The sequence below is a fragment of the Podarcis erhardii genome (genome assembly GCF_964252035.2).
Source record: "Podarcis erhardii genome assembly, chromosome: 13".
Lineage (NCBI taxonomy): Eukaryota > Metazoa > Chordata > Lepidosauria > Squamata > Lacertidae > Podarcis > Podarcis erhardii.
The window spans coordinates 9,965,840-10,037,928 of record NC_138502.1 but is presented as its reverse complement, the minus strand read 5'-3'; the positions used below and the strand labels follow the sequence as shown (position 1 = coordinate 10,037,928).

At 42.9% G+C, this 72,089-nt stretch overlaps 2 protein-coding genes across 2 annotated transcripts; both read left to right on the top strand.

The window, feature by feature from the left end:
* Nucleotides 1-48,846: 48,846 nt before the first annotated feature.
* On the top strand, nucleotides 48,847-54,208 carry LOC309328407 (vomeronasal type-2 receptor 26-like; the record flags this gene model as incomplete). Its single annotated transcript, XM_081838406.1, has 5 exons — nucleotides 48,847-49,110; nucleotides 49,489-50,343; nucleotides 51,004-51,231; nucleotides 51,953-52,079; nucleotides 53,307-54,208. The coding sequence occupies 5 exons, from the start codon at nucleotides 48,847-48,849 to the stop codon at nucleotides 54,206-54,208; spliced, it is 2,376 nt and encodes a 791-aa protein (XP_081694532.1).
* A 9,548-nt stretch (nucleotides 54,209-63,756) lies between these two features.
* On the top strand, nucleotides 63,757-71,171 carry LOC309328406 (vomeronasal type-2 receptor 26-like; the record flags this gene model as incomplete). The annotated part of the gene is made up of 5 exons (XM_081838405.1): nucleotides 63,757-64,044; nucleotides 66,142-67,002; nucleotides 68,359-68,586; nucleotides 69,677-69,803; nucleotides 70,270-71,171. The coding sequence occupies 5 exons, from the start codon at nucleotides 63,757-63,759 to the stop codon at nucleotides 71,169-71,171; spliced, it is 2,406 nt and encodes an 801-aa protein (XP_081694531.1).
* Between the last annotated feature and the right edge of the window lie 918 nt (nucleotides 71,172-72,089).

Genomic DNA, 72,089 nt, shown 5'->3' with positions numbered 1-72,089 from the left:
TATAAACACCAGAAACATATTAATGAGAGATGGTTGGGTTGAAAAATAATAATAATATAATAATAATAATAATTTATAATTTATACCCCGCCCATCTGGCTGGGTTGCTCCAGAAACTGTGGGCGGCTTCCAACAAGAGATTAAAAATACATTAAAACATCAGTCATTAAAAACTTCCCTAAACAGGACTGCCTTCAGATGTCTTCTACACGTCAGGTAGTTGTTTATTTCCTTGACATCTGATGGGAGGGTGTTCCACAGGGCGGGAGCTCCTACCGAGAAGGCCCTCTGCCTTGTTCCCTGTAACTTTGCTTCTCGCAGTGAGGGAACCACTAGAAGGTTAGTCTGAGACATAGTTGTTGGTGTAAGATAACTCAGCGAGCTTCAAGGCTGATAGGACATTTCTTTTAGGGTAGCCACAGTTCTAAACACCTCTAGTCTAACACATCTACAGTGCATTTGCTCTCCAATAAGAGAGGCAGCTTCAGTGCTTAGTTGAATTTCCATTGATTAAAGAAGATCTACACCATTGGTTGCTTTTGGAACACACTTGCTTGTAAAGCCCTATTGAGATGGCACATGTCTCTTACAGATTTTGACCAACCAGGTTGATTAGTGTAGTAAGCTACAATTTGGGATTCTATGTACAATAAAGATTTCTATCTTTTTCAGACATGGTGGACTGTTTTCTATGTCCAGAGGGACAATATCCAAATATCAACAAAGATTCCTGCATTCCCAAAAGTATTAGCTTCTTGTCTTATGAAGAACCTTTGGGGACCAGTTTGGCCATTCTGGCACTTTCCTTTTCTTCCATCACAACTTTGGTGCTTTGGGTCTTCATTCAGCATAAGGACACTCCCATAGTCAAAGCCAACAACCGGGACCTCACCTACACTCTCCTCACCTCCCTCCTGCTGTGTTTCCTTTGCCCTCTGTTTTTCATTGGGCAACCTCAGATGGTGATGTGTCTCCTTCGACAAACCATGTTTGGTGTCATCTTCTCAGTTGCTGTCTCTTCTGTTTTGGCCAAAACCATCATAGTGTTTCTGGCTTTCATGGCCACCAAGCCTGGGTCCAGGATGAGGAAGTGGGTGGGCAATAGACTGGCTTTTTCCATTGTTCTTTCCTGCACTCTTAATCAAGCCACAATGTGCAGTGTATGGCTTGCAACCTCTCCTCCATTCCCAGAATCTGACATGAACTCCATGCCTGAAGAAATTATAGTGGAATGCAATGAAGGGTCTGTCACCATGTTTTACTCCATCCTGGGTTTCATGGGTGTACTTGCCTTTGTCAGCTTCATTGTGGCTTTCCTAGCCAGGAAATTGCCAGACAGTTTCAATGAAGCCAAGTTCATCACCTTCAGCATGTTGGTCTTCTGCAGCGTTTGGTTGTCCTTCATTCCAACCTACTTGAGCACAAGGGGAAAATACATGGTGGCAGTGGAGATCTTCTCCATCTTGACCTCCAGTGCTGGCTTACTGGGCTGCATCTTTTCCCCCAAATGCTATATCATTGTCCTGAGGCCTGAGCTGAACAGCAAAGATATGTTAATAAGAAGAAAGTAGCACACAATAAACACATTCTAGTAGTTGACTTTGACTATGATATAAAAACCTGCCCAATTTCTTTGTAAGTTTCCCAGAAGCCGAGGGGTGGAAGAGGATTCCACAGAAGGTGGATTCTACAGTGGATTCATCTGATTCAATTGGATCCTGAGTCCACTTCAGAAATCAGAGCCCTGTGGATCCATTTATGAGATATCTGTGGACTGCCATATTGCCTCTGCCTGGTAGTGTTTTGTCAGTTTTAGTACGTCTCTCCCACACAAGACACAGCACACTGGCAGCTTTATTACTTTCATATTTATTCAGCAATTACAGGATCCAGCAGTCAGAGCTTCCTTAACTCATCCATCACTGTCAGAGTCAGTTGACTCAACTACCTTCTGTTTCCTGCCAAGGCAGGGTACTTTTCGCTTTCTACTCCACCTTCTTCCAGTCTTATGCTATCCTCCTCCTGGTCTTAGGATGGCCAGTCCAGGAGTGGAGTCTACCCCCGCCTGTTCTCCTCCAGCCAGTTCTCTTATCTTTGTCAGCTCTCTGTTGCTTTGAGAACTGACAGGCAACATTTCAGAGCGAGAAAGGCTTATTTGGCTCTTGCTGTGTGAAAGGCTCAAGTTTCTACTCCCCTCAGCTTGCCCTTCCTCCTCTTCAGAGCCCTCGCTGTTTGTCAGAATGGGAACGTCCCTGACATGTTTTTTCTTGGGTGTATTCTTTTATTTAAAAAATGCCGGAACAGGTCATCTAGACATTCATAGCCTGAATCAGTTAGTGCACAGAGGTCCGTGCCTTTATGCACAGCCTGGAGCAATTTTTCACTGGGGTGGAGAGGAGAGAGTGTCACCTCTTGTGCTTCCCCACCCGAGTCAAGTGCTTCACCCGACCTCATGGGCTCTGGTCATCAGCATACTCATGTAACAAAACCCTGTGCGGTGGGATAGTTTGATAGGAAGTGGCTCCCCAAAGTCACCCAGTGAGCTTCATGGCTGAATGGGGATTTGAACCCTGAACTCTCCCAGGTTCTGTTCCAACTCTACACCACACTGGCTTTATTAAAATAAAATAAGATAGTTTGATGTGTTTGAAAGCTTGCTTCTCTGTCTGTTATATTAGCTTGTGCAGGGATGGTTAACCAGAAAGGCAAACTAAGCATGCATTTGGGCCCCAGGGTGGGGTATCTGTGTTGGGCTTGGGCAGTGTGCACCCTTGAGTAGCCCCAGAAAAAAGCACAGGGGATGGGGATTCTGCCTGCAGTTTTGGATAAAGTGCCTAGGAAATCTGGGGATTAGGTCAGGCCTAATATAGCACTGGTCCTGAGACCTACATTGGCTCCCAGTATGTTTCCGAGCACAATTCAAAGTGTTGATGCTGGCCTTTAAAGCCCTAAATGGACTCAGCCTGAAGGAGCATCTCCACCCTGACACTGAGGTCTTCTGGCGGTTCCCTCACTGCGAGAAGTGAGGTTACAGGGAACCAGGAAGAGGGCCTTCTCGGTAGTGGCGCCCGCCCTGTGGAACGCCCTCCCCTCAGATGTCAAGGAAATAAACAACTATCTGACTTTTAGAAGACATCTGAAGGCAGCCCTGTTTAGGGAAGCTTTTAATGTTTGACGGACTATTGTATTTTAATATTCTTTTGGAAGCTGCCCAAAGTGGCTGGGGAAACCTAGCCAGATGAGGGAGGAATTATTATTATTATTATTATTATTATTATTATTATTATTATTATTATTATTATTTGCAGTTGGGTGACAGCTGCCATCATAAATTAAGAAGTAGGGAAAAATATATCCTAGTTAATTCTGTGTTTCTTTATTTGTTATTATTAAACTTTGCAGCATATAAGAGCTAAGATGATTTTTACCTAGGTCATCAAAATAGAGTATGCTACAGATATGCAGATTTAAGCATATATTATTTATTGTGCTCCAGAGTCTGGCCAGATATGTATTTCAATTTTGGTTAACAAAACTTGTATCTCTACTATTCTATTGACTCCTTGGGCAAAAAAAATGAGAGGCACAAATACAAGATGGGTGACACCTGGCTTGAGAGCAGTACATGTGAAAAGGATCTAGGAGTCTTAGTTGACCACAAACTTGACATGAGCCAACAGTGTGACGCGGCAGCTAAAAAAGCCAATGCAATTCTGGGCTGCATCAATAGGAGTATAGCATCTAGATCAAGGGAAGTAATAGTGCCACTGTATTCTGCTCTGGTCAGACCTCACCTGGAGTACTGTGTCCAGTTCTGGGCACCACAGTTCAAGAGGGACACTGACAAACTGGAACGTGTCCAGAGGAGGGCAACCAAAATGGTCAAAGGCCTGGAAACGATGCCTTATGAGGAACGGCTAAGGGAGCTAGGCATGTTTAGTCTGGAGAAGAGGAGGTTAAGGGCTGATATGATAGCCATGTTCAAATATATAAAAGGATGTCACATAGAGGAGGGAGAAAGGTTGTTTTCTGCTGCTCCAGAGAAGCGGACACGGAGCAATGGTTCCAAACTACAAGAAAGAAGATTCCACCTAAATATTAGGAAGAACTTCCTGACAGTAAGAGCTGTTTGACAGTGGAATTTGCTGCCAAGGAGTGTGGTGGAGTCTCCTTCTTTGGAGGTCTTTAAGCAGAGGCTTGACAACCATATGTCAGGAGTGCTCTGATGGTGTTTCCTGCTTGGCAGGGGGTTGGACTTGATGGCCCTTGTGGTCTCTTCCAACTCTATGATTCTATGATTCTATGATTCCTTCCCACCACATACTGATTTTCAGAGCTTACCTATTTTGGGGCCAATAGTGACTCTTCCGGGTGATGGTGATAATTCTTGCTGTTGTTGTTGTTGTTCTTCTACTACTACTACTATTATTACTACTGCTACTACTGCAACAGAGTTTAATACTGTGCAGTTTTTGAAATGGCTGTACAGCATGAAAAACTTTCAGTATGACATAGAATCATTGAATTTTAGAGTTGGAAGGGATAAGGAGGATCATCTGTTCCAACCCCCCTGCAATGGAATCTTTTTCCAACCTGGAGCTTTTTCCAACCTGGAGCTTGAACCCACAATCCTGAGATGCTGTACCATCTGAGCTACCCCAGATATCCCATGACAATTAAAATTGATTACTGAATGCAGAAGCATTCTAGATTTGAAAAGCTGAATGACAATCTGGAATGTGGGACCACTGCTGGGTTGTTGTTTTTTTTAATGTACATTTATTTGCTAGTTTTATTAGATTTTTATGTTACATGATTATATAGTTGTGACCTGCCCTGTGAACTTAAGGTCAAGGGCAGCCAAGAAATTTCATAAATTAATAAATAAATGTTTTACGCCACCCCCAGAAATATAGCTCTTCCACACTGTTTTCTGTTTTGGTCTCTCTGCATACTGTTTCTGTTCCTCTAGGTGGAGATCAGAGGAGAATTTTAATGAACTATGAAAAACATGTTTTCCTTGGCAACGTCTGGACAACTGGGTGGGTCTAGCTGTCATTTTCATTTCCTGCAATCCTCTTACGCAGTGTTTCTCTGAGGCCTTGTAGGTTAAAATGGTGTCCCATGAGATGGGTTGTAACAATGTAGGAGGGTGCCCAACAGTAGGCCCTGCCAGAGGGCTGTTTGCCAAGGAACCTTCCAACCCAACCACACCCTGCCACCACAGGGATGAGATCAGCATCCTGTTGAGATATGAGAGGTCTTTGTTGTCTGCAATGGCTCCTAGAGCATGCTATAGCCAAGAGATGATTATCCTCCCTGTAATTATTCAATCAACTAGGATTGTGCCTAATCTTCTCCTCAGATAATTCCACTAGCAACTAGCAAACTATAAGTAATTAACTGATGCCTAGAGGCAAGATTTTCATGCAAGATGGTGGGGCTTGTGATGGTTGCGTTAGTGCTGATGCCTCAGGTATCATGCAATATTCACCTTGCTAACTGTACCATCAGCAGCCTTCCTATACTTCACAAGTATTATCTGCCAGGAGAGTTCCTCATTGCCGGCATCCTTTCTCAGATCTACATTTTCTCCAATCCGATAAGCTTCACTAAGCATCCCTCTGAGGAACTGCTTGATCAGACTGTGTAAGCACTTATTTTGATTCTTTCATCATGTCATCCTTCCAGATACTATTATCTAGCAAGTGAATACTGGCTTTACTTTCAATGTGATGCAAAATCACTTTAAATGCAATGCTACAGCTCATTGTCCCCTCTTGCCAGAAAAAAACAGTGCATTATAGCCAACTAAGTCATAGAGCAGAGCATCTGAAACCAATAGAGTGAAGTCTACTCTGATGATGACTAATGTTGGCTATTAACCTATTCCATCCACCCTGAAGCTATATCACTTTTATTATTACAATTGCTGCTAGTAGCAGGAGTACTAGTGCTACCAGTAGAAGTGATGGTAGTAGTAGTAGATTTAGCTAGTATCCTGCAATCATAGATCAATTTACCCTATTGATTCCCTTGAAACCCTGCAGTCCATAGTTACATTCCATGGTAGTTTTCTTGCTCAGTGCAGGTATGAGGTTTCCTATAATAAATGATATATACTGAGTTCTAGCTATCACACCAAAACATGCCAAACACACACACACACACACACACACACACAGCCTTGAATAGTAATATTTATTTATATATTGAATTGAAATGCAGCAAGATTCTAAAAGTGATGCAGCCTGCAACTCTTCATTCTAGGATCTTGACGCAGAACTACCAGCACATCTTGGCCTTGTTATTTGCTATAAACGAGATCAATGAAAATCCCTTGATTTTACCAAATGTCACATTAGGCTTGAACATCTTCAATAGCCATTTCAGTCCAAGCTGGACCTATCTTGCCTCACTGGAGCTGCTCTCCACACAAGACAGGTCAGTCCCAAACTATAAATGTGATGGTCAGGACAATACAATAGCAGTCATTGGTGGACCTGAGGCTGAGATAGGTTTCCACATGGCAACCATCCTGAGCAACTACAAGATCCCCCAGGTAAGATGTGTGCATGAAATGTGGGAGCTGAACAAGCCATTGACTCTCCTCTTTCCTTTTAGTTATGGCTCTGTAACACTGAGCTGGTTAGCTTTGCTGGTTAGAGTGTGATGTTACATGTTCAATCTCATTAGGAGCCAACTGAATCTTAGGGGAAGGATGCCAGCTTAGTATCTGTTTTCAGGCAGAAGGTTTCAGCCATATCCAGGTAGGGATGGAAAAGGACTTATGCCTGAAACCCTGGAGAGTTGCTGTCAGTCAGTGTAGATAATACTGTGTTACATTATTGGGCACTGAGTTGTAAATTAATTCCAAGCAAGCAGCTCTGGTTTTATCTATACTGTCATTTGACGTGGATAGTAAGCTTTCTGTACCTTCATTAATTCCCTGTTGTCCATATCACATTCTCCTCCAAATCACTGCCTTCCCACAGTTTCCCTTCCCTACATTCATATTTTCTCATGCCATCTCCTTTTGGAGTACCCCTTGTGTGAGAAAATATGGACTAAAGGAGGGGAATGTGTTGCAACGAGAAAGTCATATGGACAGCAGAGGTTTATTGGAGGTACACAATAAATGACAGTATGGATGAGCCCTCAGTGGTGTTAGGAAATTATTTTGACTTTGTGTCTGTGGAAAGCTGGCGGAAGAAGTTCCATGATATATAGGATTCAATCCCCTTGGGTCTGTACCATCTCATCAAGCAGACCCTGAATGCAAGTATTCTCTTACTGTAAACTTGTAAGAGCCACACGGAAATTTTATGAAAGGCAGTACAGAAATGTTTTAAGATAAATAAAATAGTCAATCAACACCTGGTGAGCACTGATTTGGGGATGACTGTTCTATGGAGTAAAGGACATATTTGCCAAAACTGTAGTTTTGGGATCTCATCACAATAAGAGAGATGAAGAAATGTTTGAATTCTCCTTATTTCATAAGTAGCCACATTCCTTGCTGTGGCCATCAAAACAAGGGAACAATTACTGAAGGCAATATGAGTGCTGAATCAAAATAGCATGCTTAACTATGGTTGTTCATGGATTTTCTTATAATCCCATTTTAAAAGGCACAATTTGTGTGCTTGTACCTTATATTTTTTCCTCTGCTGTGTTCATTGAAATGTGGATTGGAGCTTTGTTGGCATGTGGGGACAAACATTGCATTACTGTTTGGCCATTTTATTGGTTAGTATGCATTCACAGAGAAACTTCAGTATGGAAATAAGCTTGTCATCTTTCCCACCCTCTGTTATTTTCTATAGTTCACATACGGTTCTGCTCCTGCGTTAAATGACCAGAATCAAGGAGCTTTCTTTCACTGGATGTTTCCAGATGGGTCCTATCAATATCGGGGCATTCTTCAGTTACTGCAGCATTTCCAATGGACATGGGTTGGAGTGCTTTTTCAGGATGATGACAATGGAAATAAGTTTGTACAGAATGTGCTTCCCGTGTTTTCTCAGAGTGGTATATGCTTTGACTTTATAGAAAGATTCCCAGCAATACCTTTTTACTGTGATTTTAATCAATTGGTAGATGAAACAGTTGGAACACTTAAGGTCATCATGGGAGCAACAGCCAATGTATTAGTCTTACCCAGTGAAATCCAGGGCATGATGACTTTGAGGATGTTGCTCCAGTTTTCAGAATATGAAGGGCTGCCAACAAAGACCAAAGTTTGGATCATGACAGCCCCAATGGATTTCACATCAGTCAACATACAAAGACTGTGGAATATAGACTTCCTCCATGGTGCTATGTCCTTTGCAGTTCACTCAAATGAGGTGTTGGGCTTCCAGAAATTTATTCAAAACCAGAGCCCTACCTCAAGAAAGCAAGATGGATTTATCCAAATCTTCTGGGAGCAGACATTTAGCTGTTTGTTCCCCGACTCGAAGACAGATAAGCAGTTTGAGAAAAATTGCACTGGGGAGGAGCAGCTGGAAACTCTTCCTGCATCTGTTTTTGAAATAGGCATGACTGTCCACAGCTATGGTATCTACAATGCTGCCTATGCTCTGGCTCATGCTTTTCATGCCATGCAGTTATCCGAATTTAAACACAGAAGACAAAGAAAGCAAAAGCTTCTGAATCAACAGCTGTGGCAGGTAACATCATGGACAGATGAATGCAAAAGAGCTCATAATGTTTGTGGGTTCATGGACAGTCAAAGCCAAAGTAGTGCCCTGAAGGTGTGGTTGAACTCTAGCTTCCATCAGCAGTGGCGTAGCATGGGGGGTGCAGGGGGGGCCGGCCGCACCGGGCGCAACATCTGGGGGGCGCGCCCGCCGCCTCTGGAGTCGCCGAAGAGCCTCGGGCGCAGGCTGTAGCAGAGCCCCATGTCTTGCGGAACCGACGAGCTGTGCGCACGTCCAGGCTGAAGGCGTCCGGCAGGCAGCGGCTCTCACCGTGGTCCCCGCGCATCAGGGCCGCGGAGGGTGTGCCAGGCAGCTCCTCCTCACAGCCCCGCCACCGCCGCTGCTGCTGCAGCTGCTGGGCCATGTTGCATTTTCCTCGCCTCTCTGCCCTCCTCCTCCTCCGGGCAAGTGGTGTTGTTTGGGCGGCAGCGCCAGTGGCAACTCGCCTCAGATCACCTGACACGGACCCGCCGCCACCGCCGTGGCTACCTTACTGTAAATACCCTAGCCCAGGCAGCAGCAAGAAGAAGCTGGCAGCGGCGACAGGTTAGGGGTTAGGGGCGCAAATTACTTGCCTTGCCCCGGGTTAGGGGGCGCAAATTACTTGCCTTGCCCCGGGTTAGGGGGCGCAAATTACTTGCCTTGCCCCGGGTTAGGGGGTGCAAATTACTTGCCTTGCCCCGGGTGCTGACAACCCACGCTACGCTGCTGTCCATCAGCCCCAGCCGGCATGTCCAATAGCCAAGGATGGTTTGTTAGAGTCCAACACCATTTGGAGGGGCACAACATTGGCTACCTTTGTCTTGTAATGTTGTCTACCAAAATGAACTTTTGTCATGAGATCCCTTTCTCATCAGTTTATTGGCTTTCCTCTTCACAGTAAGACGACAGTGATGATCATGGTTGTTTTGGTTATCATCCCTAATCAGTATATGCCAATATTATAAAACTCACTATTTTGGGAAGATTTGTGCTATGTTGATTGTTCTGTCCGGGCAATCATTTTGGCTTGCCAAATGAGACTATCATCCATCTCCTCTCCCCTTGCACTGCTCTGAGGGTTCTCCTGCCCTCTAGAGCTAATTTGGGGACATGGAGGAGGAAAGCCCTGTTACGCAAGCAAAAGTCCTTGTGTCAGCTTCTGATGATGGAACTCATTAGTTGAATCCCATTATGTGATTAGTTAATGAATATGTATTGCATGAAGGGAATCACACTGTTCTTACAACTCACTAAGAGTGGTCTCAATGGTAGAGCAACTGCTGGTGAAGAGTTAAAGTTCAATGCCCAGCATCTCCAGGTAGGGTTGTGAGACAACCAGATCTGAAACTTTGGAAAGCCATTGCCAGTCAGTGTAAAAAATGCTGAACTATGCTCTGACACAGGCAGCTTCCTGTGTTCTTATATGCTCAGCTTCTGAGCCTCCATTCATTTCTATATTGCCTCTTTTTGATGAGAGAATTCTGTGCATCTTTACTATGACTCTGGATTTACTGATTTTTTTTTTAAAAAAAGAACTCTCTCTGTGTGTTTAAGTATAGAAGCCAGCTTTTTTAGGATAGCTGTGCCATGTTTTATCCTTTGAAGCCATTTTTTATGCTATGGTAGCTCTTTAATTCAAATACAGTGGTGCCCCGCAAGACGAACGCCTCGCAAGACGGAAAACCCGCTAGACGAAAGGACTTTCCGTTTTGGAGGCGCTTCGCAAAATGAATTTCCCTATGGGCTTGCTTCGCAAGACGAAAATGTCTTGCGAGTTCCTGCGGGGTTTTTTCCCTTTCCCCACCCTTTTCCTAAGCCCTAAGCTGCTTATCAGCTGATGCACTGATAAGCCGCTTATCAGCTGATCCGCTAAAAGCCGCTAAACTGCTAATAGCGCTAATCCGCTAAGCTGTCAATGGGCTTGCTTCGCAAGACGAAAAAACCCCTATACGAAGAGCCTCACGGAATGGATTAATGTCGTCTTGCGAGGCACCACTGTATGGAACCCCACTACTTCAAAGATCAAATTGTTCTTCTAGTGTGCTAAAGAATGTGCGGGTGTGTATGCTATGCCATTGTTGTATATTGGAACTGAGTATGTAACTATTACTACTAGTAGTAGCCAACTTTTAAAAAGATCAGAAATAAATGTATTCTCTCTAATTTTGTGTCCTGCTCCCATGGCAGCCATTTTGTGACTGGCACTCATAGTACATCCTCAAAATTAGAAATGTGTGCTAGTCCAAAAAAGGTTGGTTGAGAAAAGTTGCTGAATTGAGTTAAGCACCATTTTAAAAAACCTAATATATTGCATAAGCAAACCTAAAAGTGTAAGCCTGAGCATTTTCTTGTTATGGCAATGGTTTATACACACAGAGACGCTTCTCCTTTCAAGAAACCCATTTGGTAATCTGCCTTTTCTACTTCTGTTCTTTAAGAAGTAAGCTTAGTTGGAAAAGCTATTTCCCCTCATTCATTCTGCTATGCTAAGGGTAGCCAGTGTCAAGCCCTGCAGATACTGTTGAACTTCAACTTCCGTCGGCCCCTGTCAGTATGATGGTGTTCATGAATAATGGGAGTAGTAGTCATCAATATCTGGAAAGCACCTTGGCTGCCTCTATTATACCATTGGAATATATTCAGTCATTTATTTTCAGTAACAATAGTAGCTGAAAAGGAGCTGTTGCTAACTTCAACTCTTCCATATATTATTCAAAAAGATATGTTTTGGAAGGTTTCTGGCAATATACACACATACTGTAGATTCATTTTAAAAAGTGTTAGCTACTATCTAAATTAGAACTTATGGAAACTTTCCTTAAGTATTTCCAGAATTACATTTTCAAAATATTGTTATATCACCAGTGCCAGGGACAGAAGTGGCTTGTCAGGTGGGGTGGAGCTGCTACTCTAGATTCCCAGCAAATAGGTCACTGCTGCTTACCATGTGAGAGGGTGAGGAGGTTGGTGTGGTTCAAACACATCAGCAGGAACAGTTTGTACCATAATGACCTCTCTGCTGCCTTCTCTCCCCACCTCCTGCTGAGCAAGTGTCTTCACCTGCCAGGAAGCAGGTAGAAGCTCTGTCCCAGCTGATGAGTCAATTCCAGGTTAAGTAGATTTGAACAGAACTGAAGTTTATCCACTACCAATTGGTAGGCTACCAGGTGATCATAGGTACTTATTTGACATGTTATCTAAGGAGCAGATAGGACTAAAATATGTGGTGCAACAGCACAATCGTATAGTGAAATGTATTTTATGTATTTATTTATTTTTTATCATAGAACGTCATGAAATTGAGAACTGTATAATACTCTTTTTCTTTTTTAGCTCCACCGCTTTCTGAAAGGTGTCTCATTTAACAACAGTGCAGGGGAAACGGTGTCCTTCAACCAAAACGGGGAATTAGTAGCGGGATTTGATGTTATAAACTGGATCACTTTCATAAATAAGTCTTTCCTTAGAGTGAAAGTGGGTAGAATAGACCCGAAGGCTCCCCCTGCCAAAGTCCTCTTTCTTCAAGATGATGACATTGTATGGCCCAGTAGCTTTAATCAGGTAATGACTGTGTATATTTCAACTTGAAAATATGTTTTCAGTAATAGAGCTCAACTGTCTATTGCCTGCTAAATGCTTTCAAGCATTATATCATTACAGGAATTAGGAACCTATAAACCTCCAACTTCCTGGGGCTGTTGGTAGCTGAAATTCAGAAATATCTGGACACTGATAGGTTCCCAATCCACAGCACCCACCTATTTTTAATCAATCAATCAATCAATCAATCAATTTTGTGAACTTCATCCAAAGATCATTGGGAGGTTCACAACATGAAAAATACAAAACGAAAAGTCAAAATACATAATAAAACAAAGCACAAGCAAAATAAGCCATTAACCCACTAACCACTAACATTTAAAAGTCTATTGAATGATAATCAGCCAAAGGCCTGGTTAAAGAGGAATGTTCTCAACTGGTGTCTAAAGATATGTAATGAAAGCACCAGGCGAGCATCCCTGGTGAGAGCATTCCACAAATAGGGAGCCACTGTAGAAAAGCCCTGTTCCTCTGTTGCTATTCTCTGGACCTCTTGTGTAAGAGACACACAAATAAAGGCCTTAGGTGATGATTGCAGGGTCCAGGTTGGTTTGTATGGGGAGACCTATTGTAATCCTAAGATGTTTAAGACTTTATAGGTCAAAACCAGCATGAATGGGGCCTGGAAACTAATTGGCAGTCAATACAGTCAGGTCAGGATCAGTGTAATGTGGTCAAAGCACTTTGCTTGTCAAGGTTCCCAGCCACCACAGGAGAATAAAGACACAAGGACACATAATTTTAGGTTAAATGCTAATGGGCAAAATTTAGGCCACAACTTTATTGGTTACAGAATGTGAGCGGTATTAGCTTAGGCATCAACAGACTATATCTGACTCCTGTCCGCCTTGCAGGAAGTCTGGTAAGGGCAAAACACCAATAGGGGGAGCTCCGCCGATGCAGATCGACTCAAGCTCCCCTGGGTTCCTGCTGGGGTTGTGGCATGGCCCTAGCCCCTCCCTGGACTTGACGAGATCCACACCCCCAGATTCCTTTAACGGAATACCCTTAAACAACCCTGATTGAAATGGATGTAGAAAATTAGTTTCCTCCTAGTGCCTGATTTTGGTCTGCAAACACCTGCTCAAGAACCCTGCCCAAGAAGGGGAGATTGGCAACTGACCTGTAGTTACCATATTGGCCCGAATATAAGCCACCCTCTTTTTTCTTCCAAATTCCGATTGTGAAATGTTAAAGTGTAGCTTATATTCGCAACCTTACGCCACTGGCAAAGTGGTGCTGCTCCCCCCAGAAAACAGCCCTGGAGCATGGGACAACAGCGCCCATCCCGTCCAGGGCTCCCAAGCCTCCCCCAAGCCACCAAATTTTAAAGGTGTGGCTTATTGGTGGGTGCTGCTTATATTTGGGCCAATACGGTACTTCTATTTTCTGAATCCAAAGATGATTTCGATGATTTCTTGAGGAGTGGTTTAGATATTGCAATGCAAACCCCATAGAAGTATTGGATTATAAATTACTCTCTCCTCTTTTATGGACAGACACGGCCGCTTTCTTTGTGTAATGACAATTGTCGTTCAGGTTACAGAAGAAAAAAGAAGGAAGGGAAACAATTTTGCTGCTATGATTGTATTCCATGCGCTGAAGGGAAGATCTCAAACAAGAAGGGTAAGATTGGTTGTGTATAAAGCTTTTGAACTTTGTTGGCAGTGATCCTACATGTGCGTATTGCACATCATGCTGTACTGCAACTTTCCCCAAGCTGGTGTCCTCAATATATTTTGTACTACAACTTCCTTCAGTCACCTCTCAGTCTCCCAGCTCTCACCCAGGACTCCTCCCATTGAACCTGGCTTTCACTCAGGGCCCAAACAAATTCAGATATAATCCCCACAGTTCACAGTGACAGGCAACAGGGTTGATGGAGCTCCCTCAGAATGCCCACATCTGAATCCACATCTGAATCCCATTCAGCTTCTCTGCACAGACCCTCTTTCAAAGTACAGCAAGTTTAGACTGGTAGGGTTCCCAGGGGGTCGAACAGATGGCAAACAGGACACGCCTCAACTCATATTGTCCTCTTAATTTCCTGTTCTTTGTCAGGCTAGATGCACAGCTACCTACAAACCCATACCTAATCAACAAGATGGGGAACAGGAACTACACATTCCAACCAGATGGCCCATGTTAGAATTCCGTTAGTGATAGTGAGCGGAAAACATATTTCTTCAGTTATGGGATTCTGTTTCCTATAGTCACTGTGTTCTAAAATGTCAGTTTTCTCCTGGGCCATCAATATGGCTTCTTTGAAATACAACTCAATGTGAATGACTCAATAACATATTTCAGATTTTAACCAGGGGAACAATAATGCAGGGCTTTCAAATAAGAATCCTTGATTATGTTTGTTTAAGAATGGTACAATATACAAGGCTGTAGAGAAATGTTTTTTCAGATATGGATGACTGCATACTGTGCCATGGTGGACAATACCCAAATAATGACCGGGATTTATGCCTTCCAAAAGATATAAGCTTCTTGTCTTACGAAGAACCATTAGGGATGAGCACCTCCATTTTTGCTCTTATCTTTTCTTCCATCACAGTCTCGGTGCTTGGAATTTTCATAAAGCACAAAGACACTCCTATAGTCAAAGCCAACAACATAGACCTCACCTACACCCTCCTCATCTCTCTCCTGTTCTCCTTCCTTTGTGTATTCCTATTCATTGGCCAGCCAGAGAAGTTGACGTGTCTTCTTCGACAACCTGCTTTTGGCATAATCTTCTCCATGGCTGTTTCTTGTATTTTGGCCAAAACTATCACTGTGGTGCTGGCTTTCATGGCCACAAAGCCGGGATCCAGTATGAGGAAATGGGTGGGGAAAGGATTGGCCATCTCCATTGTTCTGTGCTGCTTCATGATTCAAGCCACTATCTGCACTGTGTGGCTGGCAACCTCTCCTCCATTTCCAGATTCAGACATGCACTCAATGGCTAAAGAAATTATACTGGAATGTAATGAAGGCTCAGCCACCATGTTTTACTATGTTCTTGGTTTTATGGGTTTACTTGCCTTCATCAGCTTCACAGTGGCTTTCCTAGCCAAGAAGTTACCCGACAGTTTTAATGAAGCCAAATTTATCACCTTCAGCATGTTGGTCTTCTGCAGTGTTTGGTTGTCCTTTGTTCCAACTTACTTGAGCACAAAAGGAAAATACATGGTGGCGGTTGAGATCTTCTCCATATTGGCCTCTAGTGCTGGATTACTAGGTTGCATCTTTTCCCCCAAATGCTACATCATAGTTTTGAGGCCTGATCTGAACAGCAAGGCACAGCTCATTAGAATAAAGCATTAAGGAACATAAAGGTCCGTGATCCTCATCTAGATAAAGTTATCTGTGACTATGTTGTTCCCCATATTGTTGGCGAGGGGGTCCCCTAACCCCTATGAATAATGGGGCATTTGGTAATGGTTATATTAGTTACATTTCTTGGTAGAGAATTGGCATGATGCAGCCACACCTCCTCTTAATCTGGCATTTCAAGATTGCAAAACTCTGCCCATCCTTTTTTCCCCTAGCTGTGGAAATAGAGCTGTTGTTGTTGTTGTCATTCCTAAATTTACCACTGGAAGGGAGATTGTTCACACATTCTGAAGCATCATAGTGGTTAATGCAGAATTAGCTAAGCCAAAGTCTCAGTGATTTTTTTCATCCAAGGTGAAGCAGAACAGAGAGTCTCCCACTCCTTTAGCCTTAACAGTCTCAATGGCTGTTAAGTTTAACAGCTGAAGAGTTATGGAACTGACAGGGCCCCTCTGTACACTGTTCATGAGAGCAAAGATGGTGCATAAAGGGAAGTTTTCCCTCTGCACATAACTGTTGCATTATGGGGAAGCATTGCTTTTCCCCCTTGCATTCTGGGAAGTCTTGTTTATGATCTTTTCCCTGTTTCTGCACACACTGTACAGACCTGTTCCAAACACCAAGACATTCCTTCCTTGCTCAGTTCATCTTAAGTTCATGTTGACCTGTTCTCCATGCATAGCCGACCACATCTATAGAACTTGATTATTATATTCTTTCATGTTATGATCAATCATTAGTAATTGTTTTATGCTATATCAATCTTTAGTTGTAATTTAATTAGGAGGTTTCATGCCTGTCTGGTTCCAACCTCATTTCCCAGCCTTTAATCTATCGGTGATTAATGTTCACATGTAATTCCCACCTCTCACATGTAATCCCCGCCTTGTATTCATGTTAGCCAATGAGCAACTAGTTTCTTTGTGTTTGTATCAACCAATCAGCCACAAGCACACCTGTGGCAATGTTTGTAATATTCAATAAAAGAGAGTTCCCGGGGCTTCCCCCGGCAGACGCCTCTCATGACACCTACTACTCATCTGTCGTGATTTTCATTCCTACAGGTGTACATAGTTAATTTTAGGCACTTTATGTATTGAACTTAAACACACCCACCCCTTTAGATGTTAATCTATTGTATACTACTTTACCCATTTCAAATACCAACTGTATCTGAAGGCTGTTTGCTTATTTGGCTGAGTGGGGGTCTACCAGCACCACTGATGTCACCAATCTGATGCATGAAGTCACAGGTGAGGTCACCAACACATTAGTAGCAGGAGATATTATCATGAGTTTGGGTGATTGATTGACTTCAGGTAGTTAAGCATGTTACAGATGTAAATAAATAAATATTATGGCTCATAGTTCAACCCATTCATTGTCTCATGTCTTCATTTTGCTGGTGTGTGTGTGTGTGTGAGAGAGAGAGAGAGAGAGAGAGAGAGAGCACAATAAACACCAGGAGAAAACTAGACTCTACAGAGATAGTGTGGGAGACCCCATTGTAAATGAACTTGTTCCATGGTTTTAAGTGAATTGAGGCATGCCTGACTTGTGCTTAACAGAAGCTTGTTTACGGTGTGGGTTTATATTCTCAAATGCCATGAAACAGTGTACTGATGCTAGGAGAGAACCCAACTTAACACAGCAGAGTTACATTCATGTCTTCTCACCAAAATAAAACCTATGGAACAAGGTTTCTGTGGCCATTTCCCAAAGCAAATCTATCCATTCCATTACCCAGCTGATTTGCACATCTCAAATCTTTATTACTTAGGCTTGAAATCATACAGTAATACAAGTAAATTGGTGCACTGCTCAAATATAACTTACAACAACAATAACTATAAATCAACACTAACAACAGAGTCAATTGTCTTCTGTATTGCAAATATTATTTGGGTATTAATCTCTGCCAGTAACCGGGGGGAAACATAAATTCAAGGTATGCTTTGTATGTTTTTGAGGAGGGGGTTTGGCCTCCTTAGGCCAAATGTTTAAAATATTGATTGCATACTTTTACAAACCCTGGGGTGGCCTTGAGCATGATATCTCTCTCTTGTTTATCAGGGGCCCTGTTTTCATTACAGTCCTATTGGCTGTCACAACTGAGTTTTGATAGCAGAAGTTCATAACTTATGCAAGACTTCATGCCACTTTTGAAAAGGCAGACCTTGCAAACTACTCCCTCTTTACTGTTAGTATTCATTTTTGAATACATTACTTCAAGTTTGTTATTCCTTACTACGGGTCATTACAAACCAGCTGGGTCCCACTGAGCATGTCCAAAGGAGACTCCACTCCAGTTGTGTTAAATCATTTTTCTTCTGCAATATCTCACAGAACCAAACTGAGCTGGTCCCACTGAATAGGACTGGGGAAGACTTCTCCCAAGTTGTGATAAACATGTTTTCTGCTGCTATGTCACACAGATCCAGTAATGCTACATAGGCGATTGTCTCCCTTGTAATTTTCAATGAGCCATGATTACATCTAGTTATTCTGCTAGTCCCCAGAGAATTCAATGACCATTCCCACAATTGTGAACCGAGACTAAGAATGCTGTTAAAATCCCATCTGTCACACAGAGCTGTCAATAGAGATGGTTGCATGTCTGTTTTCTGATACCGTCCATTGTGTGTGGTGTTGTTGTAGTTTTTGGCTTCAACTGCATGCAAACTCAAGTCAAATTGTCCAAGTCAAAGACACTCAGATGGCAATATACATAGAAGCCAATGAGCTGATATTTAAAAGGCAGAGTTTTCATGCAAGATGGTGCTATTTGTGATACTGGTGTTAGTGTTGCTAACCCAAATGATGTCTATTTCTCCAATGGTTAAACACACCATCACTCACCCTATTCTTACTCATCACAAGTGCTATCATGTAGGAGATTTCATCATTGCTGGCATTATTTCTCAGATATACATATTGCCTAATCCAATCAAATTTGAAGAACATCCTTCTCATGAAGCATTTGACAATATTATGTAAGGAATCATATTATTGTTGTGTTGTTTTCGTTCTGTTCTGTTGCTTTGCAAAATGTACATTCTCAGGCAAGCCAATGCAATCAACTTTATTTTCAGTGCATTACAAATGGTTTATTGTCTCTACATCATTGTATAGATTTGTATCATACTACCCTACCCTGTTTCTATGTAGACGGTGATTTTCAGCAGTGCAAATTCAGGGAGAGAGTTCATCTCCTAATCCTCTTCCTGTATAATATATTTAAGGATTTTTTCAAGAGCAGCCTTCCCTATCCTTCTACTCCACCTAACTAGCCTTTTGGCCTATAACTTCCATCATTATCCACCATCATAGCCAATGACGGGAACTATGGGTGTTCTAGTTCAAAGCATTTGTTTCACGCAGGGTTGGGAATTCTGCTATAGAGTGGCAACTTTCTTCATTGTACTGAATAGGACTAATAATAGACAAGGTAAACTACCAAAAGGTCAAACAAGGTGAGAAACCATTACTAACTGCATGACTAGCTCTCAGGCTGTTTAGCTTTCAGGCTGTAATCCAAATCACACTACAATGGGAGAAAGGCCTGCTGATTTCAGTGAGATTTACTTTCAAGAAGACTATACATTTTTGCATTGGAATATTTGTAATAAATCTTACAACTAATATTGAGTGGGTACAACATGTTCATGGTGAGTTCCGGCACCTCTTTACCTAGAATAATAGTTTTCACTTAATGTAAGATGATACCAGATTGGGAGTGGAGTCTAAAACTCCTGGCAGAAGCAGAATGTTATTAGTAAATCCATTTCTTCCTGCAGCCTCTTCCTAATGCCACTTCTCAACCTGCTTTGGATCTTAACCTAATCCTTTAGGGTGACATATTTGGGGGATGGGAGTGGTTAGGATCCAAGCTTTCATTTCCCATCAAGCTATGTGCTGAAAAGTTTTTCCCCACTTCCTATAATATGTCCAAATGATCTATCTTAGAGCAAAGTTTTTAGTGTATAGATAGGACTGAAATGTAGCAAATACCAAATTTTGAAGAAGATAAACTATGGTGCATCATTTATTTCTCATTGTAGGGTACTAACTCAGAGCTACCAGCAAATCCTGGCCTTGCAATTTGCTGTGAAAGAGATAAATGAAAAACCCCAGATATTACCCAATGTCACTATGGGTTTCCACATCTACAACAGCAATTTCCATGCAAGATGGACCTACCTTGCCTCAATGGAACTTCTGTCTACACCAGGCGGGTTTATCCCAAACTACAAGTGTGACATTCAGAATAGTCCAGTTGCAGTCATTGGGGGACCCAATTCTGATATATGTCTCTACATTGCAACCATCCTGTGCATTTATAAGATTCTCCAGGTATAATGTACCTTAGAGTTATATATATGAATATATGAATGAAATAAAAAGCTGTACTTTACATGAATTTCATTGGCTCCTAATGTACATTGAATGCTGGATTGGACAGTTTTGCAATTTAGGAATTGCAGCAACACATTTTAATTTGTAGCTATCCTTATTGTCTCTCTAACTTTCACTGTTAATTTCTTTAGCTTACGTATGGCTCTGCTCCAGTGATAAATGATGAAACCCATGGAGTTTCTTTGCACCAGATGTTCCCTAATGGCGACAAACAGTATATGGGGATTGTCCAGCTACTGCTGCATTTTCAGTGGACATGGATCGGGGTGCTTTTCATAAATGATGACAGTGGAGAGAGATTGAAAGCAAGCATGCTTCACACTTTCTCCCAGAAAGGCATCTGCTTTGATTTTGTCGAAAGATTTCCACGAGCAGTATTTTCTACTGGAATTCATGATTTGGTGCTGGAGGGTATTCACACAATCAATGTTATTATGAAAAGCACTGCCAATGCAGTGGTTGTAAATGGTGAAATCCACACCATTCTTGTTTTAAGAACACTGTTGCATCTTCAAGAATTTGAGGAAATACCCATAAAAACAAAGATCTGGATTATGACAGCCGAGATGGATTTTACAGCACTTAGTGCTCAGAAAAGTTGGGACATCCACTTTATCCATGGCAGCATATCCTTGGCAATTCACTCAAAGGATCTTCCAGGATTCCACACATTTCTTCAAACAAGAAACCCTACCACAGCAAAAAAAGACGATTTTATTAGGGTCTTCTGGGAAAATGCTTTTAGCTGTACTTTCCATAATTCCACCTTAGAAGAGGATGCTGGTGAAATCTGCACCGGGGAAGAAAAACTGGAGACACTTCCTCAGTCAGTTTTTGAAATGAGAATGACTGGTCACAGCTATAGTATCTACAATGCTGTACATGCAGTGGCAGAAGGTTTACATGCTATGTATTCATTTAAATTCAAAAACATAGCAAAAGTCAGTGAAAGAACATGGGACCTTATTAATCAACAGCCATGGCAGGTATTCCACAAGCAGAAAAACTCATTATATCTATGGGTGCAACAGCAGTCCCTGTAATACGTAGATTTTTTCTTCACCGTAGTGGAGTTTTAGGTATCCAAGCAGTAGGTTAATCATAGTTGACATTTAACAGCAAGTGCAAGTTTCAGTTCAGCGTGTCACTTACAATCTATACATAGATTTTATTACTAGAGATGGTTATGTTGGCCATGACTGATAACTAGAGAAAAGTAATAGTGGTATTACCTTTATACAGTGGTACCTCGGGTTACATACACTTCAGGTTACAGACGGCGCTAACCCAAAAATAGTACCTTGGGTTAAGAACTTTGCTTCAGGATGAGAACAGAAATCGTGCTCCAGCAGCACGGCAGCAGCGGGAGGCCCCATTAGCTAAAGTGGTGCTTCAGGTTAAGAACAGTTTCAGGTTAAGAACGGACCTCCAGAACGAATTAAGTTCTTAACCCGAGTTACCACTGTATTCATCTGTAAGGATGTTTCAGCTAAAATGGCCTCTTAAAATTTTCCATCCTACTCTATTCTCATCCAAGCCACGTTTCTCCAGGAGAGGAAGAAATTCTCCAACGGTTGGTGATGATGGTCTTCACCATTAGCAGTGGCAGTAACATAGCTTCCTTACTTCTCTCTCTCATCAATTCCTAATGAGTTTGGGATAATTCATACATCCGTACTCATAAACACCAATGGTTCTTGATTATATTACTTACAGGGGGATTTTTTTTTTTTTTTTACATATTTAACATACTTTTTCAAAGTGGTTGGACACACACACACACACACACACACACACACACACAATTTCCCCTGAGAGAGATGACATGCGACCAAGATGCATCAGTGCCAGGGTGACTTGCTTTGGTGTCAAGAAGTGTGGCAGCAGAAGCTCCACAAGCTATCTAGCCATGGGGCTGTGGCTATGACAACCAAGACAACATAGAGACAGCCTTCACACCCCGTCATTTAGGAACATGCAAGTGAATGAGAATCCAGAAATGTGTAGGATCTGGAGTGCACCTCTGATACAAAGTAATCTGTTTTGGGGGGTTTTGTAAACCACCTTAAGGGTTTCTTTTAAATTCAAGTGATATATCAATTTTATGAAAATAACAATAAATGAGATACAAAGTACAGTGGTACCTCGGGTTAAGTACTTAATTCATCCTGGAGGTCCGTTCTTAACCTGAAACTGTTCTTAACCTGAAGCACCACTTTTGCTAATGGGGCTTCCCACTGCCGGACCACGTTTTCTGTTCTCATCCTGAAGCAAAGATCTTAACCCGAGGTACAATTTCTAGGTTAGCAGAGTCTGTAGCCTGAAGCGTCTGTAACCTGAAGCATATGTAACCCGAGGTACCACTGTATACACTAATCGCTCCAGATCAGATCAGGTCAGTCCTTATAAGAATCAGAACTTTGGTAGTTCTCCTTTCTGTAGTAAAGGATCATTACTGTATCCTCATGCATCTGTTACTTATGATAGATAGTTCTGATCTACTTCTCTCTCTCTCTCTCTCTCTTGCTCTCTTCTAATTTAGCTTCACCATTATCTAAAAAGTTTATCATTTAACAACAGTGCTGGGGAAAAGGTTTCCTTTGACCAAAAGGGGAATTTAATTGCTGGATTTGATATCATCAACTGGATCACATTCCCAAACCACTCCTTTCTTAGAGTCAAGGTTGGACAGATAGCATCACAGGCTTCCCTGGACAAATTATTCATTTGTGAAGATGCCATCCAATGGTCCAATAGATTTAACCAGGTACATTTGGTGATAAACAAATAGCTTCCCCAATGTTCAAAAAGATATTTTTTTGAAAAAAGCTTATGGCAAACCGGAAGTTTTATGGTGGTGAACCTCAAACGCAGACACACTCTGCAACAGAATACCTTCTACAAATTTCCTCTGTGACTAGAAGCAGTCACAATGTTACATTTGTTTTCAGCACAGGGTACATCGTTCAGTCCTAGCTGAACTTTCAGTGTTTGTCCACAGCTGCACAGTTCAGCATAGAAACAGAGGAATGCATTCCTATCTTTCCTCCCCTTAAAACTTTCCCACACCCCTCCCTTGCCCTCCCTGAGTATCTTTGCTGGCTGGAATGTGCCTTTGAACTGTAATCATGACTCTTGTTAGTATGGGTGGAGGAGGGACATACATGTGTACCGTATTTTTCGCTCTATTGGACGCACCGGACCATAGGACGCACCGGACCATAGGAGGGGGAGAACAGGGGAAAATTTTTTTTCTTGTTCTCCCCCTCTAAGTCAAGGTCTGTTCTGTGCGTTCAAGGTGCGTTTACCCGAAGCCTCCGGAGCCCAGCGGGAGTTCCTGCTGGGCTCTGGAGGCTTTGGGTTCCTTTCGACCTGCTCTTTGGGGCTGGGGGGGGGGAGCGCTGCTTTCCCCCACCGCCAGCCCCAAAGACCAGGTCGGGGAAGAGCGGGAAGGTGGCGCTCTGCCTTCCCGCTGTCCCCCAAGCTTGTGGGGCTGGCGGTGGGGAAAAGCACTGCTTTTCCCACTGCCAGCCTCCAAACCAGGTCGGGTTTGGAGGCTGCTATCCGCAAGCCTTGCGAGCCTGGCGGGAACTCCCACCGAGCTCCCAAGACTTGCAGATATCTGCCCGAAGCCCGGGGCACGCTGCTCAGCTCACCCCAGGCTTCGGGATGCAAGCTGCTATCCGCAAGCTTTGGGAGCCCGGCAGGCACTCCCACCAAGCTCCCAAGGCTTGCAGATAGCTTCCTGAAGCCTGGAGAGCGAGAGGGGTCAGTGCGCACCAACCCCTCTTGCTCTCCAGGCTTCAGCAAATGCCTGCATTTGCCCCATAGGACGCACACACATTTCCCCTTCATTTTTGGAGGGGAAAAAGTGTGTCCTATAGAGTGAAAAATACGGTATGTGTTTCGAAACCTCAGACTTTTTCATGGCTAGAATGTAGCATATTGCAGACCCTCCAAGTGTTTCTATTTTCCAGGGACGTCCCTGATTTAGTGAAGCCACCCTGGTTTCTGATTTGATCCTGGAATGTCCCAGTTTTCTTCAGGATGTCCCTATTTTCATTGGAGAAATATTGGTGGATATGGAGTTATCCGACCCCCAAGTCATCTGAAGGTAGCCCTGTATAGGGAAGTCTTTTTAATGTGTAATGTTTTTTTCTAATCTCTCATTCATGGACAGGCAAAGCCACTTTCTCAGTGTAATGACAACTGTTGCTCAGGTTATAGTAAGTCAAAGAAGGAAGGGAAGCCATTTTGCTGCTATGATTGTCTCCGCTGTCCAGAGGGCAAGATTTCCAACCAGAAGGGTATGAGATGTTATAAACAGAGCATATCAAATTCATTGGCTACTTAATTTTGTGCTCTTTCATTTTTTTTCCATTTCAGCTATATATGCAGCTTAATCACCCAAATTTCTAAGCAATGTACATAAAGATTACAAAAAGCATACCACGGGTAAAATAAAATTGCAATTAATAATAAAAACAGGAAATCCTTAAAATGTCTGCTGAAATAGGAATGTATTCGTCAAGCACCTGAAGTGTCTGGCTGATCTAAGCTAGAAGAAAATTCCTCAGAACTGAGTCCACAATATGGATATCAGCCAGATACATTATATGGATAAAACCCATGCATAATTCTCAGAAACCAAGAAATGGTATGTTATGCTCAGGGAACAAAGAGGTAATGATCAAAATCTGGATTTCAGGACAGAGCTGAGCTTTCTTTGCTCAGTATGTTGGCTACTGCTGCTCTAGGCTGACTATAGCTTCTGGAAAATAACTACATGAGAAGGCTAAAAAATTTTTTTTTTTCAATCTGCCAACTTTATTTAAGACTTTGTAATATTGCCACGATGACAATAGTGCTCTACATACATGAAATGTAACCAACCATTTCTTTTACAGACATGGATGCCTGTTTCAACTGTCCAGAAGATCATTATCCAAACAGTGACCAGGATATGTGCACCCCAAAAGCTGTGACCTTCCTGTCATATGAAGAGCCTTTGGGGCTTACCCTGGCTACTACTGCTCTTTTCTTTTCTTCCATCACAGTTTTGGTGCTTTGCATCTTCATTAAGCACCAGAAAACTCCCATAGTGAAAGCCAATAACAAAGAGCTCACCTTCACTCTTCTTATAGCCATCGTGCTCTCCTTCCTTTGTACATTGCTATTTACTGGGCAACCTTCAAGGCTGACATGTTTCCTTCAACAAACTGCGTTTGGCATCATCTTCTCAGTGGCTATTTCTTGTATTTTGGCCAAGACAATCGTTGTGGTTCTAGCTTTCGTAGCTACAAAACCAGGGTCCAGAATAAGAAGCTGGATGGGGAAACAACTGGCCAACTCCATTGTTCTGTGCTGTTCCATGATTCAAACCACCATTTGCACTGTGTGGCTCTCAATCTTTCCCCCATTCCCAGATTTGGACATGCACTCCATGACTAAAGAAATTGTACTGGAATGTAATCAAGGGTCAGTCAGTATGTTTTATTGCGTCCTGGGCTATATGGGTTTCCTGGCCATTGTCAGCTTCACTGTGGCCTTCTTAGCCAGGAAGTTGCCTGACAGTTTTAATGAAGCCAAATTTATCACCTTCAGCATGCTGGTCTTTTGCAGTGTGTGGTTGTCATTTGTTCCAACTTACTTGAGTACCAAGGGCAAATACATGGTGGCTGTGGAGATCTTCTCCATTTTAGGCTCCACTGCTGGTTTATTAGGCTGTATCTTTTCCCCCAAATGCTATGTTATTTTACTGAGGCCTGAACTGAACAGCAGAGAACAGCTAATGGGGAAAAAGAGATAATGAAATTGAAAATGGATAGTAAAGTAAATCTAAGTTTAGCACTGTGCATATCTGAGTGAAGACAATTGGAAGTGATAATCTACCTGTTAACATGCTCCATAAGTTTTAATGAGTTGTTGTGGTTTCAAGCATTGCATGCTTATGAAACTCTGTGCCTTTGCTATTGGAAATATGGTCTCATTAACAGAAAGTTTAGTGGAAACTCAATGAACTGTAGGTGTGAGTTTGAATTACTGCTTAAAATATGTATGTTAATTTTATGTTATGTAATTAGAGATGTTGCATGTTTTTTATTGCTATTTGAACAAATACTTTTCTATATTGGTTTCTGGGGCTGCATTGCTACTCTGTATATTTTCCCCAAAATATCATAGTATTGAGGTCCAAGCTGAATACTAGGGAACAACTAATAAAGAAGACAGCATTAAGGAAATCATTGTCTGTTGACTAGTGAATCATTTCCTGGCATTAATCTGACCTGTGAAAACATCCACCACATAAGATTAAATGTTTCAAGCCTATGGCACTGATGCCTTCATTACATATCTTAAGGCGCCAGGCAAAATTTCCTCTTCTCCCAGGCCTTTGGCTAATTAAACAATATGTGGCCTTTTTAATAATAATAATAATAATAATAATAATAATAATAATAATAATAATAATAATGTATACCCTGCCCATCTGACTGGGTTTCCACAGCCACTCTGGGCAGCTCCCAACAGAATATTAAAAACAGAATAAAATATCAAACATTAAAAACTTCCCTAAACACCTTCAGATGTGTGGCAGGTTATTGTTTTTGTTTATTATGGTACATATTCTGTGTTTTTATATTCTAAACTGCCTTGTGATGTTAAAATGAAGGGCACCATAGAATTAACTAACTAACTAACTAACTAACTAACTAACTAACCAACTATAATAGACCTTACATGTAATCTAATTAATTTGTGTATTTGGCCCTGTTCTTGTTCCCAATGGTTTCAAGCAGATGGATTAGAATATGACAGCATGTTTGATTTGTGTTATAGTTTCATATAATTATGTACTGGAATTTTGTTGACACTGTTGTTGTGTATTGACTTATCCACTGTGTTACAGATACATTTGTTCCTATTCTGTTTTCAGTTGGCATAGTGGTTGCCTTAGTTTGCTTAATGTGTTGCATACTATGCAACTTTAGGCAGAGCATGGTTATAAAACGACCTACAAATAAATGGATGGTATGAACCAACATCAGAGTTTCAACTATTTATTTTACTTTGGGAAAATTAGTAAAAATATTTTTGCAGACTTTTAAAAAAGTTGGAAGTGGACACAGGAAGGAGCCTGGAAGATACTTCGTGACAGATGTATGGTTGGACTTCATACAGTTCCAGAATGGTTTCGTACACAAACATTGGGCCAATCATCATGTGCTACAGTATCATTTTAGTTGCAAATATATCTGCTTCTTCACTGGGTCCTTATTCACATCTGGTAGGGATGAGGCAGAAATCTGATTCAATTCACATTTAATTTTTTTGTTTCCTGAGAGTATTAAGAAGAAACCTCTTTATCCTTGTCTGGATGCTAAGCTCTGAATCCACCTCAGAGTATTATACAGATCACTCATGAGCTCTGCCCCTTTCATTCACCCATAGAGGCATTTTGTTTGTTTGTTTTACCTTTATTGGCATAAGCACACATGAGGTTTAAGGATAAAAAGGTAAAGGGACCTCTGACCATTAGGTCCAGTCGTGGCCGACTCTGGGGTTGCAGCGCTCATCTCACTTTATTGGCTGAGGGAGCCAGCGTACAGCTTCTGGGTCATGTGGCCAGCATGACTAAGCCGCTTCTGGTGAACCAGAGCAGCACACGGAAACGCCGTTTATCTTCCCAACGGAGTGGTACCTATTTATCTTTGAAGTGCTTTTGAACTGCTAGATTGGCAGGAGCAGGGACCAAGCAACGGGAACTCACCCCATCGTGGGGATTCGAACCGCCAACCTTCTGATCGGCAAGTCCTTGGCTCTGTGGTTTAACCCACAGCACTACCCGCGTAGATATGCTTAATTTCAGATTTATGGATGTGACTTTCTACTTGGGAACTCTGGTGATACAATGGTAACTCTGGCGATACAATACAGCGAGAGTCCTGCTGGAACACACTCTCTCACTGAAGATGGAATTCTATTAAATATTTGCATCATTTCACTGAGGGATGCTCTGTGTGGTTGTCCAATCCCTGTGGGTACTGAGAGCAAGCAGTTCGAAGACCAACACCTTCTTTACCTTTCCATCAGAGCCTTGGTGGGGGACTACATATCCTGGGTTCAAATGCAGCCCTCATAGGCTCTCCACCTGTTCATTGGGAAACTCCCCACACTGCAACCCCTCTCTGCCACATCCCTTCTCCCCAGAGTGCAGCTCTCACAAACCCTACTTCCCATCCTTTCCCTCTAGCTGGAATATGTTCCTGAACTCTGATAATGTATTTTGCCTCATAGAGGCTTCAGTGCATGTGAAACTAGCATATAGTATAAAGCTTAAAAGTACATTTCTTGCCCACCCCACTTTTGCCTAAGGCACCGCCCACTACCGTCATGTGACCCTCGGGCTAAGAAAGTCTCCCTATCACTTACCTAGAACAAAACTACATGCGTAAGGAATTTCTAAATAGTCTAGGAATTAGACTGAAAGGTATGATGTATCTTTCCAGAACTAAAAACAACCTAATTTTGCTTTGAAACAAAAAACAAAACAAAACAAAACTTGGTGAACATGGCACACACAAAAATATAGTAATAACAAGCAAGCTTGTCAAAATATTTATTAAAGTATTTATTCAAATAGCAATTAAAAACATGCAACACCTCTAATTACATAAAATAAAATGAACATATATATTTTAAGCAGTAATTCAAACTCATACCTACAGTTCATTGAGTTTCCTCTAAACTTTCTGTTAATGAGACCATATGTACAATAGAAAAGGCACAGAGTTTCATAAACATGCAATGCTTGAAACCACAACAACTCATTAAAACTTATGGAGCATGTTAACAGGTAGATTATCACTTCCAATTGTCTTCACTCAGATATGCACAGTGCTAAACTTAGATTTACTTTACTATCCATTTTTAACTTTTTTACCTCTTTTTCCCCATTAGTTGTTCTCTGCTGTTCAGTTCAGGCCTCAGTAAAATAACATAGCATTTGGGGGAAAAGATACAGCCTAATAAACCAACAGTGGAGCCTAAAATGGAGAAGATCTCCACAGCCACCATGTATTTGCCCTTGGTACTCAAGTAAGTTGGAACAAATGACAACCACACACTGCAAAAGACCAGCATGCTGAAGGTGATAAATTTGGCTTCGTTAAAACTGTCAGGCAACTTCCTGGCTAAGAAGGCTACAGTGAAGCTGATAATGGCCAGGAAACCCATATAGCCCAGGACGCAATAAAACATACTGACTGACCCTTGATTACATTCCAGTACAATTTCTTTAGTCATGGAGTGCATGTCCAAATCTGGGAATGGGGGAAAGGTTGAGACCCACACAGTGCAAAGAGTGGTTTGAATCATGGAGCAGGAAAGAACAATGGAGGTGGCCAGTTGTTTCCCCATCCATTTCCTCATGCTGGATCCTGGTTTGGTAGCCATGAAAGCTAAGACCACTATTGTTGTTTTGGACAACACACAAGAAACTGCAATGGAGAAAATGACGCCAAAAACAGATTGTCGAAGGAGACATACTACTTTTTCAGGTCGACCTATGAATAATAAAGTACAAAGGAAAGAGAGCAAGAGGGAGAAAAGGAGAGTGTAAGTGAGGCTCCGGTTGTTGGCTTTGACTATGGGAGTGTCCTGGTGCTTAATGAAAATCTGAAGTACCCAAACTGTGATGGCAGAAAAAGAGAGAGCAGCAATTGTCAAACAGATCCCCAATGGTTCTTCATAGGACAAATAACTTATGTATTTCGGAATGCATGAATCCTGGAGGTTATTTGGATACTGATCTTCTGGGCATTGTAAACAATCATTCATATCTGTAAAAGAAAGATTTTTTAAATGTCTTTCATATTTAATAACAAGGGTGCACATTGGCTGTATGTGGGGGCCAAATAATGAAGAAAGGTTCTGTCCCCCCCCCCTTTTAAATCAAATGTAATGTCAATACCCCACCCCAAATGCACCCTGGCCCTTATCATCTTTTGGTTTTCCTAATTGCCTATATTTCACTAGATCCATGGGTTTTGCTAGAAAACAAATACAACAAAATCCTCCTCATCCTATTTGTCTGCAAACTGACAGGCTAAATGCACTCTGAAGGGGCTGCTGTGCCTGTATCCACTTTGGCAAAATAGGGGGAAGGTATAGCTATTTTTATCTCCTCCATTATCATGAATGGGAAACCACAGATATGCTTTTTAAACAAAACAGCTCAGAACTCAAATCACAGATCAAATTGAAGAGAGCAGAGAATGGCTCAGGAACAGAATGGAGAAAATACACACACTTGCAGAAAACCATATGGAGGAAGCAATTCATCTCCTAGAAAACCATCTCAATCACAACCACATCCTTGGAGTTGTTGTCTCTCCAAGAATTTACAAACACACAAAAACAAAGTACTGATGAGACCCTCCTAAGCTTTTTCTTGAGAGCTGTCCAAAATATTTGATTGCCCTGGCAGGTGCATTATGTGACCCATAAGAGCAGCAAAATAACCCAACTGTACAATGGTGATAGGATAAAACCAGGCCAAATATTTATTGACAGCAGCAGGCAGGGCATGGGCTGGCATGGCATTGGGTCCCAGGATCAGTTCATCATTCCACAAGCCCCATGTTGATGGAATAGATCCGCCAGGTTTCGGTTGCTCCAAACCTGTACGACAGGAGTCAGCAATTGTTGAACCTTGCTGTGGTGTAAGCCAAGCAAGCAAAGTCTCACTGGGGGACCAGGGTGCAGATTCCAACCAGGCAGATGCCGAACCCACGCTTGGGTTTGCCGTGGTCAATCCTCCCCTCCTGCCCTTTATACCACCCCATACTATGTTGATCCTGATCAATGCCATTTCTGTCCTCATTCAATGTTCTTCTGCCTAACAAAGGAAAGCCATAATTTCACTGAGGGAAAGGCAAAAAAACAAAAACCCAACGAAGTGCCAGTCAGGTTGAGGGGGAGGAGAAATCCTTTCCAGCCCTGTCAACCAATGACCCAAAATTGCTTAGTGAATGCTCTGTGGAGGTGGGCGAATTGGAAGCTCTCAAAACAAAATGGCTGTGAGCTCCAAGGGAAGCAGTCTTATATAGGTTTTCCCCTCCCCTCTTCAGCAAAGGCTCATGGGACAGCTTTTTCCCCATGAGCCCATCACACAGAGAAGATACTGGGCAAAACCTTGCCCTCTATTTTGCTGCAATCTATGGGTCACAGTGCCACCGGGCAAAGGCGTCCCATGCTTATTCGGCATGGAACAGGGCTAAATGCTATGTCCTGCATCTCTTACCTGACTGGTTTGAAATTTTCCCAGCTGGACAGGGAAAGCAATCATAGCAGCAAAATGGCTCCCCTTCCTTCATTGCTTTACTATAACCCAAATGACATTTGTCATTACACAGAGAAATGGGAAGTGCCTGTCCATAAATAGAAGAGGCAGAACATTAAGTCTTTGGACTTTGTATATTACTAGTGAGCTAAAAAATAATAATGGGTTGTAGGTATCACAGCATAAAAGATAATTGGTTCTAGAGCAGTACAGTGGTACCTCGGGTTAAGAACTTAATTCGTTCTAGAGGTCCATTCTTAACCTGAAACTGTTCTTAACCTGAGGTACAACTTTAGCTAAAGGGACCTCCTACTGTCGCTGCACCGCCACCACGCGATTTCTGTTCTCATCCTGAAGCAAAATTCTTAACCCGAGGTACTGTTTCTGGGTTTAGGTAAAGAGTAAAGGGACCCCTGACCATTAGGTCCAGTCGCAGACAACTCTGGGGTTGCTGCGCTCATCTTGCTTTACTGGCCAAGGGAGCCGGCATGCAACTTCTGGGTCATGTGACCACTATGACTAAGCCGCTTCTGGCGAACCAGAGCAGCTCATGGAAATGCCGTTTACCTTCCTGCCAGAGCAGTACCTATTTATCTACTTGCACTTCATGCTTTCGAACTGCTAGGTTGGCAGGTTAGCAGAGTCTGTAACCTGAAGCATCTGTAACCAGAGGTACCACTGTATTCTTCAACCCTGGGTCTCCAGATGTTGTTGAGTTGCACTTCCCCTCATCACTGACCATTGGCTCAGTTGGCTGTGGATGACATCTGGGGGCTCAAGGTTAAATGATACTATTCTAGAGAACACCTTCTTTCAGTGAACTTTTGGAACAGCTCCCACCCACAAGAAGAGTCATGCATTGCAGGAGGTCGGACTGGATGTCCCTCAGGGACCCTTCTATTATTCTATGTATCAGCAGGTTTAGGAAAAAGCCAACAATTGCAGAAGTACCAAAAAGTACCCTTTTCTGAAGGGAGGATGGAGAGTTGAACCTAGGGAATAAAATTATGAGTTCCAAGACAACAGTATTTTAAAGATAGGTTTTATAGCATTTCTAACATGTAGTCAAACTTCAAGTAATTTCATACTGACTTTTTAAACTGCAATAGCAGATGTCTTATGTGGAATCATTGGCATTTTGTTCCTTTTGAAATCTATGGGACCTGAGGACCATTAACTTTATGCACTTTGTTAGATTTTGGAAGAATTGTTGAAGAATTATCTGCCAGTATCAAGGCATATCATAAAGGCTGGAATAACTTTTCATTAAGCTGAAACTGAAATATTAATCAAAAATGGTTCAGAAGATGAACCAATTATTCTGTGATTAACATATTGGCTTCCTTGGATCCATGGGACATTTACTTATTTTTTTGGTCTATTGAAATGTTATTTGTTTATTTGTTTATTGTTTCTTATATGAAATCTTAACTGCAACTGATTACTTACATTGAATTCCCATGCAAATCCAAGGTTAGTTCAATTGAAATAAAGGGATGCAAAGTTTATAGGATTCTAGTATTCTGAGATCTGAGATCTGGATACTGAAAATTGTAGTCTGAATTGCTCTTACCAAAGATAAAAACAATTTGGGCCTCTAAGCACTGAACCCTTTCGCAACTAGTGTTTATACCACCATCTGTGTGCCCAAGAACTTACCTGATTGAATGTGCTGGGCCACACAATCACATCTTCATGGATGGTGAATACTTTATCTGGGAGAGTCTTTCCAACCTTGACTCTGTGGAAGGACTGGTTTGGGAATGTGACCCAGTTGATAATATCAAATCCAGCTTCTAAATTCCCATCTTGGTCAAAAGAAACCTTTTCTCCAGCGCCGTTGTTAAAAGAGACAGATCTCAGAAAGGAATGAAGCTGAAGAGGCAGAGAATGATAAGGTTGCAACTATACGACAGGATGATATTTTTCACTACAGGAATGTAGTTAACAGCTTTGCTAGAAGCTATTGGAAGGCTTATCTGTCTAGACAAATGGTGGCCAAACTTGGCCCTCCAGTTGTTTTTTGACTGCAACTCCCATCATCCCTAGATAACAGGACCAGTGGTCAGGAATGATGGGAATTGTAGTCCCAAAACAGCTGGAGGGGCAAGTTTGGCCACCACTGGTCTAGACAGAAGATGTAGTTGAAAGAGCATTAGCTGTGATAATGAAGCACCTAAAGATTATACAAAGTCTATGAGGGAAATGAAACTACTGAGTCTGGGCTTCCTCTGCTGTTCTTAACTGTAATTTGTAGGGAAGGTGACAATCTATTCAAATATTGGAGGATTACATCATTTAGAGGTTTAAACACTAACACGGACACTTTAAACCAGGTCCAGAGATGAACTAGAGATCCATTCATTTATTGAAACAGGGGTTATATGAGTTCTAAATGCACCTAGACAATGCATTAGGTAACGGTTCAAAAAATGGAAGTTATAAAAGAACTAGAACTGAGATGGAATGGATGGCCTTAATAGAGGATTAGACAAATCAATGGAAAATAAGCTGTCAGTGGCTGCTAAACAAGATGACTGTTCTACCACTGTCAGAGGCAGCCTTTTAAATGTTATTAGAATGATATTAGATATATCGTTCTATGTTTAACATGCAGTTTCCCTATTGTCCTATTGCTGCTCTGCAGAACTCTTTGTTGTCACATTTTAATAATGCATTATTAACGTTATAAACTACAAGTGTAGATCTGCCCTCTGTCTCTTAATACCAGTGAGATTGCCATATAACCTGATGCAGCAGAGCCCTTCTTATGTGGAACCCAGATCCTGGGCATGGTATAAACCAAAGTTTTGAGGTGGTATTTGGACTGTTGGTGACCCTTAATCTGTATTAGTCTGTTCCAGACATTACCTTCCATGGCTTTTGAGTCAGGAGCATCCACTTCGTTTTATCTGCCCTTGCTCCATGTTTGTATTTGGATGTGTACATGTTATGTAAAGCATGTGCCACAACATATACTGAAGTGTACATGTTGTAGCTATGACCAGTCATGCTCATTTCAAAGACAGAAGAAGGAAGAGTCTCCAGTTTCTCCTCCCCAGTGCAGATTTGCCCATCCATTATTTCTATATCGGATGTGGGGAAGAAGCAGCCAAATGCATGTCCCCAGAAATGCTTGACAAAGCCATCTCCTTTTTCTGAGAGGTGGTTTCTGATCTGAAGAAATGTCTGGAATGCCAATATGTCCCTTGAATGAACAGCAAAGGATAAAGAGCCATGAATGAAATCTATGCCCCAGCCTGCTTGAAAGGGAAGAGAGGAGAAATCCATTTGGGCTGTCATAATCCAGACTTTTCTTTTGACTGGTATATCTTCAAATTGCGGTAGCTGGATCAAGATTCTCAAACTGATCATCGTGTGGACTTCACCATATACAACCACAGCAGTTACGCTGCTTCCCATAATGCGATGAGACACTGGAAACCAGTCTGAGAGTACTTCACCAGTGTCAGCAGAAAAAGCTTTTTTGGAGCATCTTTCTATGAACTCAAAGCAGATACCATTCTGGGGATAACTGGGAAGCACATTCTGTACAAACAACTCTCCATTTTCATCTTCTAGGGAAATGACCCCAATCCAGATCCAACTGAAATGCAACAGCAGCTTGATGATGCCCATATACTGATGATTGCTATGAGGGAACAATTGGTGGAAGAAAACATCTTCGTTGTTGTGTTTCATCATTGAATGTGAACCATATCTGAGCTATAGAAAATAAATGAAAAGGGAGACATGACATTTCCATGATAAATCTCTGGACAGTATTTTCCTTGTAACACTGTTCTAATAATTTGTTCATAACATTCTCTGAAATTCATCAGGTTATTGGCAAATAAGGTCTAGTTGTCTTCTGTCCTGCCCCCTAGCACAGTTATTATATGGGGCTCAGATTTCGGCAGGCACTCACCTTGGATCTATGGAAGCTGTCCAATCAAAGTTCTTAAGGCAAATGTTCTCGGTACCTCCCTGTGTCCCAAACGCATCATTGCACCTAGAGGCTAATCTTTTCTCAGTAGAATTACAGATCTGGCATAGGACACTTAACTATTGGCTTCACCTTCATGCCAAAACAGCAAAGCACATCTTATAGGAAAGAAACTTTTGAAGAGCTTCTTAATGTTACAGATGCAACTCTTACCTGTGGGATCTTGTATGTGGACAGTGTAGCTGCCATATGCAAGCAAGTTTCAGAGTCTGGACCCCCAATGACTGCTACTGGGATGTTCTTGTTGCCACATTTATAGTTAGGGGTGAATCTACCTTGTGTGGAGAGAAGCTCCATTGAAGCAAGGTAAGTCCATCGTGCCCTGAACTCACTATTATAGATGTCGAAGCCCAGGCTGACATTGGGCAATATCCAGGGATTTGCATTGATCTCCTTTACAGCAAATACCAAAGCCAGGATGTGCTGGTAGCCCTGTGTCAGTACCCTGTAGCGAAATCATCATGCAATGTCACAGTTCATTAGTTTAGAATATTTTATTCACAAAAGCCCTCCTCAAACATTCAGCCTGAACACACAAGGGCACAAAATGTGCAACTGGGGAGAGTGGCATCTCCAACACCCACAAGAACCACCCATGACTCCTCCACTCCTAGTTTTCATGGCTGTACTATAATGGTCTGAGTGAGGTTTCTAAATGCATGTGGCCGAACATGCTTAGCTTTGGAGTCAGGAACGCTGCCTCATCACCAAACACACTTAGAAGTTAACCCTCCTCACTCTGTACACACAGAGTTGCTGGGGTGGGAGCATTCAGTCCCTGGTTCGCTACAGAGTTTTCACCTTCACCTCTTCTGACTGAATATGATATTCACAAACAAATTTAATCTTCACCAGACCCCTCTTCAGATGTTCAGCCTGATCATTATGAATTAGGTTTAGATAGCCCACTTCAAGACATGTTTGGGAAACAATGCACCAAATAGACCGTACAACTCCTGCCTCAGAAAGTCTTAAGTACCTATCAATGGTCAAATGGGCAATCTACACTCTCTCTCTCTCTCTCTCTCTCACACACACACACACACACACAAACCCATACATGGCATTCAGAATGAAGCATACATTGATGTATTTACATTGGCTTGATGGTTAGGGACATGTAACTTGTATTGCATTTATGTATTGGAAAATGAGGAATAAGAAGCAGAAAATCTGTTATCTGCAGTGCTTTCTTCCTAAATAAAAATGTTTTGCGGTGTTCTCATTTTTCTACTCATATTGAAGCCAAACTTAGATTCACAAAATGTTTAGGGGTATGCATCTCCCTGCGTCCCCCAAGAAAAAAAAAAAGGCACTGCTTATCTTCATATTAGAAAACAGCAAAGAAAGAGAATTATTTACTACCGGTGATCTGCTTGCTAACATTATCTGTAATGAGATACAGTTTTTTTTTTTTAAAAAAAAAAACAAAATCTATTTACAGGAGATCATCAACGTCTTCATCAGATGGTGGTTTCTGAAAGGATAAAGAACTTGAAAGGATGTAGATCTGAGGAAGGATGCCGGCAGTGATGAGGTCTCCTGGCTGATGGTACCTGTGAAGATGATGAACACGTTCCCTGGCAGTGCACTGAGGAAAATGAGTATTGCACCCCATCTGAAGGGGCACTAAGAGCACCATAAAGAGAACAAAATTCCATGGAGATCTTTCTATCAGCAACCAGCTCATTTCTTCCAAAATAAAGATTTGAATTAAATGGAGACTCATCAGACATATTCAAAGACAGGAGTGTACAATGTAAAGAAACAGCACTCTCAATGCTGCGGCTCTCTACTTCTAAATGGCACATGGAATATAAACACAATGCTTCAGGCTTGGTTCATTGTTTTAGTGGTCACTGGAATTCCCTGAAGACTATATGAAGAGACAGAAATAATCCTATTTCATTTGGTAATTAGAGAGGAGAGGAGATAATCACTTACTCAGAGATAAAAGTTCCCTGAGACATTTCAGGAAGGAGGAAAAATAGCATGTATCTTATTTGGCCATCCTTGAGAGGAATGTACACAATGCCAAACGGCTTTCAAAAAAATGAGGCCTTAAGAATAAGACAAAAGAAGAATCACATTTTAAGTTATTTATTTCTAGAGGGGGGATGCAATTTAATATCTTTATACCCAACAAAATATCATATACAGTGCCATTCATCAGACACATTTGAAACTTTTGAATAATGTTTTCCAATATCTCTTTTATTCCTATTATTATTTATTATATTTGTTTACCACCTGTGATGGGATGATGAGCTGCTTGTGCTTAAAAGGGTTGGTCCCTCAGAGTTTGCTCAGCGTAGCAAAGCTCTGCCTTGAGCGGAGCCCTTTGGCATGGCTCCGTCAGTCGCTGTTAGAATCCGACAGTGGGCGTCTGCGGAAACGTTTCCAACATAAAAGCTGTTTAACGGAAACGCGTCTCCTGGATTCTCTGCGTGACAGTTTCCGGAGAGGGGTGGGGGTCCCTAAAGGGGGCCTTGATACCTCCTCACTGTTCTCACTGGAAGTATCCCAGAGCCTCCCCTCCGACTCCCTTTTCCTTGGAGCTCCTGCTCCCCCCCTACTGGTTCCCTCTTCTGCTGCAGAGTCTCTCCTATTCTCCTGGAGCCTTTCCACCACCTGTTCTTCCGATGGCAGTTCCCTGACATCCACCTCCGCCCCAGGGCCCCCTTCACCCCCTCCTGCCTCCTCTCCTACTGGCGGTGAGGATGGAAAGCCCCGGAAGGAACTCTCCTCATCATCAGAGGATTCAAACACTTCTAGCCACGGCTTTCCGTCTCTTTCCCCGTCTTCCTCTTCTTCGTCGGAGTCTGCTTCCTCCTCCACCCCTGACTCTGGGAACCCTTCAAACTCCCCTTCCTCATCGGTGGTCCCAAAGTGTTCCCTCCTAAATCGTGCCACTGGCTGCGGTTTTCTTGGGAAACGCCGATGAAACGTTTCTATTAAAATCTCGTCATTGACTTCCTCTGCCGGTACCCATGTGTTTTCTGACTCTTCCTCCCCCTCCCATTCTACCAAGTATTCCACCTGATTCCCCTTCCACCTGGAATCAATGATTCCTGCCACGTCCATGTTGCGTTCTCTCTCTTCTATGACGGGTGTTTGGGTGACCTTCCTCTCATGTTCCCCCCACTCATGTCCCTCTCGGTACGGCGACAGTAATGACCTGTGAAATGCTGGGTGCAATTTCATGTGACTGGGCAATCTGAGTTTGAATGCTACTGGGTTGACCTGTTGTATGACCTCAAAGGGTCCCAACCGTTTGGGTCTCAATTTCTTACACCCTCCCTTGAACGGCAGTCCTTGGGTGGATAGCCACACCCGGTTACCCACCCTTATGGTTTCACCTTCCCTCCTATTTCTGTCTGCTTGCTTCTTATATTCTTCTTTGGCTTTCTCTAAGTTGAGTTGGAGCTGACGGTGGATCGCTTCCATCTCTTCAACAAAATGTTCCGCCGCCGGTACACTCCACCTCTTCCCTCCTTCTCCTGGAAATGCCCGAGGATGACACCCATAATTTGCCAGAAAGGGACTCATCCCTGTGGACACGTTCTCCACGTTGTTGTAGGCAAATTCTGCCAGAGGTAACTTATCTACCCAATCATTTTCTCTGTCCTTTACATAACACCTCAGGTATTGTTGCAAAACCCCGTTTGCCCTCTCTGCCTGCCCATTTGTTTCTGGGAGTCTGGCGGTGGAAAAATTTACCTCCACGTGCAGCAAGCTCATTAGCTTCCTCCAGAACCTGGAAGTAAATTGTTTCCCTCTGTCGCTGACCACCCTCAAGGGGGCGCCATGCAACCTGAAAATATGCTTTACAAACAACTTTGCGGTTTCTTCCGCTGTGACTGCATGTGAACAGGCTATAAAATGGCACATCTTAGTTAATAGATCCACCACCACCATGACAGCTGTTTTTCCTTTGGATTTTGGCAGATCTGTCATAAAATCTATGGATACCATCTCCCATGGTCTTTCTGGTGTGGGTAAGGGTTCTAATAGCCCCGCTGGTGCCAGCCTCTCTCCTTTTGCTCTCTGGCACCTGTCGCATCCCCGGACATACTCCCACACGTCTTCCCTCACCTTGGGCCACCAAAACTCCCTGGTAACCAACCACATGGTTTTGTGCTGCCCGAAGTGGCCCGCCGTGGGGCTGTCGTGTAACTGTCTGAGCACTCGGCCTCTTAGTTCCCCATCTGGTATGTAGAGTGCCCCTTTGTAATACAACTTTCCGTTCTTTTCCTCAAAACCCCCTGTGTTCTCCCCTGTTCCCCTGAGTTCCCTGAGCTTTTCTTGGGCGTATTCATCGTTCTCGGTACCCTCCACCAGTTCTCTTTGATCCACCAATGCCGCCCCACAAACCCAGTGGTCCTCGGGGATGATATGTCTTTCCTCCGTCGCTCCCCCCCCCTCCAAGTACTCAGGTTTTCGGGAGAGAGCGTCCGCTCTGACGTTCTCTGGCCCTGGCACGTAGCGCATTTCAAAATTGAACTTGGAGAACTCTTGCGCCCATCTTACTTGTCTCTGGTTCAGTACTCGGGCCGTTCTCCAGTATTCTAGATTTTTGTGGTCTGTCCGCACTTGAACCTTGTGCTGCGCCCCAATCAACAGGTGTCGCCATCTCCGGAACGCTTCATGGATGGCGAGTAATTCTCTGTCGTACACTGTATAGTTCCTCTCGGATTTGTTCAACTTCCGCGAGAAGAAGGCACACGGTTTCCATTCTGACGTATCCTTTCCCGGCTGTAGGAGCACTGCACCCACCGCTCTGTCTGACGCGTCAGTCTCCACTCTCATTGGCTGCTGCAGATCCACGTGTAAGAGTTGTTCTTCCGAAGCAAACGCCTTCTTTAACCTTTCAAACGCTCGCTGCGCTTCTTCCATCCAGACAAATTTCTTCTTACTGCTGAGACAATCCGTGATGGGGGCCGTTAAATGGGCAAAGTTCTTGATGAACTTCCGATAGAAGTTTCCGAAACCCAAGAACCTTTGCACGTCTTTCTTAGTTTTCGGTGGTTTCCATTCCAGTACCGCTTGAACTTTGCTAGGATCCATGGCCAGCCCCTTGTCTGACAACCGGTACCCCAGGAATTCCACCTCTCTGGTGTGAAACTGACACTTCTCCAGTTTCACCCACAGCTGGTTTTCTTGCAGTTTGCTCAGTACCTCTCGTACACCTCGCACATGCTGCTCCTCATTCTCTGAGTATACTAGTACGTCATCTAAGAACGCTGCGCAGTTCTTGTAAAGCAATGGTCCTAGGACGTGATTCATGAACGATTGAAAAATGGCCGACCCCCCCGGAGGCCGAAGGGCATAACGAGGTATTCAAAGGCCCCCAAAGGGGTGAACATAGTGGTTTTCCACTCGTCTCCCTTTCTCATACGTATCAGGTTGTACGCCCCCCTTAGGTCCAGCTTGGTAAAAAATTTCCCTTTCCTCACCTGGATCAGAATGTCATCGATTCTGGGCATGGGGAAAGCCACTGGTTCGGACACGGCATTTAGGGCCCTGAAGTCTACGACCAATCTCGGTTTATCTGTATTTTTTTTGTCCACAAAAAACACTGGGCTACCCCCCACCGCTCGTGACTCTCTGATGAACCCTCGCTTGAGGTTCTTGTCTATAAACTCCCTTAACTCCTGCATCTCCCTGTCTGACATTGCATACAGCTTGCCCACTGGCAATTGTGCTCCTGGGAGTAAGTTGATTTGACAGTCAAAGGGTCTGTGCGGGGGTAGTTTATCTGCTTCCCTTTCGCTGAAGACATTAGCCAAGTCGGCGTATTGTCGTGGTACCCTCCCTTGGTCTGTTACTTCCATCCTTGCTAGCGTGGCTTGGGTGCCTACTTGGCTCTCCCTCTCCGTGCAATGTGCCAGGCAATGCGCTGACCCAAAGGAAACCACCCTCTGGTGCCATCCCACTAGCGGATCATGCAGCGCTAGCCAGCTCATTCCCAAAATAATGGGCGCTCCTCCCAAGGTGGCTATATTAAACGCTATCAGTTCTGTGTGCCTTGCCACCTTCATTATCATGGGGACAGTCTGCTGGTTAACTTCTCCTCCCAACAACGCCCTCCCATCAATCGTGGTCACCTGCAGAGGGTTATTTAAGGGGATAGTCTGTATCTGGTGTTCGGCTGCAAACTCCTTACTCATAAAGTTGCAGGAGCTGCCTGAGTCCAATAGCGCCTTCACCTTTAGTGGGTGTCCGTTTGCCAGCTCTAGCAACACCTCTATTACAAGAGCTGGTCTTGGTGGTTCCGGCGTGGGCACATTCACTGTTCCTTGGCCTGGCTGCTGTGCCCCGATGGTGGCAGCCAGGCGTTGGCTTTTACTTGCTCCTTAGCTCCCTCCGCCTCCTCCCCAACAGCTCCCGCCATCCCTTGCCATTCCTTTCTTTGCGGACAAACTCTGGCAAAGTGACCTGGCTGTTGGCAGAGAAAACATTTCTTGGCGCCTTTTCCCTCCTTCTTCCGCCCTTCACTGGGGTTTGAAACTGCGCGCACGCGCGCTGTTCCAATTTCCATCGGCTCTGCTGGCGGGGAAGGCTGCTCTGGAATCTCTGGAATGTGGAAATCCCTCCAACGCTCCCCTTTCCCTTCCCGCTTCTCCAAGGCTCTGGCCTCCTGGCGTGCTCCTATGGCCAGCGCGAATTTAGTCAGCTGGTCCATAGACTCCGCCCTGGGCGCCCGGGAAAGTTCGTCTTTCACTGCCGAAGATAGTCCTTCTTCGAACAGCATTTGTATCGGTTCCACTGACAAATCCCAGCTTAATTTATGGATCAACATGGTGAACTCAGTCCAGTACTCACGGACAGATCGGTTCCCTTGTTTACACGCCATTAACTGTCTGCGCGCCACTCCCTGCTCAATCTCGCTGGAGAACATCAAATCCATGGCGCGAAAAAACTTCCTTGTGTCCTTTAGGACCTCATTATTGGCTGCCATTAGGGGTCTCACCCAGTGTTTCGCCCCCCCTTCGAGATGGCCAATCACAAACGCTACCCTCGATTCCTCATCAGGAAAATCATCAAACTGCAGATTGAGGGCATATTGCATCTCTGTCCTAAAGGCTTGATAGTTCCTGGGATCACCCCCAAACTTCTGCACCAGTCCTGGCACCTTCCTCGAGAGTTGGGTGGCTTTTCCCTTTTCTGCATCATGAGCCCTCCTCTCCTCAAGCCTAGCCGTTTGCAGAGCTAACTGGACCTCCAACATCCTGTACCTTTCTTCCAGGCTTGGACCGGCTGCAGCTGCTCCCCCTTCTCCGGCTCCGGCTGGGTTGCTCATGATGCCTCTCCTTGCACAAGCTGCTTTCAGAGACTGTCGGATTGCTGTGATGGGATGATGAGCTGCTTGTGCTTAAAAGGGTTGGTCCCTCAGAGTTTGCTCAGCGTAGCAAAGCTCTGCTTGAGCGGAGCCCTTTGGCATGGCTCCGTCAGTCGCTGTTAGAATCCGACAGTGGGCGTCTGCGGAAACGTTTCCAACATAAAAGCTGTTTAACGGAAACGCGTCTCCTGGATTCTCTGCGTGACAGTTTCCGGAGAGGGGTGGGGGTCCCTAAAGGGGGCCTTGATACCTCCTCACTGTTCTCACTGGAAGTATCCCAGAGCCTCCCCTCCGACTCCCTTTCCCTTGGAGCTCCTGCTCCCCCCCTACTGGTTCCCTCTTCTGCTGCAGAGTCTCTCCTATTCTCCTGGAGCCTTTCCACCACCTGTTCTTCCAATGGCAGTTCCCTGACACCACCCTTCATCCAAAGATCCCAGGGCGGTTCGCAAAAGAAAAGTACAAAATTCGAATACAAAATACATAATAAAGCACAAACAAAACCAAACAAACCAATAACCACCCCTCCAACAAACACATTAAAAAGTCATAGAGAATTGGCCGAAAGTCTGGTTGAAGGCAAACATTTTCGCCTGATGCCTAAATATATCTTCTTCTTTGGTGATACTTCATAGCCAATTAAGATTGTCTTCCATAAACCTGGTTTGAAGAATGAGTTCATAAGTGACTGTGGAGGCCAATTCTGGACCCACACATCTTTCCACAGTGGGGACATTGGTTCCCGGGCGGGAGTTGATCACGGTGTGCATTTGCCAAGTGTGCCTTCCTCTTAGCATGTTTCTCCCTTGCGTCCTGAGTGTCTTCAAAGTCCATGACACCTGGAGAACAGCCTTATATATAATGAACGTGTCAGGTGGGCCTCCACAACTGGGTAGCACCACAAAAGAGGCCCATTCTTGTGAGCCTCTCATAGAGAAAGCACTCAAAGAAGGGTCTCAGATGATGATTGTCAGATCCAGGTCACTTCATATACAGTAGAGAGAGGCAGCCCTTGATGCATTGTGGTCCGGAGCTGTTTAAGGTAATATAGGTCAAGACTAGCACTTTTAACTGGGCCCAGAACATAATTGGCAGCCAGTGCAGTCAGGCTAGTATAGGTGCAATATGCTCAAATCATATTGCCCCAGTGAGCAACCTGGGCACTGAATTCTGCATCATCTTCAGAACTGAATTCAGAGGCAACCCTGTGTATAATGCATTTGTCACCTACTTTCCTTCACTGACAAGGAATGAGAACACTGGCATAGAGAGAGAGCGGATAAGAATGGAATGTGGAGGGGAGGGAGAAGCAGCAGGGAGCAGCCATGACTTGATCTCTGGGCACAGGGATAACAGAAGGGAGAGCCAGAGTGAAAGAATGCAGCTTGCCAGCCAGCCAGTGACTCAGAATACCGGCAGTGCCCTCTCCAAAATTTTGTACGATCACAAGACTTTATGAGAAGCTCGAAAAGGAAAGGAAGAGAAGGTGGAGGTTTTCCTGTTGGGGGGGGAGGGAACAGAGCTTAGTTCCAACAACTATGCTACCTGAGAATGACGAAGATTAGCTGAGCTCTGACTGGGGCTTGTTATTTGGCTAATAAATCCGAAATAATTAACCGACAGAGTTGTCTTGCATGTGTGGGAGAGACCCAAGCCATTATAGCATTATATTAATCTAACATATAGGTGGCCAGAGCACAAGCAATCGTAGTTGGGCTATCTCTGTCCAGAAAGAGGAGCAACTGCCCACCAACCTAAGTTGATGTAAGGCACTCTGTGCTACTAAGGTCACCAGAGCAAAGGATCCATAAGTATCCCCAAGCTACATATTCTCTCCTTCTTATGGAGTGTAACCCCATCAAGAGCATGTAACTTCCCATACATCTAGTCTAGGGACACACTTACTAGCAGTTCCTCAGTTTTATCTGGATTGCGTTTATTGGATCTCATCCAGTCCATTACTCAAACAAGACTTTGGTCCAGCAATTCCACTGCCTCACCTGCAGATGTAAAGGAAAAGTAGAGTTGTGGGTCATGAGCATATTGCTGAAAATGTACTCCAAAATTCTGGATGACCCCACTCAGTGGTTTCATCTAGATGTTAAACAGTCTGGGAGATAAAATAGAACCCTGAGGAACCCCACATGGAAGGCTCCACAGGGCTGAAGAGTAGTCCTCAAGCATCGGCCTATGGAAATGACCCTCCAAGTAGGCCCAGAACAACTGCAGAGTGGCACCACCTGCTCCTAACTCGGACAGCTGCTCCAGAAGGATAGCAAGAACCTTGCCCAAGAAATGGAGATTGGCAACTGTCTGGTAGTTACTTAGATTTTCTGACTCCATGGCCACAGATTGTACACCCCTGGCCTGGAAGTATGCCCTGCAATCCTTTTTTTTTTTTAAAAAAAATGATATTTATTAAAGTTTCCAATAAAAAACATATAAACACAGACAGCAATAAAAACATACATAAACAAAAACAAAAAACATGTATAAATTAAAACCTTATTTTCTAAACCTAATTTCCTCGACCTCCTCACACCTCCCCCTTCTGTATTCTAATCTCATTTATCTTGTCAGCAAATCCATTCCCATATTTCCCATAGTTTTTGATAATTCTGTTCTTTTTCCTTAATCAACGCCCCTGCAAACCACTAATTTTTAAACCCATATCTTTCTAGCCTTCATTAATTTTGTAATGTTTATTAAGATAGTCTTTAAACTTCTTCCAATCTTCTTCCACTGTCTCTTTGTCCTGGTCTCGGATTCTGCCAGTCATCTCTGCCAGTCCCATATAATCTGTCATCTTCATCTGCCATTCTTCCAGGGTGGGTAGATCTGGTGTCTTCCAATACTTTGCAATAAGAATCCTTGCTACTGTAGTAGCATACATAAAAAATGTTCTCTCCTTCTTTAACACCACATGGCTAACCATACCCAGGAGAAAGGCCTCTGGTTTCTTCAAGAAGGTATATTTAAATACCTTTTTCATTTCATTATATATCATTTCCCAGAAAGCCTTAATCCTTGGGCATGTCCACCAGAGGTGAAAGAATGCCCTGCAATCCTGTACCTCACTATGCCCTGAAATAAGTACCATCAGGCTGTGACCTAAACCAGTCAATGGATATACTTTACTTTCCTTTTATTAAATCCCAAAACTTATTTAGATCCACCAGGAGGAGGAGGAAGAAAAAGAAGAAGAAGAAGGGGATATTCTGCCTTTCACTACCCTAAGGAGTCTCAAAGCGGCTAACAATCTCCTTTTCCCTTCCTCCCCCACAACAAACACTCTGTGAGGTGAGTGAGGCTGTGAGACTTCAAAGAAGTGTGACTAGCCCAAGGTCACCCAGCAGCGGCATGTGGAGGAGCAGGGAATCAAACCCGGTTCAGCAGATTACAAGTCCACTGCTCTTAATCACTACACCACACTGGAGAGTTCTTTGACCAAACAAAAACTATTTGACAGAAGTCCCTTTTCTCTTATTCATGCAGATCATTTGCAGAAGATTATTAATCCCTCTCCATTCATCAAATGACTGACCAGATGACTGGGGAGGGAGAAGCTGAACCCCCAACAGATTGAAAACCTGTGTGCATCCCAGGGTTGTCTTATTTAAGCTGGTGTCAAAATGGTGGGTTCTTGGAAGAAAGGGGATTAAAACACTGTGGGCTGGGTAGGCAGGTAGGTACTGAGCTAACAATGAAAGAAAGATCAGGAAGAAAGGGCCATGCTTGTAAGTCACTCTGTTCATCACCCTCTTCTCCCGTATTATGAGCTCCCAGGACCAGTTCCTCTATGAGACACTGTGAAGTGGTTGCCTCAGGGCACCAGGCTCCCAAATATGCCAGGTGCTTTGTTCCTCTGCTAGTGCAGTGGTGCCCCCCTACCATGGCCTTGCCATGTCTTCCATTGCAGCTTGCCTGTTGCCTGTAGCAAATTGGTGACAGCAAGCAGGCCATGGTGCAGCCTGCAGGAGTGATAGGGCCTAGAAGCAGTGGGTGTGTGGGTCCACAATGGCCGAAGAGCAGAAAGAGGTGGCAAGTACTAGGTAGAGGCAAACACCCAGTAGTGGTGAGTGTTGGATGCTCAGAAGCAGGTGTCTGGTGGAGGCAAGGAGGGAGACATGGCAGCAGGATCAGGGGTTGGGGGCACTGCCACAAGTTTTGTCTCAAGTGGCAAAAAGCCCCTGCCTGACTCTGCATACTCCTATACGAGGGGACAGCTGCCCCTACTCCATGGCAATTGAAGTTCCCATTTGGATTTAGATTCTTTCTCACTTTTTAAATTCAGCCGAAGTTTGAAAAAACTAACAATCTTTCTTTCTTTCCCTCCCTCCCTTCCTTCTTGCCCTATTTTTCTGTTGGCCTCATCTTGCTTTTTCTTAGCTCACCTGCCTCTTGCAGTCCCATAAATGACCACAGGTGGCTTCTATTGAGCTGTAATAACTACATTTTCCTCTCTACTAGGACAGAGAAACCACAACAGTATTGACTCATGCAGCCCACAATCATCAAAATTGCCATGGTTAATTCTACTTCTTCTCAAGTCCCTATAGATTTCCTGTGAACACGGAAAAACAATGAAGTCTGAATAATGTTGTTAATATTCCTTGCTCAATTTGGAGCTGGGTCTTGAGACAGATTTATAGCCTTCCACCCACCTGATTTTTTTCACTGACAGGTGCTTCCAAGTCAACCTATGGTGTGATTGTTCCTGCCACTTCAGTAATTATGTTAGAAGAATCAGACTGGTGGCTGGAAGGTAGATTTTCATTCAATGTGGTACTATTTGTGCTCTCTGTATTTATATTCCCCCCCAATTTGGTATGTGACACTCCTATTGCCACATGCACCATTGGTACTCCTCTTTCTATTACGCACAAGTATTATCATTCAGGAGATCTCATCATTGCTGGAATTATTTCTCAGATCTACAAGACATTTGATGAAATGGATTTCACAGGACATCCATCTGAGACACTGATTGCTGCTCTCTTGTATGAAGTAGCTGTTTTTAATCCTATTGTAATATCCATAGGCATGGTGATCTGATGTCTTTGGGTTAAATGGGTGGGAAGTGATTGTTGAAAAGACAGCTGATCTGCTCTTAGAGTCTTCTTGGATGAGGCTGTATCTCAGTTTTTTATGTTAGCTCTTTCCATGCAATTTCATTGTAGGGCTCAGGATTTCCATGCCACATGTTATAGTTGATGGAGGTTGACTGGAATGAAACATTAGTGAGGTGTAGATAGGCAAAACTTTGATCAGGTTTTATTGCTGTTTGAAGTATTTAATTTAACAATGGAATTCTGTTGTTGTTGTTGTTGTTAAATTGATTTATACACTGCCCTATACCCAGCGGTATTATTATTAGTAGTAATAGGAGTAGCAGTAGTTCAGCAGCAGCAGCAGCTGATATAATATTCAATTTGATAGCAAAAGCAAAAGCAAAAATTCTTACTAGCCATCTACCCTTACCCCAAGGCTCTTCCCAGCACAGGAACTCTGACAGCTCATCATTCCATTACCAATGACAGTTTTCTTGCTTTCTGCTGGAGTGCTGTCCTTTGCTGCACAATATGCTATAAATCCTTCTCAAACTTTTAGAAAAATCTGGATGCAATAAGCTACCCTTGTACCAAATTAAATATTTAAAGTTTAAAAAAGTACAGGTGCTAGCGAATTAAAATTATTAAAACATTACCTGTTCCAGTAAACTGAAATTTTCAGGCTTGTTTGCATTTTACCCAATATTTTTCACAGAGGCCTAAAGAGTGTACTGCGTTCCTTATATTTAATGAATTGTGTGATATACAGCATACGTAAACCCTATATGTACAGTAGGTAGGCAACTATATAAATATATATGTATATATGAATAGCACTTTCTAAAATTACAGCAAGATGAATCTCCAATACAGGATTGATCACGAATGGTATCTTCACAATTCTCTTCACTGGAAATATATTATCTTTGTTTGTGTTTCTTTGTGTCTGAACATGCAAGCAATGTTATTAGCAAGCATATATTGAAACTGAATGTTACACGTTTCATATTCAGAAGCAGACACACTTTGACACAGCATACCAATCTCATTGCAGACCCTTCTTCCAAAACTATCAGCATATCATGGCCTTGGTATATGCTGTAAAGGAGATCAATGAAAATCCACAAATGTTGCCTAATATTACCCTGGGCATGCACATCTATAATAGCTATTTCAGAGCAAGCTGGACCTACCTTGCTTCAATGGACCTTCTCTCCACACAGGGAAGATTTATCCCTAACTTCAAGTGTGATGCCCAAGACAATGCAATAGCTGTTATCACAGGACCAAATTCTCACATCTGTCATTTCATGGCGCACATTCTTAACATCTACAAGATGCCACAGGTACGATATGCATATAAAACTAGGATTTATGAATAATTTACTCCTCAGTGCTCTTGTACATGAATTTTTGTGTTTGCAGATAGAAAGCACCAGGATTGAAGGGAACAAAGACATAACCTTGCCAGCTGTTCAGAGGTCAAAATGAATGTAATCAAGGAAAATGATTCTTCTCATTATTTCATTGGTGTGTGTGTGTGTTGATATTATAATTGATGAATATTTATTCCTCTTGATTAGGTAGTTCCTAACCAGCTCCAGACACTTGTGGATGTGATTAATTTTCTAGATCTTAGTTAAGGGTTCAGATGCAGTTGTGATACTGAAATTGTATATTAGACACAAACGCTCCTATCTCCCAATTTTCTTTATTGTTCTAAGCTTGTATATGGCTCTGCTCCAATGACCAATGGCAACCCTGAAGCTGTTTTCTTCAACCGGATGTTCCCAAATGAGGACCATCAAACCTGGGGAATTCTTCAGTTGCTGTTGCATTTTAAGTGGACATGGATTGGGGTGGCTTATATAAGCACTGACAGTGGAGAGAAATTTATACAGAGTGTGCTCCCCGTGTTTTCACAAAGAGGTATATGCTTTGATTTCATAGAAGAACTGCCAAAAGAATCCTTTTCCAGTAAGTTTGATGAAATAATGAATGGCTTTTCTCGAGTACTCAGAATTATGCTGAGGAGCAATGCCAGCATTGTAATCGCACATGGTGATGTTCAGCTCATGGTAATTCTTAGACCAAGTCTAATGTTTGCTGAATGTGAGGGTATACAAATGAATAGTAAAGGTAAAGTGTGGATTATGACAGCCCAGATGGAATTCACATCAGTTCCGTTTCAAAAAATGATGGGTTTAGAGGCCTTCCATGGAGCTTTATCCTTTGCAGTTCCTTCCAAGCAGGTAATAGGATTCCTGGAATATCTTCAGATGAAAAACCCTACCTTGGAAAAGGAAGATGGTTTTATCAGGGTCTTTTGGGAAAATGCATTTGAATGTTCTTTCCCCATGAATGACACCACAGATAAAGAAATGTGTACCGGAGAAGAGAAGTTGGAGACTCTTCCTACCTCTGTTTTTGAAATGAGCATGACTGGGCATAGCTACAGTGTCTACAATGCTGTCTTTGCTGTGGCGCATGCTTTGCAAGCCATGCATTCATCCAAATTTGGACACAGAGCAATGGCATATGATGGGAGAGGGATTCTTCTGAAGCAGCAGTTGGGGCAGGTAATATTCTGAGAGCCTTTCAGTGTTGTTCCCCAACTCCACAATATTTGTTAAAAAAATACAGAAGTCAGCACTGGGAAGGTTAAGCTTGAGAATCGGCATACTGTTTGAAATGAGCATGACTGGCCAAAGCCACAATGTCAGTAATGCTGTTTACACCCTGGCATATGATTTGACAGCCATACCTTTATTTATCAAAATTCTAAAGAACAGTAATGGATGGGAAGAGGTGGATACTTCTGACTCTACAGCCATGGCAGCTAATGTCCTGAGTACATTACTACAGAGGAATCCATCATAAATCCATCTTCAACAGAAGGCCATTAAATGTCTATCTACGTTTTAAAGCTAGAGTGTTGACATCTAAATGCTATTTTTTATGCCATAGTTTTCCTTCTGAGCCAATTTGATACTGCTCCCCTGCATTCAGTTCCTAGTGAAGACTATGAAACAACTCACCATTGTCAGACTTATAATCTTATTTGCCAGTGATGTGTAAAAGAGAGCTGTATTTTCCATTCTTCTAATTCACTTTGCTTGTTCCTTAGATTTGTTTTCTATTGGCAAGACCACTAACCATAGTTTCCAAAAGGTCATCTGTCATCAGTATATTTGCCTATCATTGTGCATTCTTGATGGTGTTCCTGTGCTTCCATTTAGATCCACCACTATCTGAGAAGTGCCTCGTTTAACAACAGTGCTGGGGAACAAGTCACTTTTGATCAAAGTGGGCAAGCTGTCGCTGGGTTTGATATTGTAAACTGGATCACATTCCCAAACCAGTCCTTTCTCAGAGTCAAAGTTGGAAAAGTAGACTCATTGTCTGCCAAGGACAAAGGGTTCACAATTTCTGCAGATGACATTGTTTGGCCAAGCATGTTTAACCAGGTACGTCAGAAACATTTCCTCAACCTGGGGGAAAAGAACCAGGATCACTTTTTTTGGGGGGGGGGGGAATACATGGGTCTAACTGTGGCTTTAACAGTGGAGTCAAAGCACAGGAATCATGGCTAGTAGTCACTGCTAGCTTTATCCTCCACTAATTTGTCTTATCCTCTTTTAAAGCCATCATTGTGTCCTGTACAAATGAGTGTCACATGTTTAGCTAGCAATGCAGATAGACAGACTTCCTTCTCTGTGTCCTGAATGTTTCAACATTCTATTGAATATTCTATTGAATATTCTATTGAATATTCCTGAGCTCTAGTGTTATGAGAGCAATGGATTTGAAAATTATTTGAAATGGTAATTTGTTATTTTATTTATACAACTCTCTTGCTTTTATTCTAGATCCAGTTGTTCTTGATCTGTTTTTATAGTATAGCAAATTTCTCCATGAAGCCTCATGAGAAGCAATTCATAAATAAAAAAGATGAATAAATAATGACAATTCATTGTGTCTTTATCTGCATTGGTGCGTATTAAGAGGTGTTAGCTGTCCTAGGATGAGAAATAGTGAGAAGCAGGATGCAGAATCTCTTTAGTAAAGCAAATCAGTAATAAAATATTTGGTCAAACCATTTGTAACTGTGAAGAAACCACCGAAATATAAAACTCCCAAAATAGAATTTCTGGACGTGAGAACATTTCTGCTTTTATTTATTGACAGGCACAACCCGTTTCTGTGTGTAATGACAATTGCCATCCAGGGTATAGTAAGATAAAGTTGGAAGGGAAGCCATTTTGCTGCTATGGTTGCCTCCCATGTCCTGAAGGGAAGATTTCAAATCAGAGTGGTAAGAAATGCAATGTAGAGCATTTGTTCAAATGTAATGGGCATTATCCAACTATTTAGATGTGCCAGGACAATGACTTTTAACCTAACCCTGCCTCGTCTCTCTATTATTATTATTATTATTATTATTATTATTATTATTATTATTATTATTATTTCTATACTGCCCTATACCCGTAGGTCTGTTCAGGAACAGCCCTGGAACCTCCTAAATCTATTCTGGGTTTTCCCCTCTGCTCTCCAGAGCAGGTAAGATGTAGATGTGGAGAGAACACACAGAGAGAAGAGATTCTTGCATTTCATTGCACAACCAGAAATTCTTGTGCCACTGCATCTAATTTGATGCTGACTGCCCATTGGAATTAATCCAAAATATTGATGTATATATCAGGCTCCATTGGCGTTGATTATTTATTTATTTATTTATTTATTTATTTATTTATTTATGCTAATTCAAAGGTGATATAACCATTGCTGATATAACAAGTCACGGCACTGTATCTTTTTCTAACAATTTTTGTAAGGGCTTTATGTGGGTGGGTTTTTTTTAAAAAAAGTTGTTAACTTTTAAAAACGTTTTTAAATGTAGTACTTTATTTAGTTGTATGGCATCTGAAACTTAGGGGGAAGAGTTGGTAATAAAGTGAAATAAAACTAATCAAATCTAATATAGCACATGATTTTAGATAAATATGGTGGATTTAATCATATCCAATCTGGTGACTGAGGGCATTCCTGGATCACTGCTAATTTGAGGTTTTTGGCAGACATAATTCTGGGTAATGCGATCATCCATAACTCAGTGTTATGGCAACTGATCTGCATACAGAAGGTCCCAGATTCAATCCCAGCATCATCTGTCTGAAATGCTGGAGAGCCATGGACAGTCTGAAGAGAGAATTATGAGCCAGAGAGATCAATACTCCAATCTGGTATAAGGCAGCTTCCTGTGTTCCTTTGAGAAGATTTCCCCAATATAAAGACACTTTCTTAGTATAAGGAAGATGCTTCTTCCACCAAATTAAACAGCTTCCTCCAAGGTAGATAATGGGGCTGTTTGGAGGAAACTCCACTCAATGTAACACTTAATTTTTTTGAAGAAAAAAGCATGGCTTTTAGATTTATGTGAGCTTCCTTGATTCAGGATTTATACTCTTACTGCTTAAATACTTTAGTGCACTATGTATTGCCGTTTTTATTTTAAAGAAAACCATGTTTTCCTTTCCAGACTTGGATGAGTGTTTTCAGTGTCCAGAAGACCAGTATCCAAATGACCAACATGATTCCTGCATTCCAAAATATATAAGTTACTTATCTTATGAAGAACCTTTGGGAATATGTTTTGCTGTTTCTGCTCATTCTTTATCTGTTATCACATTCTTTGTACTCAGAGTCTTCATTAAGTACTGGCACACACCCATAGTCAAAGCCAACAACAGGGATCTCACTTTCGCACTCCTAATATCCCTCCTGCTCTCTTTCCTTTGCGCTCTGCTCTTCATTGGCAAGCCTAATAAGGTGACCTGCCTCCTTCGACAAATTACTTTTGGTCTCATCTTCTCAGTGGCGGTTTCTTGCATATTGGCCAAAACCACCATAGTGATCTTAGCTTTCATGGCTACCAGGCCAGAGTCCAGTATCAGGAGATGGGTGGGGAATAAATTGGCCATTACCGTTGTTCTTTCCTGCTCCCTAATTCAGGCCAGTCTTTGTTGTGTGTGGCTGGCAACATCTCCCCCTTTCCCAGATCTAGACATGCACACGATGACTGAAGAGATTGTGCTTGTATGCAACGAAGGTTCCGTCACCATGTTCTACTGTGTCCTGGGCTTCATGGGCTTCCAGGCCATAATCTGCTTCATTGTGGCTTTCCTGGCTCGGAGGTTGCCTGACACATTCAATGAAGCCAAGTTCATCACCTTCAGCATGTTGGTCTTCTGCAGTGTATGGTTGACCTTTATCCCAACCTACCTGAGCACAAAAGGAAAATACATGGTGGCTGTGGAGATCTTCTCTATTTTGACTTCTGGTGCTGGGTTACTGATCTGCATCTTTTCCCCCAAATGCTACATTATTCTGATGAGGCCTGACTTGAACAAAAGAGAACAGCTGATAAAGAGGCCAAACTGAAGGAACCTATTTTTTCTTATTCTTTACTTTGCTCATTCCAAACCTTTTTCTCCATCTACCTCTGCAAAATACTAAATTATGTTTAGATGATAACCCCATCTGGGACATGTTGAATAGTTAGGCATCTTCACCATCTTGAGTTTGGTGACCAGTAAACAATGTTTTGTATCCTGAAGCCTACCCAGACATGGAATTTTAAGGTTTTATGTTTATTCTAAAAATGCTGTTTTGGTTCATATCTTGATAAATTTCCTGTCAATTGGGTTTTAATGTGGTTTTTTTGGTGTAGTTTTTAATGCAAATTTTATATTATATGCAAACTGCTTAGAAATGTTAGTGAACAATCAATAAATACATTTTTGCCAAATGAATGGGTTACTGATTGATTGGTAGCATCTGAACTCTAATGATAAAGGGTACTTATTCATACCATAGTCCTAGTGTGTGTTTTTTCAGAGGATCGGGTGTTTTCATTCTGCAGTGGTAGCCTCAATACAAGAATGTTCTACCAAGATATGCAGCAGCAGAATGCTCTTCAGTGAATATTGTCACCAAACTTTTGTTGTTGTTTAGTCGTTTAGTCGTGTCCAACTCTTCGTGACCCCATGGACCACAGCACGCCAGGCACTTCTGTCTTCCACTGCCTCCCGCAGTTTGGTCAGACTCATATTTGTAGCTTCGAAGACACTATCCAACCATCTCGTCCTCTGTTGTCCCCTTCTCCTTGTGCCCTCCATCTTTCCCAACATCAGAGTCTTTTCCAGGGAGTCTTCTCTTCTCATGAGTTGGCCAAAGTATTGGAGCCTCAGCTTCACGATCTGTCCTTCCAGTGAGCACTCAGGGCTGATTTCCTTAAGAATGGATAGCTTTGATCTTCTTGCAGTCCATGGGACTCTCAAGAGTCTCCTCCAGCACCATAATTCAAAAGCATCAATTCTTCTACGATCAGCCTTCTTTATGGTCCAGCTCTCACTTCCATACATCACTACTGGGAAAACCATAGCTTTTACTATACGGACCTTTGTTGGCAATTAATTTCGTGGCTGCTGTCACCATCTGCAGTGATCATGGAGCCCAAGAAAGTAAAATCTCTCACTGCCTCCATTTCTTCCCCTTCTATTTGCCAGGAGGTGATGGGACCAGTGGCCATGATCTTCGGTTTTTTTGATGTTGAGCTTCAGACCATATTTTGCGCTCTCCTCTTTCACCCTCAATAAAAGGTTCTTTAATTCCTCCTCACTTTCTGCCATCAAGATTGTGTCATCTGCATATCTGAGGTTGTTGATATTTCTTCCAGCAATCTTAATTCTGGCTTCGGATTCATCCAGCCCAGCCTTTCGCATGATAATAATAATAATAATAATAAATTTTATTTATATCCCGCCCTCCCCAGCCGAAGCCGGGCTCAGGGCGGCTAACAACAATCAACAATCAAACCATCAGATATTCACACATTCTAAAAATATTACATTATAAAAATCAATTAAAATCAAATTAATGGCAACTAATTAAGCAAGATTCTAAGCAGGTTGCCAGAGGAGGGAGTCAGGCTGCGCCCTGACCAAAGGCCTGGTGGAACAACTCTGTCTTGCAGGCCCTGCGGAAGGATGTCAGGTCCCGCAGGGCCCTAGTCTCTTGTGACAGAGCGTTCCACCAGATTGGAGCCGCAGCCGAGAAGGCCCTGGCTCTAGTTGAGGCCAGCCTAACCTCTCTGAGGCCTGGGACCTTGAGGATGTTATTATTTGCAGACCGTAGGTTTCTCTGTGGGGCATACCAGGAGAGGCGGTCCCGTAGGTACGAGGGTCCTAGGCCGTGTAGGGCTTTAAAGGTTAAAACCAGCACCTTAAACCTGATCCTGTACTCCACCGGGAGCCAGTGCAGCTGGTATAGTACCGGTTGAATGTGATCTCGCAGCGAAGACCCCATAAGGAGTCTCGCCGCGGCATTCTGCACCCGCTGGAGTTTCTGGGTCAGTCTTAAGGGCAGCCCCACGTAGAGCGAGTTACAATAATCCAGTCTGGAGGTGACCGTCGCATGGATCACAGTGGCTAGGTCAGGGCGAGAGAGATAAGGGGCCAACTGCTTAGCTTGGCGGAGATGAAAAAATGCCGCCTTTGTTATAGCTGTAATCTGCGCCTCCATAGAGAGGGAGGTATCGAAGATTACACCCAAACTCTTAACGGACGGTGCTGGCACTAATTGCACCCCCGCAAGAGATGGGAGTTGCCCCCTCAATCCCATATCATCCCGCCCCAGCCAGAGGACCTCTGTCTTCGAAGGATTTAACTTCAACTGGCTCCCACGTAACCATCCAGCCACAGCTTCCAGGCATCTCGCCAGTGTATCGGGGGCCGAGTCAGGATGGCCATCCATCAACAGATAGAGTTGGGTGTCATCGGCATACTGATGGCAACCCAGCCCAAAACTCCGGACAAGCTGGGCGAGGGGGCGCATAAAGATGTTAAAAAGCATCGGGGAGAGAATCGCACCCTGAGGCACTCCACACACCAAGGAGTGGCGCGATGACAATTCCCCCCCGAGCGCCACCCTCTGTCCCCGACCAGAGAGAAACGAGCGCAGCCATTGAAGGACTGTGCCCTGGATTCCCACGTCGGCAAGGCGGTGGTCCAGGAGTTCGTGATCGACCATGTCGAAGGCTGCTGACAGATCTAGAAGAATCAGCAGCCCCGACCCGCCTCGATCCAGCTGCCTACGGAGATCATCTGTTAGGGCGACCAGAGCCGTCTCGGTCCCATGACCAGCACGGAAGCCGGACTGGAATGGATCCAGAGCAGATGTTTCATCCAGAAACCTACCAAGCTGTTCAGCAACCGCTCTCTCAATCACCTTACCCAGGAATGGAAGATTCGAGACCGGGCGGTAATTGGATAGATCTAAGGGATCTAATGATGTTTTCTTTAAGAGCGGACGCACCACTGCCTCCTTCAGTTCCCCTGGGAATATCCCGGTGCCAAGGGACAAATTGATGATATCTCCCAGGGGGGCCCGCCCCTCGTCTGGACACGCTCTAATCAGCCATGACGGGCACGGGTCAAGAGGACAGGTGGTGGGCTTTCCAGCTTGGAGGAGTCTGTCCACATCGGCTGGAGATATCCGGTCAAAATGGTCCAATACTGGACCCGAGGACAGTCGAGGGGCCTCCAGTTCCTTTATTGTATCCAAATTGGCAGGGAGGTCATGGCGGAGCAACAGGACCTTCTCCGCAAAAAAGCTCGCAAATGCCTCACAGCTGTGTGTCAGATTGTTATTTAAATTTGGCTGTCCATCAAGGGACGTTAAAGACCGAATTATACTAAATAATTGTGCCGGGCGAGAGCTAGCGGATGCAATGGAGGCCGAGAAGTAAGACTTCTTAGCGGCCTTCACAGCCATCTCATAGGTTTTCATAAAAACCCTATAAGATGTTCTTGAGGCTCCGTCACGGGCACCCCGCCATACTCGCTCTAGCCGTCTGAGGTCCCGCTTCATTTTCCGAAGCTCCTCGGTAAACCAGGGAGCCCGGTTTCTGCGGGGTCGCAGAGGGCGCTTAGGTGCGATCTCATCGATGGCTGCCAGGAGCTGGGTATTCCAGCCCTCAACAAGCTCAGTCAATGAGTCGCCAGGGAGAGCAAGGTCCCGCAAGGCTTGACGGAATCTATCAGGGTCCATCAGCCTCTGCGGGCGAGCCCAAATCGGCTCGCCACCTAAGCAGGGTGGGGGTGGAAAGTCAATCCTGGCTTTCAGAGCGTAGTGATCAGACCATGGCACCTTCATCGAAGGAGACATGATCACATCTATACCGGCACCAAAGATCAAATCCAGCGTGTGGCCTGCTTGATGTGTGGGGCCCGAAACAAACTGGGAGAGCCCTAGTGTCGCCATGGAAGACACCAGGTCCAGAGCCTGTGAGGAGGGAGCGGCATCAGCATGGAAGTTGAAGTCTCCCAATACCAATAGGTTAGGGAACTCCAAGGCCCAGCCGGCCACCGCCTCCAGCAGGCCTGACAGGGTGGCTGCTGGTGCGCTAGGTGGCCGGTACACCAGCCAGACAGCCAAGCTCTCCTCGGAGCCCCACACTAGGCCAACACATTCAATGCCGGGGATCGATGGCGATGGTAGAGCCCTGAAAGAACAATCTTCCCGGATTAATAATGCCACCCCTCCCCCCCGGCCCACAGTCCGTGACTGGTGGAGGACAGAGAAACCCGGGGGCGCCATCTCTCGTAAGGTAACAGTTACCCCTTCGCGCACCCAGGTCTCCGTCACACAAGCCAGGTCGACCCCCTGCGAGGTAAAGAAATCTCGCAGGGTGGCGGTTTTGTTGCCTATAGACCTGGCATTGCACAACACCAGTGAAGGAGGTGAGTAATCCTTGCTCACCCTACCCTCGTCTCTCGGGATGGGGCGCAGATTGGAAGGGGTACGAGCATATCCGTATCTCGATCCCCTTCGCTTATAACATCTGCCCCCACCGCCATACCTCCCTCGCCCCTCCACGGTAGCAATCCCAAGCCTCATAGTAACCTCCATTTACAAAATCGAAAAACAAAACAACCAAAAACAATTGTGCCCAAACAAAAACCAATCCCCACCCCACTCAATATCCCACCCCAAAACAGAACAAGATAGAACAAAACAAGAATACATAGATAAAAACCACCATTCGTGGTGGTACAACAAAATAAGCAATAAAAACACGTTTAAAACACATTAAAATATATAAAACATCTTTAGCATTTGCTGCAGCAGCACCGTCCTTAAAACTATCAGGGAGGTGAGCCTGGGCCCCACCCCCTAGGCCAGATGGAGTTAGCCTGAGGAGGGAGAGGCCCCACACTCCAAGCACTCACGATGCAGCAGCAGCAATGTCCCTGGCCTCAATGAGGCCTCTTAAAGCCGTGGCGAAGGTGAGCCTGGGCCCCGCCCCCTAGGCCAGATGGAGTTGGCCTGAGGAGGGAGAGGCCTTACACTCCAAGCACTCACGATGCAGCAGCAGCAATGTCCCTGGCCTCAGTGAGGCCTCTTAAAGCCGTGGCGAAGGTGAGCCTGGGCCCCGCCCCCTAGGCCAGATGGAGTTAGCCTAAGGAGGGAGAGGGAGAGGCCTTACACTCCAAGCACTCACGATGCAGCAGCAGCAATGTCCCTGGCCTCAATGAGGCCTCTTAAAGCCGTGGCGAAGGTGAGCCTGGGCCCCGCCCCCTAGGCCAGATGGAGTTAGCTGAAGTCTCCAGTAAGAAACACAGCTTCTGCCCCAGGAGCCCATTCCTTACAGTACAATCCTCCATCAATAAATCTGTTGACTCCAAATGTTTGGTAACTCTTTGTAAATTTGTCAAGGCCACCTTCATTTTCTTCAATGTTCTTCAAGATGCTATGGAAGAGACTATACCTGCGCTCGAAGTCCTGCTCAAAGGGAGTCAGGTAGGGGTCCTTCTCCAGCAAGCGCTGCAAGTCGGGCGGGCGGGGGCTTAGCAAAGCCATCTTTGCAGCAGCAGCGGGAGGATCCGACCTCAGTTGCACCAGGATGAATTCTGCATATAAGTTAAATAAACAGGGAGACAAAATACAGCCTTGTCGTACTCTTTTCCCAATTTTGAACCAATCAGTTGTTCCATATCCAGTTCTAACTGTAGCTTCTTGACCCACATAGAGATTTCTCAGGAGACAGATGAGGTGATCAGGCACTCCCTTTCCGTTAAGAACTTGCCATAGTTTGCTGTGGTCAACACAGTCAAAGGATTTTGCATAGTCAATGAAGCAGAAGTAGATGTCTTTCTGGAACTCTCTAGATTTCTCCATAATCCAGCGCATGTTTGCAATTTGGTCTCTGGTTCCTCTGCCTCTTCTAAATCCAGCTTGCACTTCTGGGAGTTCTCGGTCCACATACTGCTTGAGCCTTCCTTGTAGAATTTTAAGCATAACCTTGCTAGCATGTGAAATGAGTGCAATTGTGCAGTAGTTGGAGCATTCTTTGGCACTGCCCTTCTTTGGGATTGGGATGTAGACTGATCTCCAATCCTCTGGCCACTGCTAAGTTTTCCAAACTTGCTGGCATATTGAGTGTAGCACCTTAACAGCATCATCTTTTAAAATTTTAAATAGTTCAGCTGGAATAGTTGGGTGTATATTTTTCCCGACCCAAGAGCAGGGAGTTAGTGCTGCACAAGACGTGCCATGCAACAAGCAATGGACTCATGAAAATGAGTTGCCAGGAAAAGACGTCCCCACCCTTTGTCTGGTGCCAAACAGGGAGAAGATCTGGCCAAACAGAACAAACCCCTCAGCACGAACACCCTCCACCCCTGTTAATGAATTTACAGCAACCAGATAAAGCGGAGACATTATTTTTACAAGTTGTGAAATTTATTGCTTCTAGGTATGAGAGTGTTAATCCAGAATGCGGCAGCTAGACGGATGACTGGGAGTGGTCACCAAGACCATATAACAACCTTCCTGAAAGACCTACATTTTCTCCCAGTATGTTTCCAAGCACAAATCAAAGTGTTGGTGCTGACCTTTAAAACCCTAAACAGCCTCAGCTCAGTATACCTGAAGGAGCATCTCCACTCCCATTGTTCAGCCTAGACATTGAGGTCCAGCGCTGAGGGCCTTCTGACGATTCCCTCCCTACAAGAAGTGAGGTTAAAGGGAACCAGGCAGAGTAGTGGTAGTGGTGTCCACCCTGTGGAACGCCTTCCCATCAGATATCAAGAAATAAATAACTATCTGACCTTTAGAAGACATCTGAAGGCAGCCCTGTTTAGGGAAGTTTTTAATATTTGATTTTTTTGTGTTTTTTATATTCTGTTGGGAGCCACTCAGAGTGGCTGGGGGAACCCAGCCAGATGAGATGGGTATAAATAAATTTATTTTTATTTTTATTTTTATTAGACTACAGAGGATAAAAAAGCAAGTACAGAGTTTACGGGGGGGGGGGTGGCATTTTAAGAGAAAGAACTGCAATGGTTGGAGTCAAAGAGGGAAAGAAACAGCTTCCTAAACTATCTTTCACTTGATGTCAACTCCTTTGAGATTTATGTGGCAGCTAGCTTTCTTTATATCCAAAAATGCTGAATTATCCTGATAGCATATGACAACTCCATGAAAGTCATATTTAGCTTTGATTACCCCTTTGCAACTGAAGTTTTCATTTGGATTGTGAAGTATTCTAGCTTCAGGAAAAACACCTATTCCCCTTTTAGAAGTTGTGCAAAAATATATTCCGCCTCTACAAGCCTTCGGCTAATTAAGCTATCTAAGGCCTTTAAACTGGGGTGGGAGGTATTGGTCTTGCTTACTACTATGTTATGTATTTTGGTGTTTTTATATTGTAAACTGGCCTCTGCGGTGTAGAAATTTAATAATAAAAATAATAATGGAACATCAAAACTTTGCTGTTCTTTTCTGAGAGGTGTGTATTTAAAAGAAGTTAGCAATATGACACACATGTTTTTTTTTTCCTTTTGAAGTGTTGTTGAAAACTTAAACCCAAAGCAGTCAATTATGTCACATGTAATTACCAAATTAACCACAATCTCTTCTGCTTCTGCTTCCCATCCTTGGGGGTGGGTGGTGTTCCAGAAGGCGCCACTTGCAAAATGATGAACCAAGTTTGGAAGATGTTGTTAACATCCCCTGTGATATTCAGAGCTCGGGCTATAGATAACAGAGAACTCTGCCCATCTGGATCAATGATTCCTTTTGTCTTACAAATCTGGTGTTGAATGAGTTGTCATTCAGGTTAGGCAGTAGAAATTAGGAATTTTTGAATGGCAATGTTTGAAGATCTGAACTGTGGTCTGAACTTCAGAATTTCCTGCAAGATGGCAGTATTTGCAATGTTGGTATTAGTGCTGTTGCCCTGGGCTGTATGCAAGGTTCCTATTGCTCAATGTTCCATCAGAGACCCCCTTCCCTTTCTTCACAAACATGATCGGTCAGGAGACGTCATCATTGCTGGCATTATGTCACAGGTGTATATAACTTCTAATATACTAACTTTCCATAGACTTCCCTCTTCTGACCTCTTTGGAGAAATTCTGTAAGGAGCTGTATTTCTTTGAATCATAATGTGCATCTGTACTGAATGTTTAGCTATATTTGGTGTATCATCGTCACCACATCACCCTTTACCTTCTCAAAATTTCTCTTTTTCTAGGGGAACAGATCTAATCCTGAAATCCATTTCTCTGTCTTCTAAGTCATTGTTTTCTATTGCCCCTTGTTCAAAGAGACATTAGCAGAATTTTTGCTTGTTTTTGCATTACTATTTTTACTCTACTGTTCTTCTTTTGAGTCGATATGTTTATGGGGGACTGGGAGATCGGGTGACTTACATTGCTTTCTGAAGGGAGTGTCATTTATACTTTCAGTATTTATTGTTATAAGGTATGGTGTATTCCATGGTTTTCAGTTAAATTTAATATTTAATAATTACATTTAATGGTTTACCATTTAGCACACCCATTTCCAGTTTCTTTTGCTTCAGAATATTTTATCAATTCCTGTAGCTCATAGTAACAAGTATTCTACAATATGCATGACTTGAGATTCTAGCAACAGTTTAAGCAGGATGTTCATATTCAACCCCAGTTCTCCAGAAGTTATATATGAGAAAATAGATGGTTTCAGACTTCTGTTCATAGGAATGAAGTCTGATCTAATGCCAGTGACTGGTCTTTCCATTGTAGTTTTAATCAGCATTAAACCAACATATAGTCATGACAAAACCATTATGAGGCAAAGTAAGATTACAAAAAATAATAATTCACAATTAATAAATCACAATTAATAAATGGCCAAGGGGGGCAGGGGGTGGTTTCTGTTAAACTCATCATTATAAAAGTAGAATAGCATGGGTTTTTTCCCCTTTGTAAGAAAATAACAATTTTCCTAGCATTACTGACAATTCTGTTTCCTATATGGTAGACACCATATTGATATCTAGTAACATACATCTAAAGTCACAGGAGCATCACTTTGTATCAGTAGCTCTCTTCTTCTCTTAAACTAAAATGCCATGCACTTAGTACAGCTGGGATTGTGTAGCAAACTTTTTAACTAGAGAGCTGAGTGTTGCATTCAAGTAAAGTTAAATTGAATAATACTAAATCTTGCATACAGAAACCCTTGCATATGATAACAACCTTATCGTTTCTTAGATTTGTCTTTCCACGAGAATTGTTTTTTGCTTTTGGTTTCTCTTTGATAAACTAAAATGTTTCACTTGTCTTTTACCAATGTATTTAAACTAATTGATTGTAGTCTCTTGGGTCTTATCTGATCACTCAAATCTCAACCACTGGAAGAAATTAGGAACCTCAACTTTACACTTCTGTATACATTATACATGTATCTGTGTGTAAATGGTATTAGTTAATAACATCATTCAAAACCAGGGAAGGAATTGACTCTTCAAGGAAGACAAATGCCCAGGTTTGTGTGACAATATATGCACACATTTCCCTGGACTCTGGGTATACAATCTTTTTATTTTTATTTTTATGAGGGTGCACTATTATCCAATATATAACTCTCTTTGCAGGCCAATGACACAACTCTACCAGCATATCCTAGCCATGGCATTTGCTGTAAAAGAGATAAATGAAAAACCCCAAATCTTACCCAATGTCACTCTGGGATTCCACATCTATAATAGCCATTTCAGTGCAAGATGGACCTACCAAGCCTCCATGGAACTTCTCTCCAGTAGAGGCAGATTCATTCCAAATTACACGTGTGGTGTCAAGAACATTCCAACAGCAGTCATTGGGGGACCAAACTCTGGTTTATGTCTCGACATGGCAACAATCCTGTGCACATACAAGATGCCACAAGTAAGACATGTGCATGAAGCCTGGATTATTATGAAAATATTTACGTTTGTTTTTGAATACAGGCATCTCCCCACTTAGATGGGGGTTGCGTTCTGTGGCCCGTGTGTATAAGTAAAAGGGTGCAAAGTGGGGAACACACCACTTTATAGGGAGGGCATGTGGAGGGAGGGAGGGAGGGAGGGAGGGAGGGAGGGAGGGAGAGAGAGAGAGAGAGAGAGAGAGAGAGAGAGATGGCACTGGAATAGGGTGAGCATCTCTCCCCCAGAGTGTGGAGAAGCAGTGGTGGGGTGGGGGGTTGGGGATGTGAGGTGGACCAGGCAAGTGTCAGGGGGACAAGGATGGTCTAGGCATGTTGACCTTCCTGTCCTTCCTTTCCGTCCTTACCCCTACCCAAACCCAAACCCAAGCAAGGTCTGGGAGAGGCAGAGCCACGGTGTCCAACTGCAAGCAAGTGCCTGTATATCCATTCAGGCTGAGAATTGGTGCTTGAATATTGGTGTATTTCACTATCTTTAAGAACTGGAGGAGCATGGAAAATGGGTGATTAACAAGCCATTTGCTTACCTTTGACTCCCTCTCTCTTTTTTTCCAACAGAGAAAAGTTGACAGGGGAAGCTTAGGAGAGCAATGGGGGCATATACTTATAATAAATGCTAAGCATGTCTCTAAGACACAAAACTTTTTTATTATTTCTCATGTAGAAAGGACAAACTATTTTTTATCAGATAATGTATTTTAAATGAATATAAATGGCAAAATATTCCCATCAGCTGAAAACATAGACCAGGCTTCAGATAATGTTATTGCCCCTCCCTATATAGTCAAACCAGTTCCAAATCTCAGAATCCACTAAATTTAATGTAAAAAAAACAAAACAAAACTGTGACAACTGTTATTTGATCAAATAGAAATTTGAGGTAAGATTAGACTGTTTCTTTTGTATATGTCCAGCGCATTTGGTCCTATGGAGCATCATCAACACAGGATGTGATATGCACACAAGTGCATGGTCCCCTCTTGATGGTTGTTGGCATCCATCTGTCTTGAAAGACAATGGGGGTGAAGTCAAACTGCATTGTTTTTGCTGTGTTAGCAGCAACAAAGTGACTGCTCTGGGGCACAAACCTGGGCAGTGTACGTGGAAATCCTGGGTTGCCCAGGTGACAAGACCTCTCAGCCTCACTGCTATGGTCCAAAGGAAAGCAGAGCAATATATCTGGCACCAGTTGGGCTGGAATTGTGTAGGGTTTATTCCTTAGCCCTTTCTTCTCTTGGTTTATATCTATATCAGTAACTATTAATGTAACAGGTTTTTTATATACAGTGGTACCTTGGGTTAAGTACTTAATTCGTTCCAGAGGTCCGTACTTAACCTGAAACTGTTCTTAACCTGAAGCACCACTTTAGCTAATGGGGCCTCCTGCTGCTGCCGCACTGCTGCTGCATGATTTCTGTTCTCATTCTGAAGCAAAGTTCTTAACCCAAGGTAATATTTCTGGGTTAGCGGAGTCTGTAACCTGAAGTGTATGTAACCTGAAGCGTATGTAGCCACTGTAACTGTATTTTTGTAATATTTTAAGTTGTGTTTCATTACTTCAGTTTTTTGCATGTCACTTAGAGATAGTTTTAATATCCTAAGCAGTGCCAGATTTATGTATAAACTAAACAAGCTATAGCTTAGGGCCCCACTCTCTTGGGGGTCCCCCCAAAATATGCTTCTTTATTGTATCTCACTATTAATATACTTCTTCTTAACTGTACTTCAGTTCAACAATTACTTTGATAAAATGCATATTTTGTTATGTGCAAATGGCTTTAGATACCTATTAGGTCCTTAAATTACCATATAGCATATATTCAACACAAAAAACAGTGACAATTTGTTGCTGACAAAGGACAGCTGGACATATAAAGGGCCCCATTACCTTCAGCAGCTTAGGGCCTCATCAAACCTAAATCCGGCCCTGATCCTAAGCAGTATAAAAATCAACTAATAATTCAATCCATCAATCAAATCCTGATCTGAGTTTAATTGTTGTTCAAAATCAATAAAGGGTTTCATCCCCCCCCCTTTTTTTTGTAAATTATTACCTGCAGCTTGTCTTTGGCTCTTCTCCCATGCTGAATATAAATATGCAAGCTGTTTTCATTCACCGAATGTTCCCAAACCGGGCTCAGCAATATGAGGGGATTCTTCAATTACTGCAGCATTTCAATTGGATATGGATTGGGGTGATTTGTCAGGATGATGACAGTTCAGAGAGATTTGTACATAATGTTCTACCCATGTTTGAGCAGAAGGGTATCTGCTTTGATTTTGTAAAGAGATTCACTAAATTGAATGTTTTTCGAGGGATCGCTGCAATGATGACTGCAGGACTTGAAATAATCAATGTTATTGTGCAAAGCACGGCCAATGTTGTGATTGTGCATGGTGAAATTCATACGATAATGGAAATGAGAGTGTACTTCAAGATGCAAGGGACACAGGATATGCCAAGGCAAAGCCTAGGAAAGGTTTGGATTATGACAGCCCAGATGGATTTCACTTCATATCCCTTTCAAAGCTGTTGGGACATAGGTTTCCTCCATGGTGCTCTATCTTTTGCCATTTACTCAGAGGGTATCCTAGGATTCCAGAAATTTATTCAGAAAAGACGCCCTGCCTCAGAAAAAGAAGATGGCTTCATCAGAGTTTTCTGGGAAGAGGCATTTAACTGTTCTTTTCACAAACCATCTTTAGATAAGAGACATGAGGAGTCCTGCACTGGAGAAGAGAAGGTTGACACGCTTCCTGCGTCTGTTTTTGAAATGAGCATGACTGCCCATAGCTATAGCATCTACAATGCTCTATATGCTGTGGCATATGCTGTGCATTCCATGCATTCCTCCAAATTCAAACATGGGACTATGGAAGATGGAATAAGATCAGCCTACGTGGACCAGCAGCCATGGCAGGTAATGTTCTAATCCAGGCACATTCCCATCCCAAGAGACTGTGATCTACTCCCTGTATGGAAAAAAAACTGGCAGTGATCTACCCATTGCCGTTGGAGGGAGGAGAAGTGTGTGTGGGGTGGGTGGGTGGAAGGGGAAAATTCCCCAGAGTTGTTGAGCTCTAATGCAGAAGTTTGCAATAAACTCTGAAACTGAGTGAAAGGGGAATAGCTCCTGACAACACAGAAAAAACACACCTTTCTTCTTTGATTGATTTTTTTGGAGGAAATATGATTATCCAGTGGGGTTCAGAGCAGGGGAGATCACAAAACAGCAAATTAAAATAAATGGTGGACCATAGTCAGAGAAACATCTACGAAACAGTCTTTCATTTCTCTAGGCCTTTCTATGTCCTTTTAAATGTGTTTGTGGGAGGGGGATTACTGATTTGTTTTTGTTCTTGTTTTTATTATGTCTTTTGTGTCCTCATTTTGAATTTTGTATAATTATTTTGTAAATAATAATAATAATAATAATAATAATAATAATGATGCAGGGTATGTGATAGCAGAGCAGGCGTAGTTATGTTGTGCTGGCAGTGGCAGCAGCAGCAGCAGCCGCAGCAGCAACAACAGGACACGGTGGCATTCTCATTTCTCCTCAAACAGCAAAATGGGATGTGCCATCCCTGACAAGAACCATGCCGACTTCCTGCTCTTTTCTCACGTTAGCCACTCCACCAGCACCAGCCATCTCACTAGTGCAACTTGAACGCCACTAAGGGACTTTAACCTACTGTGACATTCTCCATAAGTATTAAAAGCAACAATTCTTCACTATGATACACTATCACCCTGTCCCATACTTGCATTTCTTTATTCATCCTTAGGGGAAAAGATAATATTTGGTTCTATCCAGTACCTAATTCAAAAAGGACAAAAATAAAACTTCATACTGTTATGAAGGAGTGATTCTGTAAGCAAGTATCTCTGGGTTAAGGCCCCTCAGGCAGGTGTTATTTAGTCCTCAAAGTGGGAGCAAGTGATTGAGCTGACAGCATTTCTCAGCCTCTATAAATCTTTGAGTTAACCTGCTAAGAGGGGGAGAGAACATGCCATAGATTAGACTGCTGTTTGATGTCTGTAGCTGGTGCCAGAGAAGGCACCAATAAAGCCTGATAACCCGTTCAGTGCTTACGTGTGAGTTATTAGAAGCTTGGAGGGAGGCTTTGGAAAGTGACCTCCTCCTTGGCACATACTGCTTTTAAGTACCGTAGGTGATAATCCAAAACCTTCAAATGTAACCAACAACCACCATTTTGTAATATTTCAATTCTTTGGATACTATATTAATTCCTTCCCTCCTCCCACAATTTAGCTCCATGAATTTCTGAGAAGGGTCTCCTTTAACAATAGTGCTGGGAAAGAGGTTTCTTTTGACCAGAATGGGGAATTAAAAACTGAATTTGATATTATCAACTGGGTCACCTTCCCAAATGAGTCATTTCTTAGAGTCAAAGTTGGAATGATGGACACACTGGCTCCTCTCAAAAACGGGTTGACCATTTATGATAATGCCATTGTGTGGCCTAGCAGGTTCAACCAGGTAAGGTCTGCTTCATGTGAACTTCAGACGTCTATACAAAACTGCTCCAGTGGTATATATATATTAGATGTGAAAGGCGTGATCCCAGGCCTGCCTTGATGTAGAGCAAATGAAGCTATTTATTTCGGTGATGGGAACATATAGGGGCAAATATTCAGTTACAGCCAACTAAAGGTGGTAGAAGATTTAGACTGGGGAAAAGGTAACCTACAAAAAAAGATCTATAGGTCAGCCATTAGTTCATTACAATTATCTTAAGAAATAAAGAAGAGTACAGTAGATCCATATCACTCATTTCTGGTACAGTGGAATCTCAGTTTTCGACCATAATACGTTCCAGAAGACCATTCGATTTCTGAAATGTTCAAAAACTGAGGAGCAATGGGTGGTTGGCAAAATCCATTGAGAAAAAAGAAAAACATGCAGTGGAAGCTGTTTGACTTCCGAGGCGTGTTCAAAAACAGATGTAATTACTTTCAGGTTTTCGGCATTCAGCTTCCGAAATGTTCGGCTTCCAAGATGTTCGAAAACCCAGGTTCCACTGTATTATGGAAAGGGTGCAAGCAACATTGTTTCCCACTGTTTTGGTCTCTGAAGTAATAACATTCGAAGTCGATAATATCAGGACCCCTAGTTGCAAACTAATATGTTGAGAAACTGACCAAGCAACGGTCGTAGCTGAAAATAAAACTAAATTAAAAAATATAAAGATAGTAAAGCAAAGGCTAATTCTGCAAGGATGCAATATGGAGAGATTGCATGAAGGGCAGAGAATTTTGGAAAATATCATTCAGATGTGATTGATAATACACTGTGGTAGCTTTGAGGGAGTTGTTGTATAACCAATATGATTATGATAAAGGTTTTTATGAGGGCACAGTTGCTGGAGAAATGACAAAGATTCCAATACGGCAGCTTTTCCTGGAGGTGAAAGGGATCACAGGGCAGTCTACAACAAAACACACAACACAATAACAAACAAAAGCTATAACTCTAGCCTGCACAGTATCAACCAATAAACTGTAGTTATCTAAAGATGGGTCAGTGGGTGACACACTTCAACACTATTTCCTCTTTCATTTTTGGACAGGTACAACCCCTTTCTGTGTGTAATGAGAATTGCCTTTTAGGTTATAGTCGGACCAAAAAGGAAGGAGAGCCATTTTGCTGCTATGGTTGCCTTCCATGTCCAGAAGGGAGAATTTCTAACCAGAAGGGTAAGATTTGTTGTGTAGACTATTTATAAATTATGCCAGATATGATCTAGTAAATTTATACCAGAGACCAGTTTCCTTGATGTTTTAAGTGTAAGAACAGGGCAGATAATATGTTGTTGTCTCATATTACTGTTGACGTGGGTCCACTTTGGTGCAGAAGTTTTCAATTTCATGATAGGTCTGGGGGAAGGATTTCAGCAAAACTAGAGATGAGAAAGGAATTGATACCTTTGGTTTGGTTATATCTTGGGAAAGAATCTTTATTGTAAGACCAGTTGGTCCCAATAGGTACATTACTGTAAGGGCTGCATTTTGTTAAGGGCTGCATTTTGAACACAATGTCCTCAGAAGAAATCAGTCATGTATTTCAATAGCACCATAGAAGCAGTCATTTAAAGCTGTCATAATGTTATGCTTGCTTTTAACCAGAGTTTCCATGCATAAAAATGACTCTTTTCTTTTCCAGATATAGATGACTGTTTTGAATGCCCTGAAGATCAATATCCAAACAATGGCCAATATGAATGCATTGTGAAAGCAATAACCTTCTTGTCTTATGGAGAACCTTTGGGGGTTAGTTTGGCTGTTTGTACTCTACTCTTGTCATTCGTCACTGCTTGGGTGCTCTGGATCTTCATTAAGCACAAAGAAACTCCCATAGTCAAAGCCAATAACCGGAACCTCACCCATACTCTCCTCATCTCACTCCTGCTCTCATTCCTTTGCCCTTTGCTTTTCATAGGCCAGCCTGAGAAGTTTACATGCCTCTTTCGACAAATTGCTTTTGGCATGATTTTCTCAGTGGCCGTTTCTTCTATTCTGGCCAAAACCACCACAGTGGTTCTAGCTTTCATGGCCAACAAACCAGGATCTAGGGTAAGGAAATTGGTGGGGAAACGATTGGCTACCTCCATTGTTCTTTCCTGCTCCCTTATTCAAGCTACAATCTGTAGTGTGTGGCTGACAACCTCTCCTCCATTTCCAGTCCTTGACATGCACTCGATGACTGAAGAAATTGTGCTTGAATGTAATGAGGGTTCAACTATCATGTTTTACTGTGTCTTGGGATTTATGGGTGTCCTTGCCGCTGTCAGTTTCACAGTGGCGTTTTTAGCTAGGAAGCTGCCGGACAGTTTTAATGAAGCCAAGTTCATCACCTTCAGCATGTTGGTCTTTTGCAGTGTGTGGTTATCCTTTGTTCCAACCTACTTGAGCACAAAGGGAAAATACATGGTGGCAGTAGAGATCTTCTACATCTTGTCCTCCAGTTTTGGGTTACTGGGCTGCATATTTTCTCCTAAATGCTATGTCATTTTGATGAGACCTGAGCTGAACAACAAGGGGCAGCTAATTAGAAGAAATGACTAGAGAATCAATGGGTCCAATGTTAACTAAATATTTTTCCACTCAAAAGTATGCAATTAATAATGAGTGATACATATAAGGAGATCACACAAATACTGTTCTGTAGAAAATAAACAATTTATTATTAAATAAACAAACAAATGAATAATCATAAGAGCTTGTCTGTCCATTTATGTCAACATCCTCCCCGAAAGTATTATATTCTCTCTGATTACAAGCCTAACCTGTGAGCTACATTGCAGTTTTCCTACCCTGGCATTTTCTATATTTTCTCCAATATGAGAGGCAATATGTCCTCCTTGAGGGCTTTTGAGGAGCAACTGGTTGGCCACTCTGAAAACAAAATGTTGGACAACATAGGCCCTTGGTCTTATCCAGCAGCCCTGCCCTGCCCTGCCCTGCCCTGCCCTGCCCTGCCCTGCCCTTCCCTTCCCTTCCTTCAAAACACTTGGAGATTATTTGGGGTTTTATCAGGGTATTCTAGAGCTGGTCAATAGACTTTTGATTGAGTATTGTCCATTGATCATCAGTGGGTCTGATCTGTGAATGACTTAGGATACATCTTATCTTTAATGAAAAACAGATTGCTCACCCAAAAGCTTTTCCCTTATAATTTCCTTATACCCTGAAATTTGCTGATATTCTTCTATAAATACTTTATTAGGGGAAAGATGATCCAAGCAATGCAGGGGAGCAAAACTAATGTATATTAGTATCCTAGCCAATACTTGGTCTTGAATGTCGTATCATAAATTTGGGGGATGGGGGTAAAAAAGTCATTGAAATTTAATGATTCCTGTGAGCTTAAAATGCATTAGAAAACTTTTATGTACACTCTTCACTGAACTGCCCCTCTTGTGCTCATTTTTGAGAGTTTTTATTTTTCTGGGCCAAAATTTTTGTGATGGGTATGTAAAAATA